The following is a 72,089-nucleotide window of genomic DNA, read 5'->3' on the forward strand; positions in this document are numbered from 1 at the left end:
TCTGAATGTCTAAGTAGTCTATCAGTTACTGAGGTTGGTACATTGAAGTGTCCAGCTATTGTACAACTACATATTTTTCAGTTCTGTATATGTCTGCTTAATATACTTTATATCAATGTTTTAGTGCATATGTATAATTATTTTCTCTTCCTGATCAACTAGGACATTGCCAATAATATTATTCTTCATCTCTTGTAATCATTTTCACCTTCAGTATATTTTGTGTGATATTAGAATAGTTTCCTCACCTTTTTGTTTTGTTTTTTTGTTTACTATCTATATGATATATCTATTTTCATTCTTTCACTTTCCACATATTTGCTTCTAAGGATCTAAATGAAATCTCTGTAGTGTTTAGTTACATGAAGTTGATTTATCTACTTTGCCCACCTCTCTCTTTACATAAAAAATTTAATTCATTTACATTTAAAGTCAACTAATAATGAAGAACTTAATTTTATGACCTTGATCTTTGCCTTGCTCTTTAGATTTTTTTGCTCTTAATTCTGCATCACATTCTAGTTTTGTTTAATAATTTTTAATAGTAAATTGTTTTGTTCCCTTCTTGATTCCTCTTGTGACTATCTTTTATATATTTTCTTTGATTACTAAAGCAATTACATTTAACATTTTAAATTTATAACAATTCACTTTGATTTGATACTAACATTTCTATTTCATAAAAAGTTATGTCCCTGTAAAGCTCTATACCCTCTTCCTCAGTTTTGATTTTGTCAGAAATTACATATTATCATATTGGTATCATGTAATATAGATTTAAAGAATAAAATATACAATATAGATTTGCCTTTTTAACATGTTGCTAATGAAAGCTGAACTGTAGTTCAAAATCCAATGCTATGTGCTATATTTAACAACATATTTACCTTCAAAACTTTTCTGCATCAGTTCACATTTTTTGTTACTCTCTACTCTTCTTTCATTTCAATCTAAGCAACTCACTTTGACAATCCTTTCAGTGAAGATGCATGTAGTAAAATCCATTTGTATTTTTTAAATATAAGAATGTATTAGTGTTCACTTTAAAATTTCCATGTACAAAATTCCATGTATAAAATACTTTGTCTCAATAATTTTTACAATTCTTGGTTGACAGCATTTAAAATATATCCCACTGAATTCTGTTCTTCCACTGCATCCTGTTTTTCATAGTTTCTGATGAAAAATCATGTGTTAATCTTACTGAGATTTATTTGTATATGATTGCTACTTTCTTTGTTTTCTCATTGTCTTTCAGCATTTTCATTATAATGTCTTGGTGTAAGTCTCGGTGTTTATTAGCACTTGTTGAACTTCTTGGATTTGTAGATTCAAGTGTTGATGCTTGGCCATTATTTCTTCAAATAATTCATTATTTTTTCAAATATTCTTATTTCTTTCTCATATTTCTGGGACTTCTATCATGTGTATGATGGTAGATTTTTTCATTTGATGTTGTCTCTCAAATTCCTTAGGGTCTGATCAATTTCCTTTTCCTCTCCTACCCTTCCCCTTTCTTTCCTTTCCTTTTCTTTCTTTCCCTTTTCTTTTCTTCCATTTCCTTCTCATTCTTTTATGTTCTTTTCTGCTTCTTTTCTTTGGCTTCTCACAATAAATAATTTCAATTGCTCTCTCTCTTAAAGTTCTGTGACTTTTCCATCTGCTTAAATTTGTTTTGTATTTCTTTGTAATTTTGTTTAATTTTGTGTTATTATCTGGGCATGATGGCACACATCTGTAATTCCAGCACTTAGGTGGCTGAGGCAAGAGAATCACTAAGATTATAAGGCCAGCTTGTGCTACATAGTGAGTTCAAGGCAAGATCATGCCTCTAAAAATGTTTTAAATTATTGTACATTTTTGCTCCAAAATACCTCTTTGATTTTGTATTTTCTACACATTTATTCATATTTTCAGTTTCTTTATACATGGTGTTCTTGACTCCTACAGTTCTTGGTGTATATTTATGTATTTGAGCTAATCTAAAACAGTTGCTGTAAGGTCTTTTTTTTAGAAAGTTTGAAATCTGAGCATGCACAGAGATTATTTCTGTACATTTATTTTATTCTTTTGAATGTTTCTGTGACTGTAAATCTGTAATTCTGTAAATCAGATTGTGAAATCAGCTTTTTCCTCTTTCCTAGGCCATGCTACATTTTGCTGCTCTTTTCATTTTTTTAATTGTTGAAGGATATAATAATATATGTATCCAGTAAATTTTAAGCTAATTTTTTTTCCAAAAATAATAGTCAGGTGCGGTTACTAAATTTTTTTTTTGTTTACCTGGTTTTCAGCTACTTTTCTGACAAGGGTAGCTTTTAAAGTATGGAGCATAAACCAAATAATTGAAAAAGACAAAAGGATTACCTATCCCAGGCTTTGCATTTTGTCTCTGTGCCAGGGCATTTCTTCTGCACCGTCCAAAGTTTCATGAGACTCAAGATAAGACTAGCAGAAAACTTGACAATTAAAAGCTTTTATTGTTTAAAGATTCCCACTGACCTTTTCATTTGAATTCCAGTGTTGATAAAACAGAAGCTGTTTTTCCATCACTCAGGTATTATTCAAAGAAGTTAAAATCAGCATGCACAATAAGCACTGATGAAGTTCTGCTGTGTGTCTTCCATAACTAGGAACCAGAGTCCCATACTAGAAATGTAAAATTGCATTTTAAAGGCTACTGCCACATTGGGGTTGGAGGGAAGCAAAGGAGGTAAATTTACAAAAAGATTTTCTACACACTTTAAGTTGATTTCTTTTCCATTCATTTCTATCTTGTATGTTATAAAAATGTGACTGCTTCACAAATCCATAAAAAACTTTAGTTGATTTTGAGAGTTACTGATTTTTTTTCTCTCTTTCTTTCTTTCTTTCTTTCTTTCTTTCTTTCTTTCTTTCTTTCTTTCCTTCCTTCCTTCTTTCTTTCTTTCTTTCTTTCTTTCTTTCTTTCTTTCTTTCTTTCTTTCACATTTCTACCACCAGATGGGATCTTGGAACTATTTGTTTACTACATTCTTGATATAACAATCCAGTAACTATTTTTAAACTTTAATTTCTGAATTTGTTTTAGATTTACAGAAAAGTTAGAAAGATAATTGAATATATTCTCATATTTGATTTTACTAATGTTTATTGTTTTTACCATATGTCTTAAAAGGTAGGTATTACTAAAAAAGAAGAGAAAAAATATGAAGATACTGTCTTTCTGGTGACTACATTAGATGTACAAGAATAGCATAGAAATAAGGAAATATTAGGAAAAAGAATACATTTGGATGGTTTTAGAATTTATCCTAAAGTTTACATTGCCTCAATGTATTTGCTACCCACAAAAGAAGGTCTGAGATAATTTTAAGTATGTCATTATTATTCAACCTTAAGAATACTCCATTGCTGGGGGCTGTCTGTTATATTAGAAAATTATAGTCAAACAATACTAAATGAAGAAAATAATAATTTAAAATAAAAATATTTTCACATATTTATAATTGTTTTATAAACATATGTAGCCTGTCTTATATTATTTTATATTTTTCACCTTGACAACAAATGTTATTGAACAAAATGAATATCATGTTATTCTAATTACTTATTTATGACAAAAGTAATCATTTAGCTATTCAACTTTATTATTTCAAATCATGAATTTGTAAAAATGTATGAAATCAGAAGTAAAAATTTTATGATGACAGCTAATTGCACCAAGAGAAAACAATCTGGTGAAACAAAGATTCTGATTTCATAACTTTATTTTAAATACTAAATACTTGGAGTATGGGTGTAAGCAAGAAGAGAAAGAAGGTATAGTTACTAAATAATATTAATAGTCATAAATTACATAATCATAATTCTCAGTAAAATTATTTAGTAACTATTTAAATTTACCAAAAATATAGAGATCATTTGAATGTGCTTGTACATACTGTCTTTTTAAAATTCAGATGCTTTTCTTATGCAATTCTTTTTCTGTTCTAGATTCACTGAAGAAATATAATGAAAAATTTTATAAAATAGCTATAATGATATATTGAATTCTAGCACTAATACATTTGCAACATGTAATATTTAGAACATGATGAAATATTATGGCATATTTTGATTTTATTTGTAGTTTCTTTTTATTTCTTGTCACACTAATTTGACTGGATTGCATGTTTTATGACAATCATATAATATATTAAATTCAATCATGGTTATGACTGAAGTAAAAGAAATAAATTTTGAAGTTAAATTAGCTAAGGGAAAATGCATACTCAAATTGAGACACATATTAAAAAGTTATTAAAGAAAAACCTATTTCCTTTTGTGTTTAAAATTTCATGTAAATGTAGGCCAAGGAGCAGAGCCATCCCCAGTGTTGAGGAGGTTACATCTGGGACACCATACCACTGCCCCCAGTGTTGAGGACCAGAGCAAACCCCAGTACTGAGGAGGTGAGCCACATGGGCACTAGCAGCACACACCCTCACCTCCATTGAAATGAGAAGACATGTAAAAAAGTCTCAAAATCAGACTTCCAGATCACCTAAAGCAAACCCAAAGGGAAATGAGATGGAACAATCTCATACTTGAACACCTGGACTCCTGGAACTGGCAAAAAAAGAGGATCTGGAAAAAGTAAAATCAAAAATAATTTCTCAGATAACAGGAGAGATTGTGGCCATAGTGCAAGACATGATTAATAAATCTAGATTGGACACAGATAAAAAAAAATAGAGGAGCTGAGGAACATGATGGAATCCCAACATAGGAAACAAATGGAATCTATAAAACAAATGCAAACAGATTTCCAGGAGATTAAAAACTCCATTGAAAGTTTACACAGCAGAATGAATCAATGTGAGGGCATAATTTTAGATTTAGAAGATAAGATTGCAATTAGAGACCAAGAAAAGAAAAATTTTAAAATAGTAAGGGACCATGCGAATTCAATCCAGCAGCTGCTAGATGATGCAAAGAAGAATAACATAACACTGATTGGAGTCAAGGAAGAAACAGAGGAGAGTGCAGACAACATAAAAAAAAAAGAAGTTCACAGAAGTGATGGCAGAAAACTTCCCAAGCAGTGGAAAAAAACGTAACATACAGATAAGTGAGGCATATAGGATTCCAATTAGTTTTGATCAAAAAAAATTTACATGTAGCCATATAATAGTTAAGATTCCAGAAACCCAACAGAAGAACAAAATTCCACAAGCAGTTAGAAAAAAGAAACAAATCACATACAAAGGAAAGCCCATCAGAATCACAGCAGTCTTCTCAATCCAATCCCTCAAGGCAAGAAGAGCTTGGAGTGACCTATTTCAATCCCTAAAACAAAACAGCCTCCAACCCATATTGATGTACCCTCCAAAACTATCTTTCAAAATTGATGGAAAAATAAGATATATTCATGAAAAAGAGTACCTCAGGAACTTACTGAATACCAAACCAGCACTCCAAAAAATTTTAGACAATATCCTAGGAAAAGACAATGAGGATCACAATCTCAGGAAGACCAGCAGAATGAATACATTGATAAGAAATTAAATGCAAAGGGGGAGAATCCAACAAAAAAAAAAGTCATGACAATGATAAGTCAATACATATCAGTTAGAACCATCAGTGTTAATGGTCTTAATTCACCAATCAAAACCAATAGACTGGCAGAATGGGTCAAGAAGCAAGATGCAACAATATGCTGCATACAAGAAACACACTTCATTCAGAGAGAAACTCATAGACCGAAAGCTAAAAGGTGGAAAACAATACTCCATGTGATGGGAACACAAAAAAAGCAGGAATAACTATCCTCTTTACAGATCAAGTGGATTTTAAACCACCACTGATTAAGAGAGAAAACAAAAGACTCTACATCCGGGTAAAGGGAACAATCCAAGAAGAGATGACAATCATAAATATACATATACCAAACACTAGTGCACACAACCATATAAAACAAATACTAACTGTCATGAAAAATCAAATAAGAACTAATAAAATAGTAGTGGGGGACCTCAATACCCACTGTCACAAATAGATAGATCAACTAGACAAAAAATAAGCAACAAGATACTACAACTTAATCAAACTCCTGAACAAATGAACTTAAAAGATGTTTCCAGAGTGTTCCACCCCACAAAATTAGAAAACACATTCTTTTCAAGTGTGCAGAGGTCATTCTCCAAAAAAGACAACAAACATGCTCATAGAACATGTTTATGCAAGTGCAAAGGAATTGAAGTTATGCCCTGTATGTTATCAGACCATAGTGCAATGAAATTGGAGATCAATAGCAAAAGAAACTACAAGAATTTCAAAAACACATGGAAATTGAACAACACACTTCTGAATAACCAATGGGTCACAGAGGAAATTAAAGAAGAAATCAGACAGTTCCTATAGTTAAATGACAATGTCAATACAACATATTGGACTCTATGGGACACAATGAAAGCAGTCTTATGAGGGAAATTCATAGCAGTGAATACTCATATTAGGAAAAGAGAGCAAGCTCAATTAAACAAACTGGTGCTGAACCTCAAGTTTCTGGAGAGGGAAGAGCAGGAGAAACCCAAAGCTCTTATACGGGAGGAAATTTTAAAGATCAGAGCAGGAATCAATGCAATGGAAGCTCAGAGAATGATACAAAAAATCAATGATGCCAAGAGTTGTTTATTCAAAAGAATAAACAAAATTGATATACCCTTAGGCAAATTTATCAGATAAAAGGAAACAAAAAACCCAAATCTATGCAATTAGGAATGAAAAGGATTAAATTACAATGGACCCAGCAGAAATCCAGAAGATCATCGATACCTACTTTGAGAAGCTATATGCTAATAAGTTGGAAAACACAGAAAAAATGGACAGATTCCTAGTTATGCAAGAATTGCCAAAGTTGAACAAAGAAGACCTAAAAATTCTAGGCAACCCAATACCAATCAATGAATTTGAAAACAAAATTAAGAACTTAACAACTAAGAAAAGCCTAGGTCCTGATGGCTTCACTGCTGAATTCTACAAAACATTTAAAGAGGAAATATTGCCACTACTTTTTAAATTCTTCAACAAAATTGGAAGGGAAGAAATACTCCCAAATACCTTCTTGGAAGCAACAATCACCTTGATCCCCAAAGCAGAGACAGACCCAAGTGAAAAAGAGAACTATAGGACAATCTCAATAATGAACAAAGATTCAAAAATCCTTAATAAGATACTGGCAAATAGAATGCAGAAAATCATCAAGAAGATCATACATCCTGACCAAGTGGGATTCATCCCAGGGATGCAGGGATGGTTCAACATACGCAAATCGATAAATGTAATACACTATATCAATAGAGCCAAGGAAAAAATCCATATGATCATCTCAGTAGATGCAGAACAAGCATTTGACAAAATCCAACATGTATTTATGATAAAATCTCTCCAAAAAATTGGAATAGACGGTCTCTACCTCAATCTGATAAAACCCCATCTATGAAAAAACAACAGCCAGTATCATACTAAATGGTTCAAAACTGAAATCCTTCACACTAAATTCAGGAACAAGACAAGGATGTCCACTATCAACACTCCTGTTCAATATAGTGTTGGAAATATTAGCCACAGCAATTAGACAAAAGAAAGAAGTAAAAGAAAAAATAGGAAATAATTGGAAATGAAGAAGCCAAGTTGTCATTATTTGCAGATGACATGATACTCTATATAGAAGACCCCAAGAACTCCACCAAAAGTCTTAATAACCAAATTCATTAAACTATGTGTATACAAGGTCAACCCAAAAAAATCAATAGCTCTCCTCTACAGGAACAACAGAGTCACTGAGAGAGAAATAGGGCAAACAATTCCTTTTGCAATAGAATCCAAAAACTGAAGTACCTAGGAATCAACCTAATAAAAGAAATCAAAGACCTCTTCTCTGAAAATTATAGCACTATGAAAAGAGAGATTGAAGATGATATCTAACAACGGAAAGACATCCCTTGCTCCTGGGTAGGAAGGATCAACATAGTGAAAATGGCCATACTTCCAAAACTACTGTATAGATTCAATGAAATCCTAATTGAAATCCCAGAGGCATACACCAAGGCCCTTGAGAAAACAATTCAAAAATTCATTAGGAACAAGAAGAGACCTAGAATAGCAAAATGAATTCTAGGTAACAGAAGCATGGCAGGGGATATCACAACACTCAACTTGAAACCATACTACAAAGCTACTGTGATAAAAACAGCATGGTACTGGCAAAGAAACAGACCTAAGGACCAGTGGAACAGATTAGAAGATGCAGAAACAATCCTAGACATACTTAGCCACCTCATCGTTGACAAAGGAGACAAATACCCCCATTGAAGGAAAAATATCCTCTTTAATAAGTGGTGATGGGAAAATTGGGTTTCAACTTGCCGAAGATTATAACTAGACTTACATCCCTCACCATGAACTAAACTAAAATTGAAATGGATTAAAGATCTAAATATTAAAACAGAAATGCTGAACTGGATGGAAGAGAGGATTGGTAGAACTCTTGAAGACATTGGTGTAGGAAAAGATTTTATGAACAAAACCTCAGTTGCCCATGAACTAGCACAAACAATCAACAAGTGGAATCTCTTCTTATTAAAAAGCATCTGCATAGCAAGAAAAACCACCAACAGTGTGAAGAGACATCTTCAGCTGCTATTCCTCAGACAAAGGTCTACTATGTAGAATGTATAAAGAATTTAAATTAATGAGACCTTTCAAATTTAAGGCCCAATCTAAATATGGGCATCTGAAGTGAACAAGCATTTCTCAGACAAAGAAATAGAAATAAATGTTCAAAATCACTGGTCATCCAAGAGATGCAAATAAAAATAACACTGATATTCCATCTCACCCCAGAAAGAATGGATGCTGTCATGTAATCAACCAATAACAAATGCTGGCGGGGCTGTGGGAAAAGAGGAACCCTCCTCCACTGCTGGTGGGACTGTAGACTGGTGCAACCACTGTGGAAATCACTATGGAGGTACCTCAAAAAATAGGGCTAGAGGTCCCATTTGACCCAGCTATTTCTCGCTGGGTATCTTCCCCAAAGAATTAAAAGAATCATTCCATAGTGATATATGTGCACTCATGTTCATAGCAGCACAATTTGTAATAGCTAAAACTTGGAAACAGCCCAATTGGCCATCAACTGGAGACTGGATAAAGAAAAGGTGTTTTTAAAAAATAAAATGAAGTACTACTCAGCCATAAAAAATGAGACATTAGAGACATTTATAGATAAATGGATGCACATTGAGGCAATACTCTTAAGCAAAATAAATAGGACACACATGTGTAAATACCGAATAGTTTCTCTAGAGTGAGAAACTGAAAGTGTAAAAAAGAAGCAAAAGGTATTATAGATAATGTGAAACAGGAAGAAATGGGGTAAAGGGGAAGGCTAAATCAGAGGGGTAGGGGAAAGGAAAAAAAGGAATGGAATTAATATGAGAAAATGAAAAAAATTGAAGCAAAGTCTTTGTAGATAGGGAGGGATGGAGGTGTTGAAGGGAGAGCAGGGGAATGGGGAAAAAATAAGAACCAAGAAAGATTATGTAAAGGTGCAAATTCCCAATGATGAATGTCATTATATTGTGTACTTAAAATGTACCAATAATATTAAAAAATAAAATAAAATTTCTGGAAATGTGAAAAGTATCATCCTGTCATTTTATTTTATTGTTATTGTAGAGTTTTATATTCCAGCATACCCACTTTCAAATTAAACACCAAATTTACCTTCCCTGAGACTTAGTTACCTTATTGTTAAAACTGAAAGAATATTATTCTAGGTCTCTTTTGGTTCCAAGTGAGTTTTTGGATTATTTTCTCTAGTTCTGAAAAGTATATTTTTGGAATTTCAACTGACATTGGATTAAATCTTTACAGTAGTTTTGGAAGTATGACCAGTTTCACTTTATTGGTTCTTCCTACCCAGGAACAAGGGATGCCTTTCCATTTTCTTATATTCTCCTTGATCTCCTTTTTAAGTGTGCTATAGTTTTCAGTGTAAATAAGGGTTAAAATGATTAAAATGAATAATTGATAATTTGAAATAAGAAAAGGTCCAAAAATGTAGGGGTGGTGGGAGGGGATTGGGAAAGGAAAAAAGGGAAAGGAAAAATTATGAGAAAAGAAAAAAAATGAAAATGAAATCTATGTAAATAGGGAAGGGTGGAGGGGGTGAAGGACACAAAGGTAATGGGGAAAAAAATAAGAACCAAGATACATCATGTACAGGTACAGCACCCAATGGTAAATGTAAACATATTGTATAACTAAAATGTAGGAATGAAAGAATTTAAGGAAAAAAATAAAAGAAAAAATACAAAATGAAAATATTACATTAAAAAAACTGAAATTTTAAAATTTGAAATTTAAATATCTAATTATATTGAGTCCTTGAACATTTTGCAAAAAATTATTAATTCCTTGGAATCAAAGTGACAGATGATTATTCATGTCTAGCCAGAGTTGAATATGGGTACTTTTAGTAAGAGCTTGAGATGGTAACTTACCTTTCTCAATAAGAAAGCAAACAAAATAAATATCAATTTTAATCAAAGGGATCCAATGAATCCCTTTTCCAGAAATTCAAGAATGAATATTTAATTTTAAACACATAATTCCTTGTAAAAAGGTGATGTCAGCCATATATTGGAAAAGGAGTTTCCTGGATTATCTTTTTGCCCACAAATGCATCAAATAACCATCTAGCGATGATGGGTTATCTCTGAAGTAAAATTAGAGTAGGCAAATATCTATGACACACAAGTAGGAAAAGCCAAGGTAGATGTGGCCATGAAAACAACATTGGACATTGTATTGTAAAATATGGAAAGGAATCCCTCACCCATAATTTTTCTCTAGGGACAGAAGTATCTGGACTCCATCCAGTCCGAATGATAAAGTTCCCTGTACTTTAGTTTTAATTTACTACTGATGAAAATGGAAGGGTCAGGCACACATGTGCTTCTCTAGACCACACAAAAAATGGGATGGCTTTATATAAACATGCAGAAACCTATAGGGACTGCCTATCTCTGGAAGCAATGAAAAAGGCCTCCAGAAAAGCAGAATTCTTGTTTTCCTTGGAGAGGTTTGCAAAATACTCCCACAGAATCTACTTGGCAGCCTGATTTTCATCTAACTTGCACAGGCATTATAAGACATAGTCAATTATTAATCAGCTACCAGATTGGGAGGAACTGACATTTATACCAAGAGTCTCAATTGGCAGACCATCCGAGTGCCAACATTCTAAATCTCATATTTCTCAGAGCAGAAGAACATGGGATACACATCTTTTGAGTTCAAAGGGAAAAAAAGCAGTATTTTAAATATAGGAAACGTGGTTGAAAAAAGTGTATGTTTAAATTTTTAAATTTTTATTACAATAAAAGACATATTGCCATTGATGCCCCTCGACATATTTTCCTACCCTTACAACAAATTTATACCATGGGTCTTAACAGTTTCTGAAACAGTTCTATAAGTCCTTTCTCATGTCTTTAGTTGTACTGTCATAGTTGCTTTAGTGTCCTGAATCAATTCTAAATGTATAACCTCTGTGATTATACCTCTGTTTTAGGAAAGAGCCAGAAATTACACGGTGCCACATCCAGGGAATAAAGTGGATGAGGACACACTGCAATATTTTTATGAGGATGTCTTTTCATTGGATAGCACTTGGCCACAGATACCACTGTAATTTTGATTACAACTCATAAAGATATTCAGGAAACAAGATTTCCATGACTGCTTCAGAGCAAGGCAAAAACTATGGCATAGTGATTTTTTTAAGTGAATAAGAAAATTTTGAGGGGGATTAATGGCAATTTGTCTTTTACTGTAATACAATGTTTAAAAATATAAACATTCATCATGTTTTACAGTTGCTCTTGTATGTTTACCCAACACTACAGCATCCAAATACAGAAAGCAAATACTAAGGAGAAATATATTCCAAGCAAAAGTCATAGATCTTAAGAATACCATAAATGATCTGAAGGGAATGGAATTAGTAAGAGAAAATGAAAAAAATGGAAACAAAGTCTTTGTAAATAGGTAGGGATGGAAGGGTTGAAGGGAGGGCAGGGGAAGGGAAAACAATAAGAATCAAGATAGACCATGTAAAGGTGCAAATTCCCAGTGATGAATGTCATTACATTGTATACCTAAAATGTGCCAATAAAATTAATTTTAAAAATTCAAAAGAGCAATCTATAGACTAAGCAAGAACTTAAAGGCAGATTAGTAGAAAATGTACTATATGATGAGTACAAGAAAACAAAAGAGAATAAAAGTAGGTGAACAGACTAACGGAACACCATATGTAGAAATACATACATTATTTGCATGTCAGAAAGAGAATAAAGAGAGCAAAGGACAGAAAATATATGCAAAAAGGTAGTGGAAGAAAACTTCTCAATTTGGGGAAGAAATTTACTAAGGGGTATAGATGTTGAAAAAACACAGGGCCCAAGGACCCAACATCCCTGCAACTTGCCAGAGCCATGTTCACCCTGGCCAACTCTGCTCTAAGTTTAAGGTCATGGTGGGAAGGACATAGGACAACACATTCTATGGTGAGAAGTGAGGATGCTTGTGTTTAACTTTTAGAAGCAGCTGGATCTGAAAATGCTATCATTAAGTCCAGTAGTTTGTTTGAAATCCTGCCCTACAGCCTGCATCCAGCAAAAACCTAATGATCTGGTTGTTTTTCCTATTTACCTACATAACCAAGGGCATTCCTCAGCTTGGATGGTTGCTACCATCTGAGATAGATAGACAGGAGAATATCTGAAACAGGGAGGGGAAGGTTCCTCACAAACCCACAGGTCATAAAGCTAGGCAGAGAAAACCATGATTTGCAGGATACCTAGGCGAATGACACTATAAGAGCACTCATTCACAAATACAAAGAAATAATTTTTTGCACTGATTCTTTGTGTGTGTGTGTGTGTATTTGTTGTTCTTTTGCCTTTTTTCTATGAAATTTTCCATTTTTCTTTTTCATATTATTTTTCTTTTTTGCTTTATTTTGTTCTGTTTCTTCTTTTCTTGTTTGTTCATTTCTATTACTTTCATCTAATTCTATTATTATTAATCCTTTTACTACTTTATAGAATACTTTATCTCATTTTTCACTCCTCCTCATCTTCCATTATTTAATTTTCAAATTGTCCTCTTTTTTCCTGATACTCACCCCCTATGTCTTTACTATTATAATCATTAAGATTTATTAACATTTAGCTATCTAATTCTACACTATTACAGTTGAATTTCTTACTATTATTATTGGAGGTGTATTTAATACATTTAGTAGATATTTACTGTATGTCAGTATTTGGTTTTTCCTTAGTGTTCATTTATACAGTAATGATAGATCTCTTTTCTAAGGTTAAGTGTGGTATGCTTTTTGGCTTTTATAGTACATAAATTTCCAGTCCTTCTTTGATGGTACTATTATTGTTGATTTTATTGCTGTTGTCAGGGTGGCATAGTTGTTTTTATTAATTGGTTTTCTCTGTCTGCCAATATTTGGGTTGATTTTGTGTCGCCTTTGTATCATTAAAAATGTGGTGTTCTACTTCTGAAAAACTGTGCTGGATGAATTACACTGCATGCACCCCTCCCAAGTTAATATAGGCCAGTGGCTATAGTTAGCCATGTCCAGAGTTCATCATGGAAAGGCCCCTAACTAAAGAGATCTCCCTCCTTTTTAGGAACAAAAACTTTCCGATATAATTAACTTTTAAGCCAGGGATTTAGCTCAGTGGTTCTGCCACCTGCCTCACAAGTGCAAGGTCTGGAATTAGATCCCCAGTACAAAAAAAACAACAAAAAAAACAACAACAAAAAGACAAATAATTGACTTTTAAACATCAACACACACAAATGGAAACATGATAAGGCACTGCAATGAAATGCTTCCAAAAACTACAAATTCCTCAAAGCTGACTCATGAGACATCAAGAAGGAGGGGAAAAAAAACAATGCAGATGAATTGTTCAAAATTATGAAAGAGGAGATGAAAAAAAGATCAATGTTTCCTTATTGGGGTTAATGAAGATACAACTAAGCTGATAATAGACAAAGAGCAAAGTCATCAGTGAGTTTACTGAAAGTAATAAGAAAAAGCTAGCTGAGTAAAACAAAATGATACAAATCAATGATCAGTGTAGCAAAGAATTAGAGTTTAGGAAAGGCATAAAGCAGAAATCCAGGAGATTAAAAATTTTATTAAAAGTATGCACAGCATAACCAATATGAGAACATATCATCAAATCTAAAAGATACGACTATTGTCAGTGACCAGTTACTCAAAAGGACCTCAAAAAACAACAAGAGAATGTGGAACATTAATACAACAGCTGCTAGATAATCCAAAGAGAACAAATCTAAGATTAAAAGGAAATAGTGAAAAATCAGAAGAAAGAAAAAATGACATAAAAATCAATTTACTGAAATAATAGCAGAAAACTTTCCAAATATGGGAAATGAATTTAACATAAGATAAGTGAAGCATATAGCACCCCAAATACCCTTGACCAGAAAAAGAAAACTTTCCACAACACATTATAGGGGGATGCCAGAATTACAGCATAAAGGCAGAAACTTAAAAGCTGTTAGGGAATAGTAAACTACAGCAGACTTCTCAACACAAAGCTTAAAGAACAGGAGAGCTTGGCATGAAGTGTTTCAAGCCCTAAAAGAAAAACAAAAACAAAAACAAAAAAACCCTTTCCATTCTAGACTAATATGTCTTGCAAAACTATGTTTTAAAATTGATGGATAAATAAGGTTTTTCCATGAGAAAACACACCTAAAGAAATTCATGAGCACCAAGCTAGCACTCCAAGAAAATTATCAAAAACAGTTTCGAAAGAGAAAAGGAAGCCAACATCACCAAACAGTCTAGTGGAATTAATACACATGAATGCTGAGCAGTTTTGCAGAAAGGGAAAAAAGGAAATCAGTCACAGGAAAATAATGCAATGACAGAAGTAACACAATACCTTTCAGTTTAGCTAGCAATGTGAAAGTTTTAAATTCTCCAATCAAAAGACAGACTGTCAGAACGTATAGAAAAACAAAACTCAGTGGTATGCTGTATATAAGAAACACATTTAATACAAGAGTAAATTCATAGGATGAAAATCAAAGAGTGAAAAACCATATTCCTTGCAATGGGAACTCAAAAGGAAGCAGGAGTAGCTATCCTATTTTCAGACAAAGTAAACTTCAAGTTTAAACTGATCAGAAGAGGCAAAGAAGTTCAGTATATATTGGCTAAGAGAACAATTCAACGAGAAAAAAATAAGTTACAAACATATATGTACCGTACACTGTCATGCACCACATCAGAAAACAAACACTACTGAATATAAAACATCAGAGAAATATCAACACGATTATGTAGTAGGACCTCATACCCCAGTGTTACAAATACACATGTGACTAGACCAAAAAAATAAACAAATAGCAAAGTTGGATCAAAACTTCAAATAAATGCACTTCATAGTTATTTACAGAATGTTGTATCTAACAGAATACATATTTTTTTCTGAGCAACATGTGGAACTTTCTCTAAAATAGACCACACACTGGTCCATAAAGCATACATACATACATGAAAAACAATTAAAATTATCCCATTCATATTACCATATTATAGCAAAATCACACTAGAAATTGATGGCAAAACCACAGAAATTATGACAACATGTGGAAATTAAATAATAAACCCTTAAATAATCATTAGGTCACAGAAAAAAAATCAAGGAAGAAATTAGATAGTTCTTCAAATCAAACAATAATGAGAGTGGAACATACCAGAACTTATGGGACACAATGAAAGCAGTACTAAGAGGGAATAATTATCTATGAATACTCACATGATATAAACAGAGTCAGTCTAAATAAATACCTCATGATGCATATCAAAGTTATACAAAAACAAAAATAATCTAAATCAGATCTACTAAAAAGAAGGATATTAAAATGAGTAGAAATTAATGAAATTGAGACAAAAATACAAAGAATCAATTAATTGAACAGCTAGTTCTTTGAAGGAATTAACAACATAGACAAACCCTTAGCCAATTTTGCCAAGAAAAGTAAAAAAACAGAACCCCAAAAAGCAATTGGAAATGAAAAATGCAAAATCACAATGGACACTGCTGAAATCCAGATTATTAGTAACTGCTTGAAAAGCTGTACTCCAATAATTTGGAGATTTTAGGAGAAATAGATAGATTCTTAGATACATAACAATTACAAAAACTGAACAAAGATGATATAAAAACTGTGAATAATCTAATAATTGGCAATGAAATTGAAATAGTAATAAAAATCTACCAACTGAGAAATATCTAGGCCCCATTGGAATCACCACTGAACTCTATAAGTACCTCAAAATGATCTAATGACAATATTCCTCAAACTCTTTGATAAATTTGAAAGGGGAGCAATTCCACCCATGTCATTCTGGGAAGCTGGTATTACCCTGATTGCAAAATTAGACAATGACCCAGCTAAAAAACAGGTCTACAAGCCAATCTCTTTAATGAATGTAGACACAAAAAAGATACTAGTAAACAGGATGAACAAATCAATATAAAGTTCATACATCATGATCAATGAGGCTTCATCCCAGGAAAGCAAGGATGGGTCATCATATACAAATGAATAAATGCAATATATCAGATAAAGAGTAACAAGGACAAAAATCACACAATCATCTCAATAGACACAGTGCCAAAATCGAGCATCTATTCATGTTAAAAACCTTGAAAAGACAAGTAAAGAACAACCTTATGTCACTTTGATAAAAGCCATTCATGACAAGCCTATCGCCAACATCATATTAATGCCAAAACTAAAAGATTTCTCTCTAAAAGAAGAAGAAAAAGATATCCATTGTCTCCATTTCTGTTCAATATAGTACTTGAAATATTCAGAACAATCAGGCAAGAGAAAGAAATAAAAAGGATATGTTTAGAAAAAGAAGTCAAATTATCACTATTTGGAAATGACACAATCCTCTTTATAGAAGAACCAAAAAAATTCCAACAAGGCAGCTAGACTCAATAACCAAATTCAATAGTGTAGGTGAATAGAAAATCTACACATAAATATTAATGTCCTACCTGTACACAAATAAAATACAGAGGAAGAATGTAGGGAACTACCATTCGCAATAGCATCAAAAATTTAAATACTTAGAAATTAAACTAAGGAGTATAAAACCTCTGAAACAAAATCGACAGTATTCTGAAAAAAGAAATCAAAGTGGACATTAGGAAATTGACAGACATCCCCTTTCCTGGATTGGAGAAACAATACCATCAAAATGGCCATAGTTCTGAAATTAATTTATAGATTTAATGTAATCCCAATCAAAATGCCAACAGCATTCGTCAAAAACTAAAAAAAAAAAAAAAAAAAAAAAAAAAAAAATCCTAAATTCATATGGAAACAGAAGGGACCCAACATAGTAAAAGCAAACCTGGGCAGCAGGATCAAGAAAGGACACATCACAATCCCATATTTGAGATTATACCAGTATTACAAGATATACTGACAAAAACGGCAAGACACTGGAGAAAAAAACAGACATTTGAATCAATGGAACAGAACAGGATGTGAAGAGATAAAATGGCAAGAGAAAGAAAGGAGGAAAGGATTCAAATTCTAGGAATGATGAAAGGAGAGGGAAAGGAAGAAAAATGAAAGTAAAAATCATCAAGATGTAATATGTAACATTTCCCTAGGATGACTATAATTATTATGTATAACAAATATATACCAATTCTAAAAATTAAGATAGGAAGAATGGAAAAGGAGTAAAAATGGAAAACTGTTGTGATATTTTAGGGGACAATACTCTCTATTCAGAGGTAAGAGACATTACCAGGGCTTTACCCATTTCAAATAATGTACACATTAAAGATTTTTCTATGTCTACTTGTCTTGTGTCTGGTCTCTGAAGTTGCAGATTTACCGAGTGCTTCCATATCATCTATGACAAGTTTCTCTGTCTCCATTCTTTGGTTGATCCCAGTCTTTGGCTCCTATTTTGATTAGCAGAGGTAAATATTTGGTTATAACCCCCTGAGTTTCTTGACTAACTCACATGTACTCATGCAAGCTTTTAATTTTTTTAACTGTTTTTTGATTCCATAATTTGAGAAAAGAAATTTAATGCTTAAGGAATCAATAGTATTAAATCTTCAGAAACTACTACAAGAGAACATTTTAAAAATTTGAGGCTGATTATTTTACTGAGTTCAACAATGTATACTGCCACTTGGAAATGAAACTAAAATGCCATGTATAGTACATTAATTGGATTGCACTTCACCAAATTCAGAAAGCTTGAATCATAGAGGAAATGCTTTTGAATTGTTATCACATTACTAGTTGTATGCCTGAGTCAATCAAATGTAGATTTACTTCTTTATATGTTTATTTTCCCCAATGCAAACTACAGTGAATCATATTTATGCTAATCACTACATTTAGATAATCTTGTATTTACATTTCATGTAACACTACTCACTGAAGAGTGAATACTTATTTTTTCGGAAATACTGTTGCAATGTCAAAATGGGGTTATAACTTGAAAAACACAGTATAATGCAAATTTTAAATGTATTTCCTCATAGGGTCTAGCAAAAAAGATGTTTAGATATTTTCATTGACTATTAAACATGTTAAAACATACATTTACTAGAGGAAGAATAATTTACAATGAAAAGGGTATTCATTTCACCTCAGCAATATTGCTAATAATCTAGTGGCATGTAATTTTGGTGAGAACAAATCCTTTAGAGGGTGTAAGGCACATATGGTTTCTACTTTTATGATGCAGTTACATTTCCAGTTACACAATGGTGTAATATCTGGTAAAGTTATAAAATAATAATGTAAAAAAGAAATGATTTTAAGGCAGAACCAACCATGTTTTTGCATGGCCAGAACTTTTATCTCAGCACAGAGTAGTAGCCAGGAATGTCAATGCATAAATTTGTCATGTTCTCAATGATGTTGATATTAAATGATGTATTTGTAACCATTTCTTATAGGGTAACTCCATTTAGTACAGAATGATTTTTTTCCTCATTATATCAATTAATCCAGTGATCATTTTTTGTTGTTTGGTCAATTCAGGTTCATTCAACCAGAAATTTATTAGTACTTTCTCTGCTAGAAGTGGTTTAAGAGAGTTGTTTTTTCATGATCAAGTTTGTTATCTGTCTCAATCTTTCTTCAGGACAGTAGACTGACTAATAAGAAATACACTAGTTCCATCATTGTTTCAGACTATATATTTATGTCCCCTCATATTTCATGTGTTAAAACTTTTAACTCCCAATGAGGTGTCATTAGAAAATATTAAGATGTGGGAATTCAGATAATTATATTTAGATGAGTTTATGAAAGTGACGAAGTCAGTTCCTTTTAAGAAAATACTCTTTCCAAAATGTGAAGACTTAACCAGGATGAAAGTCCTTACCAGAAACTGAATTGACCTACACTTTGATAGTGAACTGTTTCTAGAATTTTGAGATATATACTTCTGTTATTTCATCCATCTACTCTATGCTGCTTTTGCCAGAGTAGCTCAAACTGACTGACTAAGACTTTCATTCATCTAAAAAATATTTAGTGACTATATCCAAAATTCCTGGCACTGTGATAATTTGTATGTGTATTAATCACCATTTTTGATCTATTTGCAATGAAAATCAACTTTTCAGCAGTAACAAAAAAGGAGGAAAATAATTGGCTTTGATTGTGAACATTTCAGAGGAAAAGGGAAAAATGAATAACTAGGTTTTTAAAAAGATATGAGCCAGGCAATTAAGTATCAGAAGCTGTGTGTTTAGAATACACCCACATTATTAAAATGAGTTCCAATGATCTTTTATCCCTATGAATGAGATTCCACTTTTCATCAACCATCCACATCCCGGATACTGAGGCTAGGGGAGTAGAGGACAGGCCAGCTGACCAGTATTGTTAAGTACCAAAAGAGAGCATTAAAAGAAAAAGAGATATTGGACATATACAAACAAGAAAAAAGGGCACTTACTGAAGATATGGCCCCAAAGAGACATGTATGATATTTCCTGTCATGAATCATTTAACTCAGTAAAAGCAGTCAGGTTACAGAACATCTAAGCTCAATTTGAGGGAAATTTGTCCCCAGCAATTAGTTCTCATGCCAATATAAATTCACACATCTTCTGCGTAACCACACTATCTCCTCTATAATTGACCATAATGTAATTTTTTTCTGTCTTCCAACTTTGATAAAACCAAGAACATGTTTCCATTTGTCCATGGCTCTGAGAAATCTACCCCATTCATTTTCAGAAAATGATAGCTTTGCTCAAGATAGTATAAGACATACAATGAGTGGACAAATATGCATCAAACTAGGACAAAAGTAAAATCAAGGACTATTGTGAAAATGATACTGTATTATGGAATCCCAGACCACAAGAAGATCAGAGGACACAGGTGTTACACTTACGTGAGTACTGTCTACAGGTGTGTCTATATGTGCAAGGTTATGAAAGAGCTGTAAATCGTAGCAGCACTTCTAGAATATTCAACATGGAAGATCATGATTCATCACCCTCTCTTTTATCTAACAAAGGTATAGTTATTAAATGAAAGAAATTTCCAAAAAGATACACAGAAAGTAATGCTCATATTATTTAAATGATTATATACAAATAAAACACATTCAAAATAATGTAGAAGTATTATAGTGCAAGAAGGAGAATGATAATGCATTAATGACTTTCAATTTCATTAACAGTTTCTAACAAGGAGATTTGATTATGCACCTTCATTTATTTTGCAGAAATGAATTATTATACTTCTGTCTGGAATTGATTTCTGAAAATTTGTAGAGTATATAAGCAAAATTATGTTTTTTAAGTTATTTAGTAGACAAGGAAGCTAAATTTATTGACCTATATTCACTCATCATTAATTGAAGAACGCTTTTACTCATTCTTCAAAAGTGTCTTTAACATGAAGCAAGACACACACATGCATGCTAACACACACAGTTTCCATTTCACAATAAATTGCAAAAATTGTAATAGCTTCTTCCTTTAGAATTCATTCTTCTGGCTATAATCTACATCTGCAGTTGAACATTTTCATTAAAATATCACCAAAAATTTCATTGTTGATTTCAATTCTACTTACTAGGAATTTCCAAAGCTTTTCTTTTTTAGGAAAAATCAGACATAATGGCAATGTTAGTGACCACAGACATTATTTGATTAGTTGCTTTCAAAAAAAGTCCCTGTTCTTACTGAAAATAATTAAGGCTTTCAAACACTGCCCTTTTGATTTCTTCTAGTAATTTCAGACCAATATTTTCCATCATTTTTCCTGGCTTCTTTTTAAAAAATTAATTATTTTTCACTATGTAAATATCCTCTGTTTTAAATTTTACTTTTGCAGTTAATGGCTTTTAAATAATTGATTTGGGCTGAGTTTTAGAAAAAATTTTAAAGTTATTGGTTATCACTATTTTATATATGTGTGAGTGAATTAATATGTGTATGTGTGTTTTGATACTGCATGCTTTGTATTTGAATATTCTCATTTAAAATTTTTATCAGATAGAAGGTTAAGCAGAAAAGATAACAATTCATGTTGATTCTCTTTTTAAAACACAGAAATATACAGAGGTTGGAGATACAAACTACATACAAAAGAAGCTGTGAGGATTCTGAGCCATTAAATATTACTCCAAAAATAAATATACATAATACAGTCAGTCCAATGTGCTGTATGTAAACTACACAATCAGTGACATTTAAAAATAATGTCTTTGGACTATACTATTTTAAGTAATGAGTGAAAAGGTTTTCCAATGATAGATGTATGTATATACTTCTAAAATTACAGCAGCTCAAATAATGAGTTTTAAATTTTAAGGTGGTGCTAAAGCAATAGAAACTTGTTACAAAATAAGGCTGTCCCAATATATAAGAACCACACACAACATGCTGTGAGATAAAAATTGAAAACAAAAAACAAACACACAAAAAAACTAGATAGAGCCAAATTTGCAGAGTGTACGGTATTCAAGATCTACTCACAGGAGCATGGCACTGTGCACCAGCAAGAGCAGTGGATCCCTGTGATGTGAGACCAAGGAGGTGGCTTCTAACAGGAACAAAATGCTAAGTGTATCCAGGCTAGAATATATCTGGCTTATTGCAAACTCATATTAAGGATGCTAGGTATCTACTTAGCAGACTCAGTGCAAGGTCTAGTAGTAAAACCCCATATACCACTCTAATGGTTTTATTTACAGTTTAGTAGGAAACTGTGTGGGGAAATCTGGCCAGTTTACTTAGGGTCAATCTTGACAATCATGGCTCAAGATAGCTACAGTCAGGTCAAACTGAATCACTGTAAAGCCACACTTCAAAATTTGAATTTTGATATTATCTGGGACTAGTGATATACAGAGAAATACTGACTTCTGATGTTGGTTTTCAGCAACGTGCTGCAGCTCCTGTCCAATCAAAAGATCATGAGGATGAACCTCAAATACATTCACTACAGGATACTTTGTTGCTAAGCTCTAATGTGCAGAAGGCTAAGTGTGTTGAATGCCCTTCAGTTTAAGACATTTTCAACTTACAATGGGTTTACCAGGTTGTAACTTCTTCATAGGTTGAAGAGTGTTTGTATGTATAAAATAAGCACATACATCTAGGTCCACATATTAAAATAAACACAATAGAAACCAGAGCACTTATTTATGTCACACAAACAAAACTTTATTTTTGGAAGAATATTATTACTGCCATAATAGTTCTTAATTTAGTCAGAATTATTATTATTTTAAAATCCTCTACTGACAATATACTCTTGCTGATACTTTACTCCTCACCATCTATATTCTCTCCAATACTGTTAGAATGTACTGAATCATTTACTTCTTATATTTTCCTTAAATTTTATTTCATTATTACATTGGTATAAGGCATAATGTTTACATTCCTTGTGGCACGTTGGTACATGTACATAACACATCTTTATTTTGTTGTCCCTTTTCCTTTTCCTCCCTCTCCCTCTACCCATCTCTTGATCCCATTCCTTTTTTTAATTTGTAAAATAAGATAGTAGTTAATTAAATTTTGCTTTTGAAGACCATTTGTACATTAAGATGCAGGTAGAAGAAATGGTAGAGAAGGATGTAAACTTTACCCAGTTTATTTCAATGGTAGGATCTTTTTTTTTTTTTAGTGCCACATACCCTGTATTTATGCTAAAACCAGGAGGACCTACTGACATTAAGACAAGCCGGAGGAGACAGGGCAAGGGTATGTCTGCTGGTTTGTATGCAGAGCAGGTATGTGTCAACTGGGTATTTCTCAATCTCAAACTCATTCTTTAAGGGCCCCCTGGAAGCCAAGTCAGTGTACACACAGGGGTGTGTGTGATTCAACTGCCCCTCCTAAAGCCCAGTTGATACAGGACAATTAAGTCTTCAGCAGGATGAGGATGAGGAAGGACTCCTTTGGCAGGTTGTGATCTACTTTGAACTGGAGTACTGTGGTGGAATAAAGGGAGATAACTATCTTTGTGGCTCTAGGGCAAAGAAAATGCAGAATTGTGAGGAACTGAATGAAGGACATGCAGAAATGCACCACAGAGGGTAAAGAGGAGACCCGCGGGAGAATCACCTTGCCACACGTCCTGGAGCAGCCGGGAGGCCCCTGCCTCGGGATGCGACCCCACATGGCATGTGGGCTTGGGGACAGGCTGCCAGCCCCCCTCGCGACGACACTCCCTCGGCGTGCATGCGATGGCATGGAGCAGTGCAGGCAGCAGCCACAGGAGGTAGGGAAACAGCCAGAGGCCTCATCGGATCCCCTGAACCAGCTGCAGCTTTGTCTCCAGCAAGTTCAGTTTCTGCTGGTCAACGTAGCAAGAAGAAAAGGGACACTAGGTTTGTGGGTATAGAGACGGGCTTGGCCAAGGCTGCTTGGGGAATCCGTAGAAGTTCTCGGGTGGCCACAAACATCACCTCCGTCCACTGGGGGCTCTGCGAGGACTCTGTCGGAGGCTCTGAGCTCTGCAGATCTTCAACTCGGCTCAGGAGGATGAAGAGCAGCGAGAGGCCGAACTTGTTCTGCAGCACAGCCGCGAGGTGAGGATTGCAGGGCGCTGGGGCGGCTGCACTCTGAGGTAGGTTCATCAGCTGCTGCAGGAGGCCTGTGACCGACCGTCACCGGCGGAAGATGATAGAGGAGCACAGAGAAGGGACGAAGTAAGCACGGCAGGACCTCATCTTGGGCTTCCTTCTTGATGAGGAAAGGGAGGTTCCTAGTAGTCCCCAGGAGAATGTCAGCTGCCTGCTCTGTGGAGAGGAAGGGGAGGATGAGGGCGACCATTCTCTTCCCTTTCCGGATGCACATAATCTGCACGAAGTGGTCATCACTCGGCCTGTCTTGCCGGGCAGCTTGGCCCGCAAGTTGTCGTACATGCCACAGATTTTGTGCTTTCTCTCGTCCAGCAGGGCAGGCCGCTCCTCTTCCAGGCTCAGGAGGTAACGCCGTTTGTAGTCCTCCACGTCCAGGAGCAAGCTGTAGGTTTTCTCAATTATGACAAATGTTTTTCTTCTCCTGTCTCGAACTTGTTTTTCTTTTTTCTCATGGTTCTCACCCCGAGACGGCTCCACCGCATCGATCATTTTTAGAGGTTTATTCACATTGGAGACAGTGAGCTTTCCCAGTGAGTCCTCAAACTGCACTGGCTTGTAGGCGTGCTCCAGCTTGGTCACCTGCGGGGTGATGAGCTTGGTGCGCTCCTTTTTAGGGCCATCAGTCACCTTGTGTTTCTTTAGCAGCTGACAGTTTCTCCAGTTTCTCAAAATAATTCTGTTAATAAAAATCATCCAGGTAGGGGTCAGTGCGTTGCAGCTGCATCATCTGGATTTGAGAGACCCAATCCTTTCCCAGCTGCAAAGTGAGGTTGGCGTAGGGGTCCTTCCAGAGGTGATCCTGCTGACTGCTTTGGTGACTTCCTCTGTCTCCAGCACCTCAATGGTAGGATCTTGAAAATAAATGGACAGTACCACAATTTGGATACAAACAAGAATACAATCCATCAAATTGTTTAGAATTTTACCATGTTCATTTGTATGTGTGCATGTGTGTGTTTATCTCTGTGAGATTTTATCACATGGGAATTTTTGTGTATCTAGAAGAACAGATTAGATGAAGAATATTCCATCACAGTTGGGACTCCTTTTACAGAATAATTTTATAACAATAGAAGCCTTATTAACTCCCGTTTTCCACTGACTTGCATCCTTCTAGCATTAACCAACATAGTCTGTACATCAGTATATATATTATTTTAAGAATGTTATATAAAAACATTGGTTTATGTAAAGTAATAGTTTGTTTCCTTCTCACAAAAAACAACATGGATTCATGTAATTCTACATAGTTTTTTTTTGCAATTGTGAAAGTCCAGTTTATTTACATATGTAGTTACAATGAGTTGCATATCTTGTACTAGCAAGATTATGATTTTTAAATATATTTTCTGATCCTATAACATCCAGTATCTTGGAGTTTCATGAGAACAAAAGAAATACCCATTTATTTTGTAAAATAAATTCCAGTGTTTATGTGGTTTTCCTTAAGGTAAAATTTCTAAACATGCATCAATGGAAATTTACATAAATATAAAGCAATGTATTTACAAGTCATGTAAAATACTTTATTCTTAATTTGAAAAATATATTGGATTGCTTAAAAATAATATAGAAGACAATATGCAATAATTCTTTGCAAAAAATAAAAAAATCAAACACTTTCATATTATGGAAGGAAGATTTAATCAAACCTTATGTTTTATTCTTAGAGAAAAAAATAAAGATCTACTTCATGCCATAAATCTTTTCTTTTGCTTCCATAAATTCAACAACTTTTAACTTAGATATTCAAAGATCCATCCATACTAATAAATTTTTAGACTGACATGCTGTGAAAAGTCATTTTATGAAAGATACTTTTAGGTTTCGCATAAGGAGTGGCAGTTGGCAAAAGTAGCAAGCACAATGTGGCGTATGTGGTGGGACATGTTAAGGAGTCTGCCATTTGTTGCAGGTTAAAACTTAAATGAAACTCAGATATTTTAAATCAGCAGATTGTATCAATGAATGCTCACAGCAAAGCAGTAAACATATGGAGCCACTATTATATCAGTCATTACCATAGTTTCAGAATTTATGAGGAGCAAATAAAAGAAAAGTTCAAGATAACAAATAAGATTAACAGTGACTAGTTAGGATTTAAACTTAAAATGTAGTACTTTTGCCAAGAAAACTCATCTTTAGTGGAAATTATGTTTTTGTCCTAAATACTGGTACTAGTTAACCTTATTACACTACAACATAAATATCTAGGACAATGTAGCAAATCAATTAATCTCAATAATTAAAAACTAAAAGTCATTCTAGTAATCAGTTGAAATAGTTATGAAACAAGAATTATAATTAAAACATGACATTAATTAGTAGGAGAGATATGAGAAAATTGAAAGATTATAAAATAGCGCGTGGTTAGTCAATTGTGTGCTCTGTAGAAAGTTATCTCTCTGCTTCTTATACTAGAAATCTGCAAAATGAGATTGAGCCATCTGTATAGTTTATTAGTACAATAAATAAAAAGTCCTTAAAGTACAAAGGTACAGAGTGAGAACAAAAAAAACTAACTGAATTTGAATTGGATAACACTGCAGGAGACAAAACTAATATATATTTTGATAGTTACAAATTAGTTCATATTAAAAGGCAATGAAAAGAGGAGTGAAAGAACAGACATGTTACAGACTTTCTGAAGGAACAAATCCCAAATGCTTGTAATTTAATTTCAATGACACCTTGAAAATCTACCAATGTCATTGTCTCTGTGTCAGATCTTATACCATTGGACAATTTAAAAATAGATTCACTGTCAAATAGGTTGTTATTAACAATGGAGAAAATAAAATATTATGTTCATCATTGTGTAGTTTTTGTTTCTAAAATTTGAAAAGAAAAGGAAAGAACATTTATAACTGGAGTTTGTTTTGTGCTACTATAAAAATAGATAAGATTGGATCACTTATAAAGAAGATAAATTTATTTTCTCTATGTCTGGAGACTGCAAGTCCGAAATCAAACCACTGAGTAGTTCAGTTGTCTGGTGATAACTGTGCTCTGCTTTCAAGATGGCTCCTTATTGCTGAGTCTTGCAGAGACAAAGCATGTTGTGTCCTCATATGGCAGAAAGTTGGAGGAAAAACTGACTGAACTCATGTGGAGCCTCTTCCATAAAGGCCTTACTCCCATTAACAAGGAAGAAGCTCTAATTAACAGCCACTTCTTAATCTTGTCACATGGAGTGAAATAAATCACACATACAAGTTTAAAAACTATTTGCTATTCCTCATGTGGGTAAGGAAAAATACAAAAAAGAAAAAACTAAAGGATGAATAGAGGGAAACAAGGGGCTAGATCTCTTGCAAATGGAAATGGGTTCAGGAGCCTGAGGGAGTGCAGAGAGGGAGAGGACAATGGGGAGCATGAACACTTGTGATTTGCCCTGTACAGGTAATAAGTACCCACAATGGATATAAGCATTATATCATGAGCTATAAACATGAGCTAAGAATTATAACAACAACAAGAATGAAAACAGGGAAATGGGATTTCTAAATCCCATGCAGAGAGGAAAGTGGATGGGAAGGGGGAAGAGGACTGAAAAAAGGAACATGCTGTGTTATGAACATACACCTATTTTCCAAGATGAATGTAAAGTTTGTGTTTACTGCAGACATGTACTAATAAAATAAAATTAAAGTTAAATTAAATTAAATTTAAATTTAAAAACTAAAAGAAAAATACACACATAGCCAGAAAAACACCTGAGGGGCCTTATTATCACTAAATACACTTGAAAATAAGATGATACCTAAAGTTCTGGAAGTTAAAATTAAAAATACTAAACATCAGTATGAAAGAAATTAAGTATATGAAATTCATTGTTGAAAGTAAGTACTGGATATAGGCCAATGGACAATACTGCAATAATGTAATGTTAGAATCATGTGTGTAAAAGATAAGTTTAGTATGGAAGTAAAACTAACTTTATTAAAAATAACTAAACTCCCCAAATATTAATGGATACATAACATAAAAGGTTATAAATTGTGCCACCAATAACATTGTGTGTGTGTGTGTGTGTGTGTGTGTGTGTGTGTGTGAAGGCAGATAAAAGTGTAGATTATTTTTTGGTCGTGATTGAAATTAAATTAAATTATCAGCTTAAAATATATTATTATATTTTCTTTTCTTTTCCCTTCCTTCAGGAAAAAAATGGAAATAAAGCTTTTTTAAATAAGAAGGAGAAGAGGGATTGAAAGGAGGAGAGGGGACTGGGGACAAACAAGAATCAAGATATATAAGGTACAGATATAAATTCCCCATGATGAATGTCATCATTATGTGTATCTAAAGTGTACCAATAAAATTAATTTAAAAATACATTGTTATAGTCAGAGTTATGACAAATAAAAATCCCCCTGGAAGATGCAAAGAAGAAAAAAAGAATCAACTTTATTACAGCAATAAAATAAATATATTAATAAATCTCAAAGGAACACATTCAGAGAAAAGAAAGAAAACAACTATAAAACATGGAAACAATCACTAAAATGTTATTCCTTCCTCATTAATAATTGCTTTAAAAGTACATCAGTTGGATTCCCTAAAAAAAAAAAAAAGATACAAAGTTGTTGAAAGGATGAAAAAAGAAAACAAAAAAGGAAAATCAACAACTATATGCTTTGTAAAGGAGACTCATTCTAAATTTCTTAACACACATGGGCTGAAAAAAATGGGGCAGAAAAATCTATTTCATGAAACTGGTAACTGAGATGAGGTATTATACTTATATCAAACAAAATGTACATTAAGACAAATGTGAAATTGGAAGAAAAGGGAGAAGGAGAAGGGGAAGTGGGAGGAGAAGGGGATAGGATAGAAGGGAATGGAATTAACATGAATAAATGAAAAAATGTAAATAAAGTCTTTGTAAATAGGGAGGGGTGGAGGGGTTGAAGGGAGGGCAGGGGAATGGGGTAAAACTAAGGACCAAGGTGGATAATGTAAAGGTACAAATATCCAATGATGAATGTCATTATATTGTATACCTAAAATGTACCAATAAAATTAATTTTAAAAAAAGACAAATATTGTCAAAATAAATGTCAAAAAAAAATCATTGCATAGTTAGAAAAAGTCATATGATCAAGATGTAACAAGGATAAATATGCATATATATGCAGTTAATATAAGAACACCAAAATATATAATGCAAAAATTCAGGGGACTAAAGCAAGAAATAGACAATTATATAATAATAGTAGGAGACTTCACCCCCAATTTCATAGTGACTAAAGCTGTCAGACAAAATCAATAGCAAACACTGAACCTGAATAAAACTATAGAAGAAATGATCCTGAGACATATACGGAACATAACAGTCACCAGCAACAGAAGACACAATTCTTCTCAAACACACAGAACATTCTCCAAAATTGGTCATAAAACTTATAACTAAAGATATTAAATTATACAAAATGTTTTCAGACTACAATGTAATAAATCTATAAATAAAAGATAGAAAATTGACAAATACGTTGCTATTAATCAATATACTCTTGAAAACCCAAAAGATCAAAGAAGAAATGAAAAGGAAAATTAGAAAAAAATTTCAAGACAAATAAAATGAAAATACAACATGTCAAAATTCTGAGATGCAGAAAAATCCAAAGAAGAAAGTTTATAATGAAGAAAAAACCCTATATAAAACCTCCCCCACAAAGATAGCTGGGTATGGTAGTGCAAATCAGTAATCCAGCACTTGGGAGGCTGAGGCAGGAGGATCATCTTAAGTTTGAGGCCAGCCTGGGTTACATAGTGAATTTTTTTTCTTAAATTCTTTTATTGGTACATTTTAGGTACACGATATGTTTACATTTATCATTGAGTACTTGTACCTGTACATGATGTACCTTGGTTCTTATTTTTTCCCCATTCCCTCTGCTCCCTTCACCCCCTCCACAATTCCCTATTTTCAAACACTTTGTTTATTTTTAACACTTCTTATAATTTTCCTTTCCCCTTCCCCTCCCACCACCCCTACACCTTTGAACCTTTTCTTCCTATTTCAAATTATCAATTATTCATTTTAATCCTTATTTACAGTTTTAGTTTCCCACACCAGAGAAACTATTCAGTATTTACATATGTTTGTCCTATTTATTTCACTTAAGAGTATGGCCTCAATATGCATCCATTTAGCTATAAATGTCTCTAGTTTCTCATTCTTTATGGCTGAGTAGTACTCCATTTTATAAAAAAAAAAAAACCACATTTTCTTTCTCCAATTTCCAGTTGATGGGCACTTGGGCTGTTTTCAAGCTTTCACGATTACAAACTGTGCTGCTATAAACATGGGTGCACATATATCACTATGGTATGATTCTTTTAATTCTTTTGGGAAGATACCCAGTAGGGGAATAGCTGGGTCAAATGGGACCTCTAGCCCTAGTTCTTTGAGGTATCTCCATATTGATTTCCACAGTGGTTGCACCAGTCTGCACTCCCACCAACAATGGAGAAGAGTTCCTCTCTCCCCACCCCGCCACCAGCATTTGTTATGGGTTGATTTCTTTATAGCAGCTATTCTTTCTGATGTGAGGTGGATCCTCAGTATTGTTTTCATCTGCATCTCTTGAATGACTAGTGATGTTGAACATTTTTCCAGATATTTATTTGCTGCTTTTACTTCTTTGTCTGAGAAATGTCTGTTCATTTCAGATGCCTATTTTTGAATTAGATCTTTAAATTTGAGAGGTCTGATTTTTTTCAATTCTTTTTATATTTTAGATAGTAGTACTTTCTCTGAGGTACAGCTGCTAAATTTTTTTCCCCACATTGTAGGTTTTCTCTTAGCTCTATTGGTGGCTTCTCTTGCAGTGCAGAAGCTTTTTTAGAAAGATGAGATCCCGTTCTTTGTGGTAGTTCCCATGCTACTGAGGTTTTGTTCATAAAGTCTTTTTCTATGCCATTGTCTTCAAGAGTCCTACCTAACTTATCTTCCAGCAAGTTTAGTGTTTCTTTTTAATATTTAGATCTTTAAACCACTTCGATCTTAGTTTGGTGCATGGTGATAGATATGGATCCAGTTTTAATCTTTGGCAGGTTAAAATCCGGTTTTTCCAACACCATTTATTAGATAGTCTATCTTTCCTCCAGTGAGGGTGTTTGGCTCCTTTGTCGAAGACTAGGTGACTAACTATTTCTGGACTTGTTTCTGCACATTCTAATTTAATCCATTAATCCTCAGGTCTCTTTTCCAGTACCATGATGTTTTCTTTTGTTAATATTACTATTTATCACAATAGTTTTGTAGCATAGTTTCAAGTTGGGGATTGTGATTCCCCCTGCCATGTCTCTGTTGCCTAGAATTACTTTTTTCTATTCTAGGTCTCTTCTGATTCCACATGAATTTTTGGATTGTTTTCTCTAGTTCTGTGAAATATATTGTTGGAATTTCAATCTACATTGCATTAAATTTATACAGCAGTTTTGAAAGCATGGCAATTTTCACTACATTGGTTATTCCTACCTAGGAGCAAGGGATGTCTTTTCACTTTCTTTATATCGTCTTTGATCTGTTTTTTCATAGTTCTGTAGTTTTCATTGTAGAGGTCTTTTGGTTCCTTTATTAGATTGATTCCTAGATATTTCATTTATTTGGATGCTATTGTAAAAGGAATTGTTTCCCTAATTTCTCTCTCAGTGACTTGGTTATTTGTGTTTAAGAAGGGTATTGTTTTTTGAGTGTTGACTTTGTATCCAACTTCTCTACTGAATTTGTCAGTTAAGTCTAGAAGTCTTTTGATGTAGTTTTTTGAGTCTTCTATGTAAAGTACCATATTGTCAGCAAATAATGACAGTTTAACTTCTTCCTTTCCTATCTTTACTCCTTTTATTTCTTTCTCTTTTCTAATTGCTGTAGCTAATATTTCCAGAACAATATTGAACAGGAGTGGTGATAGTGGGGGTCCTTGTCTTGTTCCTGATTTTAGCATAAAAGTTTTCTGTTTTTGACCATTTAGTATGATGTTGGCTGTTGGTCTTTCATAGATAGCCTTAATCAGGTTGAGCTTAACACCTTCCATTTCAATTTTCTGTAGGGTTTTTATCATGAATGGGTGTTGGATTTTGTTGAATGCTTTTTCTGCATCTATTGAGATAATCATATGGTTTTTGTCCTTGGCTCTGTTAATATAGTGTATTACATTTATGCATTTAGGAATGTTGAACCATCCTTGCATCCCTGGGATGAATCTGACTTGGCCAGGGTGCATGATCTTCTTGATGACCCTCTGTATTCTGTTTGCCAGTATCTTGTTGAAGATTTTTGCATCTATGTTCATTAGGGAGATTGGAGACTAAGAGAATGATATAAAAAAACAATGAATCAAAGAGTTGGTTTTTCAAAAGAATAAATAAAATTGATAATCCTTTAGCCAAGCATATCAAAATAAGGAAATAAAAGGCTCAAATCCATGCAATTAAGAATGAAAAAGGTGAAGTCAAAACAGACCCAGCAGAAATCCAGAGGATCATCAATACCTACTTTGAGACCCTGTACTTTAATAAAATGTAAAACACAGAAGAAATGGACAGATTCCTATGTACATATACATTGCCAAAATTAAATGAAGAAAATATAGAAATTCTAAACACCCCAATTACAATGAGTGAAATTGAAAATGTAATAAAAAATTTATCAACAAAGAAAAGCCCAGGTCCTGATGGCTTCACTGGTTTCACTCAAAACATTTAAAGGAGAACTATTGCCATTACTCTTTAAACTCATCAATGAAATTGAACAGGAAGCAATACTTCCAAATTCCTTCCTGGAAGCAAGTGTTACTTTGATCCCCAAACCAGTGATAGACCCAACCAAAAGAGATAACTACATAGTGAATTTAAGGCCAGCCTAAACTACATAGTGAGACACTGTCTCACATAACAAAAACAAACAAACAAACAAAAAATATAATCAAGTAAATAAAAATTATGCTTTACAGTAAGAGAAGGAAGACCAAATCAAGCCCAAATTTGGCAGAAAGTAGTAAATACTAAATATTGAGAAGAACTGATTAAAGTAAAAATAAGAATGGAAATAGAAAAAATTAAGCTAGTTTTTTGGAAAAGATGAAATTGGTAAACCTTTATTGGGTAATTAACAAAAAAGAAAAAAAAGAGATAAAATCAGATATTAATGGGCTGGTATTACAAATGATGCCACAAAATAAAGAAGATCCTAAGAAACTACAGATAAATTTCAAGAAACATACAACCTGACTCTGCTGATTGTGCAGAAAAAAAATATGAATAGAGCATTAATAAGGAAATAAATTGAATAAAAACTTTTAAAAATTTTCCTAAAAATAAAATCTAAGAGCAAATAGTTGCACTGGTAAATTCTACCCAGCATTTAGAGAAGAATTAATGCCAATTCTTCCCAATTATTTTTCCAAAATATTAAGGATGTAATGACAGCTCTTAATTCTTTTTGAGTCCAGGTTTTCATTGATACCAAGCCAGGAAAATACTATAAGAGAAAACTACTAGCCAATATCTCTGATGAATATAAATGTAAAAGTTCACTACAAAACATACAGCATATTAAAAGAATCATACAATGTCACCAGGGAAGTGTTTGTCCTGGTTATACATTGAGAGTTCAACATACTCTACCCAAATCAATTACTATGGTACAACATATTAAAAAATAAAATATAAAATTAGGTTTACCTCAATGTATGGAAAAATTAACGCAATAAAATTCAATATTCTTTCATGATGAAAACTCTCAGAAATTAGATACTGGAGGACTTTTCCTCAATATAAGGATCATATACAGTACAGTATACGAAAAGTTCAGCACTAGAATTAATATTCAGTGGTGAAGAACTGTGAGCCTTTTTCCTAAGGTCAAGAAGAAGGCAGAGATACAAACTTTGCCTATTACTCTTCAATGTACTAGTGAAAGTTCTAGCCAGAACAATTAGGGAAAAAAGAGAAAGGCATTTTAATAAAAAAGAAAGACTTAAAATGTTCTGTTTGGAAAGGACATAATCTTAAACGTAGAAGAATCTAAAACTTTCACTACAAATGTTAGATCAAATAAGCTTAGTAAATTAAGAAGTTAAAAATAAATAAATAAAAATCAATCATTTTCAGTATGGTAACAGTAAAATACCTGAAAATAAAATCAACCAAAAATTAAATTTACAATGGAATGAAAAGTATTGAATACATAGCAATAACTTTACCTAACAAATATAAGAAAGTAACCATGGAAACTACAAAATACTGGTGAAAGAAATTAAGGAAGAAATAAATGGAAAATACTGTTATGGCTTAAATTTAGATGTCCCTCCAAAGCCTTGTGTTCTCATAGCTGGACCTTTTCAGAGGTGGCTGGATCACTGGTATGTGAATATGGATCAGGGTATGTAGTGATGGGATTAATGGTGTATGATAACTAAATTGGTTTAGTGTAGTTCAGGGTGTGAATAATGGAAGTCCCACTCCTGGAGCAGGTGGCACCAATTAATAGGTTTGTATCCTGAATGGAATATAAAGGGACAGAAAGAAGACAGTTGCTGCTCCTTGCTGCTCACTGCCTTCTGTTTGCCATGCCATTAACTGTTTCTCCTCTGTGATGACTCTCTGCCTCCTCTCCTTCTGAGAACCAGGTGATTATGGACTGAAACCTTATAAACCATGAGCCAAATAAACCTTTCCTCTTTTAACCTTGGGTATTGGGTATTTTTCTCAACAAAAAGAAAAGGAACTAAGACAGACACCTGTGTTCATATATGGAAACCAGTATTGTTTAGAAGTCCATGCTACCCCTACCCCCAAAAATCTAGATTTAATATGAACCTATCAAAATCATAGTTTCACATAATGTAAATAAAAATCCTAAAATTTATGTGAAATCATGTCAGATTCCAGACAGTTAAAGCAATCTAAGAAACACAAATTTGGAGATATCACATTTCCAGATTTGAAAATTTATTACAAGACTATAGTGATTAAAATAGTAGTGCATAGACATAAATGAAATATATAGTTCAGTAAAATAAAATATCCCCAAAAGAAACCTTTGCGTACATAGTTATTGTTACTATGGTTTGGGTCTAGAGGTCCCCACCCCCACCCTGGAAGGCTCATGCATTCATAGGTGGGGCTTTTTCAAGTATGGCAGAATCTAGAATGTATGATGCTGGGATTAAGGATGTGTGAGTACTAAATCAGTATAGAGATTGATTTGGCCCCATCCTAATCCCAGTCACTTGAATACAATGTAAGGGAGAGAAAGATGCTTGTCTTCTCCCTTGTTGCTTTGCTACAGTCTGCCATGCCACCCTCCCTTGGAGCCAGCCAAAATGGACCAAAAACTCTACAAATTGTGAGCTAAAAAAACTTTTCCCTTTTTAACTTTAGGTCTCAGTTATTTCATCTCAACAGTGAGAAAAATAACTAAGACAGTTATCCTTGGACAAAAGTATCATAATTCACAATATGGAAAGGATGCTATTTTTTCAAAAGATATTATAGAGAAAACTGCATATTCACATACAAATGAATGAAATTAAAACCTTATCTCATGCCATATACAGAAATAAATTGAAAGTGGAATGAAGATTTAAAAAATTATATCTGAAACTATTAAAATCCAGGTGTAAAATTTTGGTGGAAAGCTCCCTGACATTGATCTGGGCAATAAATTCTTTATAATGATTCCACAACTGGATAACAAAAGAAAAGAAAACAAATGAAATTAATCAAACTAAAAGCTTCTTCATAGTAAAAGGAACAATCAATATAGTAAAAAGACAAACTAGGGAGGAGAAAATGTTTACCACCTATATATTTGATAAGTGGTAAATGTACAAATAAGTAAGAGACACTTACAACTAAATAGCAGAAAAACAGATAGCTAAAATGGACAAATGACTTGCACAGAAATTTCTCCAAAGCAGACCTATAAACAACCAACAGATAAATGAAAAAATGCTACATAACAATTATGTAGTTGTAGTCAGGGTTTTGGCAAGGGAATACATTTACTACAGGACACATAGTTTATAGCATTATTTTATGATAATTACCAAAAAAGTCAAATGCAAAGGAGTGCAAGAGATTAACCTCACACTAGAGGGCCAAAGAATCTAGCCAAGGGCCTAGATCCCAGCAGTTTCCCACACAAGTTCAGCTAAAGGCTTAGAGTCCAAGGCAATCTCCTTCAAAAGTCCAGCCAGTGGCCTAGGGCCCATGGCCATGTCTCATGTTGTCCCTATTCAGGACCTGCACCTGGAAAGCCCAAAGGCCAGTGGTGGAAGCTAGAAAGCCTATGCCAGTGAGATGAAGGATTTATGCCACCAAGCTGAGGGATCCATGTTGAAGCCAGGAAGCAATCCACACGGTGAAGTTCAGAGCTCCCCTGAGGAAAACAACAGCCATTTCCAGTGACCATGAGACCCCAAGCTCCTCCTCTGAGGAGAACAGCTTAGTTCACATCAGGAAAACCATCCGCAGCAAGCTTCTCCTAGAAAATCAACAGGCCAAGATCTCCCACCTCCAGTTCTCTTTTTATGGCTATTGGTATCAATTCTCAGGTGGCTTCTCCATGCCCAGGCCACTCTGATTCAGTTCAGCTGGGCGATACAAGTTGACCATTAGTTAATTCACTACAAATGGCAAAGGAAATCAAAGCTACAATGAAATGTAACTTCATACCTGTTATAATGGCTATCATCTTTTTCTGTGTGTCTACCTGTGTGTGTGTGTGTGTGTGTGTGTGTGTGTGTGTGTGTGTGTTGGTAGGGAAGTGGAGAAATTTGAACCCTATATGCTATTGGTGAAAATGTAAAATGCTGCAGCTTCTGTGGTAAATAGTTCCTCATAAAATTAAAAATAGTACTACTTTAGGATCCAACAAATCTACTTCTAGGTACATATCCAAAATAATCAAATTTAGTATCTCAGAGGAGTCTCTGCATTATTGTGTTTATTGTAGCATTATTGAAAATAGGCGAGATACAAAGTCTACTTATGCTTCTGTTAATGGATGAGTGGATAAAGCAAATGTGATATACATACACAAAGGTACACTGTATCTGTTTTATGAATAAAAGAAGGAAATTCTGCCTTATAGGACAAGATGGATGAACCTGGAGGACATTGTATTAAATGACATAAACCAGGTATAGAAGAGCAAATCCTATATGATTCCACTTATATAAGCTTAAACTTCTAGACTCAGCGAATAGAATAATTGTTGCTAGGAAGTAGGGAGAGGAAGAGATGAGGAGTTGCTGTTTAATGAATGTAATGTTTAGTTATAAAAGATATAAGGAATTGAGAAGCATTACTGCAACTGGCAGGACTATAAATGAGCTCTAAATATGCAGAGAGAGAGGCTTCAGTCTTTGCAGAGGGAGATCATTCTTGTGACTGGGTGTGCCTTTTCTCAGGACTCATTAGGACTGTGCACATATTACCATTACAATAAAATTGTCTCCTATTTTGAACAAGGTGCTTCTGTGCCAGTAATTCTTTACTTTCACTGATGTCATTTTTCTTCTGTTCTTTTATTTGGCAAGGAGCGGGGAGAAAAGTCCTTGGAAACTGGCTTTAGCTCCACAGGACAACTATTGCGGAGACTCCCCTCAAACTGTTCTGCTGGGAGGGTGCTAGAAACACGTTGTGTTTCTGACCTTGTACTCTTCTCAGTGAAGTCATTGCCAAAAGTGTCTATTTTGATCTTGTGAATATGATTGCATAGCTTAGCTTAGGGCAACCCATATTAAATCTTAAGAAAGACCTTTAGCAGGGTGCTTGACTTCCAGGCATCTAAACAAATTTGCCAATGGGACAAGGTACTTAGGAAAAATAGACTGAGGACTTTAAGATAATAAAACATGGATGCCTCAGTGGAACCAATCTGTCTAACTTTAGTGGTACAATTATGCAGCATGTAGCATAAAAAAAACTGGAGTACAGTGATTTTGTACTGAGAAGAAATGCTAATGTCCTTACCAATCCTGAGACGGGCCTACCAGTAATTTAGTCATCGCTTGGTTAAAACCCATTGAAACAAGTATCTGTTTAATTAATTTGTATCAGAATCTCATGAACATAACCTAAATAGGCAATAATAGATCGAGATTTAAAAATTGTGTACTATTATTTTCCTGTAATAACATATTTGCATTTACCATGTACCAATTCCATCTACACAAAAAGTTACCAGATAAATGATATCTGTCACTTTAAACTGTGAAAATGAATTTTCTTGAGATGACTATCTATACAGGAGATTGGGTGTTTTTAGAAATATGATTTTAGTTGTCTTTTATTTACTTAAGCTTTTCTGGAAAAGATTTCTTTAGTGTACACTGAAGTAAGCATGCATCACTTCAAAAGAATTTTATAGAACTTTTACATTCATATAATAATGGACAGGAAGGTACAAATATTTCACATTTGCCAACTGCCTCCACACATACAGTCCTCCATCATCAACATTCTCCACAAAGTGGCATAATTGTTATATTTTATAAACCTATGTTGCCTCATCACAATCATCTGAAGAATCAATGTTCATTCTTGATATTGAGAATTGTACAGATTTAAATAAATGTATAACGACATATATACACAACTCAGTGTCTTAGTTACTTTTTTTGTTGCTGAGACAAAATATTCAACAGCCAAAGTTAAAGGAGGAAAGGTTTATTTAGTTCACAGTTTGTAGATTTCAGTCCATCATTGAATGGTTCCAAGGCAGGGTGGCACATGGCAGAGGGGCAAGAGTTCATGTCTCAGAAAACCAACAAGGGACCTGAACAGTTTCTTTCTGCCCCTTTTATTTTATCCAGACTACTTAGGGTATGTATCACTCACACCCTTAATCCTAGTACCCTTGAGGCTAGCATTGAATCATGAATGGATTCCAGAATCAGGCACTACAGATCTAGTCACCTCTGGAAAAGCCCCACCTATATCTACATGAGGCTTGGGTTGGGGGGACGTCTGCACACAAGACACAACACTCAGTATCAAACATAGTGTTATCAGTCCACTAAAAAACTTCCATGTTCTACATATCCTTCTCTCTCTACACCAATCCTTAGCAATCACTTTTTTTTTTACTGTCTTCTCAATTTTGCCTTTTCTTCAGCAATTATAACTGGCATTATACAGTGTGTATCTTTCAGATTTAAGGTTCCTAATGTCTTTTTATGATTTTACAGTTTATTTATTTTCAGTACTGAACACAATCCCATTATCTAGATCTACTATAGTTAATTTATCAATTAATGGATGGAAGTTATCTTACTTCCTTTCAAGGTTTGAAATAATAAGTATAGTTAACATAAATAGTCAGATGCATATTCCCCTGTGGATATAAGTTTTGAAATCTTTGTATATAAACCAAGGAATGCGATTTCCATATTATGTATTTAATTTTGTAATGATTTACAAACTCTCTTCTGAAGAAGCTGGGTTATTACTGCCAGCAATAAATGAAAATTTCCATTGTGCCACACCCTCCCCAGAGGGTGGCTTTCTCAGCATACTGGATTTTACCCATTCTAATAGGTATGCAGTAGGGCCATTGTTTGTATAAAATGTATTTTTCTGATACTGTATGACATGAAATTTTTTTATAGAATTATTTTCTTCAATTCTTTCAATGAAATGTTTGTTAATGTTCTTTGTACATTTTAAAATCAGTTTTCTTGCTGTTTGGTTTTAAGACCTCTTTGTATATTTTGGACACTAATCCTCTTTGAGATATGTCTTTTACAAATATCTTTCCCAGTTTGTGATTTTTCTTGTATCCTTCTATATATATTCATGAATCTTGTGTATTTATACTTAAGTGTTATTTTATCAAAGAAATGAATGACACTAGTGACCTAAGGAACAAGAAGAAAATAAGATTATTTTGTTATTACATGCAACACTATCCATAATGAAGTAACAATGTAATTTAAAACTATTTTGCTCTTTCTCATTTCTTAGGATTTCCATTTACCTGTTTACACTGCCAATGTATTCTTGCATGCTGTCTTCTTTATCCATTATAATCATTAGAACATTAATCATAAATATTTATAAATCTTATTTTCAGTTTCCCTACCATGCCTGGTTTGGATATTTTCTCTGTCTCTTCAAATTGTGTTTTTATGCCTTCACCAAGCCTTATGATTTTTTTCTGCATAGCAGTCATGCTATATTATATGAAAGCAATTACTGTAAATAGACTTTTTGTTACATAATAGTGAGATGTAGCAAAGGGGAAGTGTGTAACTGTCCTTTAATTAGACCTCAGTCATTTAGCGAATCTAAGCCTCGGGACTGTGGACTTCACAAGTATTTCTTAGGGTATTTCTCCCATCTTAAGAGGGACAGGGTGGCTAGGGTGTCTTTGGTACCTCCTTTCCCCCAGATCACTTATGCTCTGACAATACTCCAGCAGGTTAGGTAGTGGTTAACTAGTTCTCCTGAGGGCAGACTTTGTTAAGAACAGTACCCCCTGGAGTGTTTAAAGCTGATCCCTTCTCTTCCATTGCAGGAAATACAAAAAGATTTTTCTCTGATATTAAGTGTTAGAATCTGGTCAAGCTCCTGGTAGTAAATCTTACAATACTTCAGGGGTCCCTTTTGAGTGGACTGCTTGGTAATTTTTAAATCTCAGACTTGCCCATGCTAAGCCTCCAGCAATTTGTCAAGCAGAATCCAGGTTTTTGTCCTCTTGCAGTTGTGGCTCGTATGGCTTCTACCTGTGATTCACTGTTTTTGCCTGTTTATTTCTCCCATGATGGAGGCATTGGTCTCCCTATGGTCCTGGAGTATCTTAAGCAGCTAAAAGAACTTTTACTTATTCAATTGGTTTTGTTTTTTACTTGTTGGGACAGAGTGGCAATTTCTGAGATCCTTAACAGGAAACCAAAAACCTCAAGTTAGGCTTAATGGGCAAAGATCATTTTCCTTTCCCAGTGATACGAAAGTCCTAAAGCAACTAAATTTTATGTATTCATTTCAGCTTCTTTATAGCAAGATGAATTAAATTGTCATTGATATAAACACAAAACTGTGTCATAATTTCCATTTCACATAGTTTTACTTCAGTTTTTAGGGGAGAAATTCTTTTGGTTAAGGAATGACACACTTCAGTAAGATTAAGACAAAATAGTACGCAAAATTTGTCAATAACATATTACTTTTCAAAAAATATATTACACACTTTTAACCTCTGCCCCTTTCTGTCTCTGAAACCTACTTCTTAAATAACAGACACTATAAAAGTAGAAGGAAATTACAAAAGAAATTGTATAACTTACACAAGCATAGAACAAACAAAATACTAACAGATGGTTATAGGATCCTTATAGCAACCATATTGTATGGGGTTTTTTTCTGTATTTTTCAAATAATGGATTGTAGTTTTAGTAAATATTTTGGTGATCTCTTCTAGCATTTGTCATTTTAAGTTTATGCACAATTCTTTAGTCTATGGAAAGTAAAAAATCCACCTCTCATTAATTTCAACCCAGAGATCTTACTCTACATTTCCTCTGTTCAAATATAATTCTGTTACATATGTCATTTCTTCTCATCATAAAATATCAGAATCCTGATGATCCCTGGCTTGGTCACAAGAAAGCAAAAGTCCTTAAAAATGGAGACTAAGGGGCTGGGGATTTAGCTCAATGGTTCTGCTACCTGCCTTTCAAGCGCAAGGTCCTGAGTTTAATCCCCAGTAGAAAAAAAAAAAGAGACTAAAAGAAAAATTATTTTTTATTTACACTGTTCAGAATTTTGATGTCACTTTAATTTGCATTTCACTAATGGCCAGTGATGTTGAATATTTTTTCATGTTATTTATTGGCCATATATACTTCTCATGAGCAGTGTCTATTTGTTTCAGTTGTCCATTTTTGATTGTATCTTTTACTTTGAAAAGTCTAATTTTTTTTGAGTTCTTTATATCCTCCAGATATCCTTTGCCTGAGATGTAGCTGGTAAACTACTGTTTTCCCATTCTGTCAGTTTTCTTTTCACCTTTTTGGTGTTTCTTTCTTGTGCAAATTTTAATTTGAAATGGTCACATTTGATTGATTCTCAAGACTATTTCCTGTTCAATTGGCCTTCTGTTCAGAAAATCCTTGCCTAGGCCTATGACTTCAATTGTTTTATCTCTTTTATCATCCAGCAAGTTGTTTCTGTTTTAATATTTAGATTTTTGAACCATTTTGATTTTAGTTTAGTACATGGTCAGAGATGTGGGTCTAGCTTCAATCCTCTGCATGGGGAAAGTCAGTTTTCACAGAACCATTTGTTAAAGAGCTCTATCTTTCCTCAAGCATATATTTTTGACCCTTTGTTGAAGATCAGCTTCAGCTTCCTGGTTGGCTGAATGTGGCTGAAGTTGTTCCTGCATTCTTTACTCTGTTCTATTGAGCCAATGTCTGTTCCAATAGTATTTTGCTCCAATCATTTTACCTTTGTAGTGTACGTGAAATCTGAAATTGTAGTGCCTCCTACTTTGCTCTTGTTATCTTGTTACTTTTGCTATTCTGACTCTCTTCTGGCTCCATATGAATTTTAGGGTTATTTTGTCTAGTTCTCTGAGGAACACTACTGGTATTTTGATGGGATTGCATTAGATCTATATATGAGTTTTAGAAGCATGACCATTTGACAATATTGGTTCTGCTTATCCAGAAGCAGAAGATATCTATCCATTTTCGGGCGTCCTTTTTGATCTCCCTGTTCAGAGTACTATAATTTTCATTGTAGAGGTCTTTTACTTTCTCTTTTAGGATAACTTCTAAGTGCTTCATTTTTCTTCATGCTATTGTGAATGGTATTGTTTTCTAATTTCTTTTGAAATGAATTGATTATTGGTGCATAGGGATGCTATTTATTTTCTTGAGCTGATCTTGTATAGTGCTACATTGCTATATTTGGTTATTAATTCTAGAAGTTTTTTGATGGACTTTTTTGAGTTTTCTATTTAAAGACCAAGTCATTTGGAAATAATAATTTAACTTGTTCCTTCCCTGTATATATTCCCTTTCTCTTGCCTAAGCTAATGATGCATCCTGAAACACTAGAAAAACAAATACAACTCAAACCTTAATTTAGCACCAGGAGGGAGATCATAAAGGTCAGAGGGGAATTCAATAAAATTGAGACAAAAAATGTAAAGAATCAATGAAATGAAGAGGTGGTTCTTTGAAAGAATAAATAATATAAACTAACCCTTACCCAAACTTACCAAAAGAGGATAGAAAAAGCCCAAATTAAGGCAATTAATAATGAAAAAGCCAAAATAAGAATGGACACCATGGGGCCAGGGATTTAGCTTAGTGGTTCTGGTGCCTGCCTTGCAAGAACAAGGTCCCGAGTTCGAATCCCAGTACCAAAAAACAAAGAATGGACACCATAAAAATCTTAATCATTAATAACTAATACAAAAAACTGTACTCCAAATAATTAAATAATCTTAAAGAAATGGACAGATTCCTAGGCACCTATGAATTACCAAAATTGAGCCAAGAAGACATTAAAACCTCTGAAAAATTTAATAATAGATAATGAAATTGAAACAGTAATTTAAAAAACCTACCAAACATGAAAACCCCAGGACCTGAAAGATTAGCCTTTGAATTCTAAAAGATCTTCAGTAAGGATATAATGTCAATACTCCTCAAATGTTTTAATGAAATTGAAAGGGAAATAATACTTCAAAACTTATTCCTGGAAGCCAGCATCACTTTGATTAGAAAACTACACAAAGACCTAACTGAACAAGCAAACTACAGATAGACACAAAAATCTTCAACATGATACTAGCAAACATAATGCAACAAATTCTCATAAAGATTATACATCATGACCATGTGGGTTTCATCCCAGGGATAAAATGATTGTTTAATATATGAAAATCAATAAATTTAATACACAACATAAACAGAATTAAGGATAAAAATATGCTTTTATTCATGGGCCGGGGATTTAGCTCAGCAGCACCATGCATGCCTGGCCAGAGCAAGGTCCTGAGTTCAATTCCTGATATCAGAAAAAGAAAAACAAATTTCTTTATTCTTAACAGATCACATATATAATATCTTCCGTGAAGTTTCATACCTAGACTTAACAGTTGAGTGTATTAGAGCTCTAATTCAGCTGCTGAGCAATTGAACTTGATCATCATTGATATCGGTTCTTTCTAGTTATCTTATTTTACCTCCTTGGTATAGTAGAGGAATTTTACTCTTGTCTAGTAGATCTTAAAAGTTTGCTTTGAGGTTTTTCTAAGACAACCTGAGAGCACTAATGTTCCTGTGTTTTTATTTCTATTTCAGTGCAAATAAACTAAGAAAACAGATTCACCTTCCCAAAACATGAAACTACTTTTAGTAAATAAGGGGAAGAACCACCCTTCATGGAGCTAATTATTTGAGACGACAAATTATACCAAAACAACTGCACTGAAATAAACTTCATTGATTGCTCTTAAAAAACACATTTTATTAATTTCATTCCCCTGAACAAAATATATGCCAATCCAGGATGCTTACTAAAATTCCCGTTTCCTGAGACTCACAGTTAAATATTCTTCAGTGGCATAATGATATTGGAATCAAAGTATATCTATAGTATGATCATCTACCCTTATGTGATTCTGATAAAAGTAACTTATTTCCTCAATTTTAGGAAACACTGTTTTAACTGACCCAGGTATCTCTTGCAATGCTTATGAGTATTTCTTTTTCTTTGAAGTAGTGCATAAAGGGGATGAGGTTAGAGGGAGAGTGCTTTCTTGACAAATTATAGCTATCACTTTTCTTAAAGTAAATCTTCCAAGAGTGCAAGTATTATTTTGTCATTTTTATTTTAGATCAATGAAGAAATCACTTCAGACAAAAGTTAATACAAATGAGTATTTCTTATATAAACATTTTCTGACATGCCACTTGATTTCTTTTTAACTCAAGCTGAACAATTCCATTCCTTTACCTTTTTGACCTTCAGCTGGTAGTTAAAACCTATAATTAGAGCTCCAGCAGTTATGAACATTCAAATTCATTCTACATCTCTCCAAATTATAAATGTGATCTCTTTGATTCCCAATGGTTGCTTAGCTACATTTCCTGTTCATCCAAATAAATCTGATTAAAGTAGTACAATGTGAGCATGTTCAGATATCTGGAAAGCAAGATCTTTAGCCATCTGGATCCATAAGCTGAATCATTTTGTTACAGACTAGAAATTTAATTTAACTTCTATGTCTTTTTTCAGTCCCATCTGAGGTCAAGGCCAGATATTTCAATTGTGTCCAAATACATATATTCTCCCATAAACCTCACATATATTGTAACTGTGGAGCATTGAGCTTCTTTTCTCATTAGAAATGTTGTGTGTGTGGGGGGGGGGGTTCTTGTTTCTCATTAGCTTAAAGGAAATGGTAATGGTAAATAGAAAGTTGTTTATATTCCAATTACTCTACCAGCTAATAAACTACTCTAAATGTTGGCTGATTGAAACAAATACCATTGCAGTATATTTCATTTTCAAGATTTCATATATGTTTCAGAAAGTGTTTATCTCCATGAGGCATTAACTGGCATCACTCAAGGCTGGAAAACTGATGGTTTGGAGAGTCCAAGATTACTTCACTCACATACCTTGAATGCTGAAGTCTTGGCTCAGATGGGATCCACTACACATACTTTCAAGGACTTTGCACATAGTTCCTTTCTCATAAGATCTCAGCAATCCAGAAGCAATATTCTAAGAGATGTGGAGAGAAGTTACTACATCAATTGGCCTGGCCTAAAAAGTCCTACATTAGTTGTACTATGTTCTGTTGGTTACACAAGATATAGGAATAACTCAGATTTAAAGATAAAAGTATAAGACATTCTATAACAATAGCGATAAAATTGCATCCATCTTTAATCCACTATAGTCTGCTATCTGTACACAAATTATTTGCACTTTAATCATATGGAAAATATACTCATTCCTGATTAGGTGTCCCAAATTCATTTCCTATGTAGTTTCTGCTTAGATACAAGGTCCAGGGTGTGATTAAATAAGCTTACAAACAAAACTCTTTTCTCTTTTCTTAAATCAAGTAAATCTCTTTTCTTACGGGTCTACAGGTCAGTTGATGACCGGTCCACCCATGAGGCAGAAATGAGTAATTTGTCTTTTATACATTCAACATAAACTCATGAAGTACGCATAAGATAATTGCAGTACACAACCATGTCTGCAAAAGGCAAAGTGAGAGGAACATAGAAATCCTGATATGTCTATTTTCTCAGTCTTTCTCATCCTAATCAATAGTTCCTTCAAGGATGCCTCAGCTTCTACTCACTGGTTCGTGAACCCAAAGCCATTGACACATGTCTTTTCATAGCTCAATGTCCACTAAAATCTCATTTATCTAGGATTCAAGGGGAGGAAAATGGCAATCTGCCTTGAAATAGCCAGAGTACCAATTTTCAGCTTCTATTAATCTACTGCAATATTATATTGGGTCTCTAGAAATACATATTATATATTTGAATTAATATATCAACTAATACATGAAATACCATAGATAGTCTCTCCTCTTCAGACTATTGGGGAACTTTTTCTTAAATTCTCTGTAATTAAATTTGTTGCAATTCTTTTTCATTATTTATATCAGAATGATTACAAAAAGATTTTTTAGATCATAGTTTCAGGACCTTTATTTCAAATTCTTTTTTCCACAATTCACAGGTTAGTGGTTCATTTCTATTTGAACTCAGTCACTGGCCTCCAGTCCAGATTTTATGAGTTTTTGATGAGGGTGCACTGGAGTTCCATCTGATAACCACGTATATATGATGATATATTGACTGTGTATGTGGGTTTTTCATGTGTGTGTTTGCCTACTCAATATGCCAGACTCTCTCATAATATATGAGAATTTGAGAAAGGAGAGTTGTACACAATTCAAACAAAGTTTTAAAAGAATGGATTAAGAAGCTTAATTGAAATAGAATGATATATACTGCTCCTCATAAATGTTGGAAATCTGTGCTCCACTTTCAAATCTGCTTTTCATAATACAATGTCATAAAGAAATACACTTTCAGTGGATTGAGGTTACATGTACCCTATATCCCGGAAATTACGACCTAACCAGAAAACAAGCCCTAGCATTATTTTTCACAATGTTCATAATATAAGCCCTACCCCCAAAATAAGTCCCACTTAAGACAATCAGCTGGATGGATGAATTTAGTATATTCAGTGCAACACATGACAGATATATTGAACCATAAAATAATAATATTTATATATAATCAAACACAAATAAATAATATTATGGACATTAATATTTAATATAACTGATAATGTAAATTTTAATTAAGTATTTGTCAATACCCAAGCAAGCACCATTGTATCAGAAGTAAACACATGTAAACAGATAAATTTGAGACTAATTTTTTGTTGCTTTTGTGTGGACCATCATTCTTAAATGTCATCATTTTTGTTGTCACTTCTGTCTCTTAAGTCTTCAATTGACAAATGATTTAATGGTAGATTTAAAAGGAATAAATGTATGGTGTCATACATGAAAAAATAAGATATGCCCTGAAAAGAAGCTCTGTTGTGTCTTTCAGAGCAAAAATTAATGTAAGACCCGGTCTTATTTTCAGGGAAATACAGTATATTGCCCACAAAGTACAATATTAATATGAAACAAGAAAGAAGTAAAGCTGATGACAAACACTTCAATTGCAAGCTTTACTGAATTTCTCTTCATGTTTAACCTAGAATCCAAATAACAAAGAATCAATTCAGACCTGGCTTCTGATAGTATTACAGCTCATCTGGCTGCTATCAGTACACCCAGTTCTTGTGGTGCACACCTTATTAGAAACTGATTTCATCCCCATTTAAAGGGCTTTAAAATTCTATCACTTTTACTTAACTTCTAAGATAGATTTTTTTTTTTTTTTTTTTTGGTATGGGGGATGGAACTCAGGACCTTGCACTTGTGCGGCAAGTGCCAAAACCACTGAGCTAAATCCCTGGCCTCAAAGAATAGATTTAGAAAATACATGCTGTATAGAAAATATAACATTAATCTAAGAGAAAAATAACATGCTCACAATATTATTAGTAGTAATAATAGTAAGCTAATATCCATAGAGGACCAAGTCCTCAAGTACTCTAACTCTCTAGGTACTTGTATTTTTTCTATATAGAGTGATTTTTAAATTTGTAATCACAACAGGGATACCCTTAAAATAGTGCAAAGATGTACAACATGTAATTGCTTTGGAGCTGTGTCACGTGATTTGGAATGTGTGATTGCCTATCTGCATGCTGTGCCTAATGGAATCTACACACAACCCTAAACAGGAACCATCACGAGTCCCTTTTTTTGGACCCAGAAACCAGTGTTCAAAAAATGGCTCCACAATTTGAATAAGGCTCCGCAGGAACCTTGGTGGAAGCTCCTGACCCTGGTTCCTGACAGCCTATCAACAACCTGTTTATTCAGCATCTGCACAAAAGGGCCTTTCAGCCTTTGTTCCCGCTTTTTTCTATATTTAACAGATCCTGTTAGTCTGCGGACACACTGTCCTCTGCTTGTTTTCTAGTTTGAGTGAGCAGAGCTTAAAAGCACACAGTGACTGTGCTTCACCTTCATCACTATATTTTCTTAAACAACTTGAGCTATAACACTAAATGGTTTTATGCTGTGAATCTAATTAGTTGGCTTTCTGTTTCAGTTTTTTTGTTTGTGTTTTAACAAGCGAATAAAGCTGATTATTGAACCTTGATGTTCACTGTATTGAAGTGGGAACAGATGTCCAAAGATCATGGCATCATCTATTAATCACCTTTGGCCCCCATTTGCCAAGTATACACATTCCCCTCCAGTCATATTAAAATGTTATCTTGCATTTAAATGCTACTCTGTTAACCTCTGTTAATTGCCATAAGCACCTAAAATTGTGTTCTTGCATTCTCAGGACTTTCATTTCATACGTCCTTTATGCTTTTGTTTCCTCCTAAAATATTAAGACACTTGCTTTATAATTTTTATATGTCATTTAGTATTATGTATGTAAAATATATTTATCAAGATGCAGATTTGTGCATAGTAAAATACATATGTATTTATTTAAAATATGTTCAATATGTTAAATTTTAAAAATTATTTTGACATAGATGTTAAAAATAGCTATGGAATAAAACCCACAAGACTTAGGGTTATAATTTCTATCTAGATGTCCCACAATAGTCAAATGCTGTTATAGTTGGGGATTTGGGAGGCAGGCCACTGGGGGCATAACCTGGAAATCCATCTCTCCTTCTCCAACCCCTTTCTTTGTTCTCTGCTTCTGGGCCTCTGCCAGACCCATCCACCATAGCTTCCCACCTTGGAACTGGCCAAATATAGACTAAAATTGTTAGCCAAAATAAAGAGCTCCTCTTTTACATTGGAGGTCTCATGTACTGTGTCTCAGAGATGAGAATACTAAGTCACTTTGGTATTACTCGGTTTTATAAACATGACATAGATGTGGGTTTATACCCACCTCTGCCACTTCTTAGATGCAGGGCCTTGAGAAAGGCAATTTCAATGCAATTCTGAGATGTCTTTCTGTCAACTGTTAAGTGAGTAATGTTAGAAGTATACTTTATAGGATTGCTGTAATCATTGAGAATTTTTTTTTAGTAAAGATTTACATACACAATGTTTACATTCCTTGTGGGAAGTGGTATGTGTAAATAACACAGCCTAATTACCTTTTTATCCCATTCCCCTCTGCTCCCTCTCCTATCCCTCCATCTCTTTGTTTCTTCCCATTTGAGAAAGTTCTGTCTACTTCCTACTATTTTTTTTTTTTGTTCTGCCCTTTGTTTATATTTTGGATTTCTCACATTTGAGAATCTATGCAAGATTTAACCTTGTGTCCCTGCTTTATTTTTGTTAACATTGTGACCTCAAGGTGCATCCATTTTCCTATAAGTACTGAAGTTTATCCTTCTTTATGGAAGAGCAGTACTCCTTTTTTGTGTAAGTACCACATTTTCTTTTTCCATTCATCTATGGATGAACATAGAGCATGCTTCCAAGATTTAGCTATTATGAACAGAGACAATTTTTAAAGAAAGCATTTGCCTGATCCTGCATGGCACCGTGATGCTCAGTCCATATCTGCTCAGCATTTGCTATCCCATGTTTGGTAAGGTCCCACAGTCTTTTCCTGAGAAGATAGGTACCTGAAAGATAATACCCAGGGATCAGCCCTAAGTCACTGAGAAAAAGAATCCATTAGTAAATAACTTAATCTCCTCATTTCTCAGGAGGAATACCTCTGAAGAACATTCCATAAGAACTACCAGAGATCAGTAGTGGAATTGAGTCATAATTACACACAAGAATAACCTGTTCATTATCACAGTCCATATTGCCTTCCTTAGTATCTTTATATAATTTCTCTATTCTCCTACTGGTACTTCCAGGAGTCATTTGCCAAATCAGTGACTTGCACTCAATATTCATTTAAGGATCCATGTCTATGGGAACGCTCCCTAAAATAATGCACTAGGTGCTTAAGCAAACAACGAGTCCCTCTTAGACTCATAGGGAACTCCTAGGGAAAGTGTAGAGTAAATCGATCTTTCAGCAACCTAAAGTACAACAAGACCACAACACTCATACTTAAGGAACACTATGCTAAGTATGTGTCATGCGTCATCTTGTTTCATCTTCACCAAAAGCTTTATGGGACCAAGATACTATTTATTCTCACTTTTCAAGCTGGAAGACAAAGTACAAAGAAATGTTTATATCACCACTATCTCACAGCTCCTGCAGCTGTCACACAGCTAATCCTCCCTGTGAGGAGCTGAAATTCAGTTCACCCCAATGTTCAAGCTTTTACACTATGCCCTCTGCCATGGAAGACCATACTGATGTTCTGTAGTTGTAGTTCCTATACAGACTATCCAATCTATCAGCCAGATACCTGGCCACAGTAGCACAGATTCAAGGTTATCCTCACCTGTTCCTATTCTGTTTTGGTAATGTTAACCCATTCCACATACAACTCCAGGAGATAATGCAAGAAAGACTTCAAACAGAAACCTCATTTCATTTCTCACATCTTTCACTGAGTCTTGATCAGTTTTCATAAGTGCTGTTCCCTCTTTAAATCTCTCAACATAGCTAACTCAATAACTAGAAAACAGCCAATACATGTAAGAAAACTTAAATGTTGCAGAGAAGCTAGAGTGTTCTGTCATGCAGTACATACTTTAATAAGAAACTGACACATAACTGCAGAGCAGATAAGACATATTGTGTACTCTTTCTCTCTTTTTTTTTTTTTTTTGGTATTGGGAACTGAACTCAGGACCTTGCACTTCCCAGGCAGGTGCTGCGCCACTGAGCTACATCCCCAGCCCTATTGTGTACATGCTTTATATTTTATTTTATTGGTATAAAATAAGAATTAAGAAATGAATAACTACTGGAAAGCATCTACTTTTAATAAAAATAATAGAATATATATTTTTATTACATTTATATGTTTATATATTTATATTTTGGAATACCAAATATCCTCACATTTAGTACTAACAAAATATCACAGGTCATTATTTCTTTCAAAGAAAGAATTTTGAGGAGATGACACTGATTTAAAAAATCAGTTTTAATATAGTTATGGAGCTAGATATGTCAATATATTTCTTAGGATGATACATGGAGCTTAGGAGACCTCCAAGACTTTCTGGGAGAACTTACACATCAAAAAATCAAATAGATTCAGAAAAGAAAGCCTTTCTTGGAAGTACAGAAGAGTAAGAAAAACATGTTTTTTGGAAAGAGAAAATTGAAGGCACAAAGAAGTTGTTTGACCTCCTCAAGGTCATGAAGGGAGTTGGTAATGAATCCAGGAACACTGGCCAAATCTTTTGGACTCATTGTCCAATGCTCAATCCACCATACTTTACTCTCTCCATGGTGTGCAATTTGCTTCGGAGCTCAAGTCACTCAGATGTGCTCTTTGGCAAAGCGGGCTCTTCAAGGAGGCGGAAGCCTCCTTTGCTCTGCAAGCCTTCCCTACCTTCGGCTCAGCAGGGTGCTGCAGTCCTTGTCACTCTGCCACAGCTCACCCACAGAGATGCGCCACCAGGTGGGGCTCTGAGTGCCCACGAATCATGTTTCGCCTTAACTTACACAGTTTTTTGGTATGGAACATCTGTGGATTCCAAGCGTGAACAGATGGCGCTGAACTGTGCCAAACTCTGCCCCTCTCTCCGAACTCGATTCCTCTCAGTATCCACAAACCATGGACCCTGTACTTCTGCAAAACAAGGAAACAGAACTGTGTAAAATGCCATTCCCTAAAAGGAAAATGTCTTACCTAGTTTCGCTCATTCTGGGTATTAACTTTCACTAAACTTGTGCCATTTTAAATTTTCTGTTATCATCTAACTGTGGGAGCATATGGCCAATGGAAAAAAGATTCATTTTAGTAAAAAAGTCACTCACCATATAGATCTTCCTTTAATCATATTCTAGGAATGGAAATTTAGAGGTCTACAAACTAAGAATGATTTCTAGCAGGTTACCTTAAAATTTGTTTGTGCTTGTAATTATTTCATGCTTCTGAATCTCAGTTTAAATTAGATAAAATCTCAATTCAATATTTGCTAATGAGGTAGAAATCATTGTCTTAGTTAATCAAAATAAAAGTTATTACTTTGAGAAATATTATAAGTAGTGTCCAATATATTCATATGGGGAAAGGGAATAAAATGGGTCATTTTATCATTAATTTTTAAAAGTTGTTATTTACTTACCGCTTGAAGAAAAATTAAAATATAAAACTAGATTAAATGTTAACTTTGTCATTAACATTGACCTCAGAAATAATGAATAAAATGCAAATCTCACTATCCTGTTAGAAAAGAAAAGTCATAGAAGAGTTTTTAGCACTTTACTGGAGCACTAAAATTCATATACAGGATCTAGAGAATTGTGGTTTTTCATTTCTGGTACCAAATTAACCATGCAGCTCACTGCTTCCATGTTTATTGATCATTTCTTCCAAAACAGGCCCTGGTTCAGGTAGTGAGAATAGGGTTGAGATGACCATAGCAGAGATTCTTGCCCCCATGAAAATTACATCTTACTGGTAAGTGAAAAAAATCTTATATATATATGATTTAGATATATACATTATTAAATATAAATAATTATAATAATATAATGTCACAATATAATATAAAATTATATATATAAGATAAAATAATTATATTATATATTTGTAATAATATAATAAATATTAATATAAATATATGTATTATATATGTCACCCAGAAAGATATTATGAATAAAAATGCTAAAGCATAAGCGGTAGAATAAAATGGAGAAAACAATTTATAGTGTATCAAATGGCCAGGAAGTCATTCAAAGTTTTACAATTCTAACATACTTGTCCGAAAGAAGAAAAATAGGAAGCTGACATGAAAATAAACATTTTCAAGAACTGACAATAGGTCCAGTGTGGTAGATATAAATGAACAAGGAGGAGGATATAGGAGTTATTTTGAAATGAAACGTCCATAACATGTCAAATTTTATAGCACATAGGTAGTAAAGCATCAAAACATTTGAAATTCAATATGATTTCAGTTGACACATTCACGCACATATACACACATCCTGATATTAACATATACATGTATATATTCATACATACACATAATATCAAAGCATAGTATAGACACAAATATATGCGCACATCAAAAATATTAAGATTCCAGAACTCTGTGAGGCTGAAGCAGGAGGATCAAAAGTTGGAGACCAGCCTGGGCAACTCTGACTTAGCAATACCCTAGGTTCAATACCCAGTACCATACCCAAAACAAAAATAATATTAAATAATTGACATACATTAAACTTGTTCATACATTCAACACATAGCATTCAGATAAAAGAAGCGTGAGGTTCTCTTGTTTTCTCAAGATAACAACTTGTGTGTCCTGACTTCTATCACCCTAGGTAAATGGCATCTATAGCACTACTGTAGTCCTCTTAGGCTGCCTTAACTATGTGGCTTAAACAAAAGATACTGACTTTCTCACAGTTCTGGAGAATAAGCACGTGACCAGGCATCAGTATATTTGGTTTCTGATGAGGGCTTTTCCTGGCATGCAGAAAGTCACCACCTCACTATGTTTTCACATGGCCTTTGCTCTGTCTGTAAGTGGAAAAAAAGGAAAAGGACAAGGCCTGCTGTCTATTCTTATAGGAACACCAGGTCTATCGTATTAGGTACCTGCCTTGCCAACCTCATTTAAACTTTATTAACTTCTGATAATCCCTGTCCACAAATATACACATGGTAGGTGGTAGGTTTTTAATGTACGACTTTTGAGTGTATACCATTAGATCCATAGCAGCATTGTGAATGACATCATCTTTCATATCTGGTTTCTTTCACATAACCTTATATATATAAAGTTTTTTTTAAATCATTATGTGTAGCAGTAAGTCCTTATTTTTATCACAATGTGATATTATTTTGTAAATACACTAATATGAATTTCTCCATATTTTAATAATCATTTGTATATTTCTCACAGTAAATAGTACTATTATGAGGATTTTAGGGAAATTCGTCAGCATTTCTCTTGGATAGAGGAAGCATTGTTAAGTCTCATTATCAGATTTAGTCGATCCTTTCAAACAATTTTCTAAAAGAGTTACACCATTTTTTGTTCTTATTAGCAGTGTATGGGCATTCTTGTTTCATATTGTAATTAACAAAATATTTCTCATCTTTCTCATTTTGCCTATTTTGATTAGCATATTGTAGTTTAATTTGAATTTTCCTAATGATAGATTTATATATTTTTAAAAATAATGTTACCTATTGCATAAATAATGATTTATTGCATTAACTGATGGTCACTAATACAGTGTACATTCTCCTTGGGAATACTAGTAACACAAATTTAAAAAAATATAGAGAGAAAGAATGTATTTGGATTTGTATTTCTTCAGTTAGTCCAAAGGCCAGAACCACAAAATTACACAATTCTGATCTTTTGCAACTCCTCTCAACAGTGTGACACACACAGTGTGTTCTCATTTCTCTCTCATTTGTTTAATGGTTTCAGCTTCTTGCTACATAGTGCAAGTTATATGCTAAATAAAATATTTTATATCTGATATAAGGTTTTCATTAATTTTACACTGTTTACATAACATAATAATGAGATTAATAAACATTTTATGCACTGCATAAAACCTCTCATTACTTTGTTCCAAGTACATAAAAGTTACAAAATAAAAAAATGAATTGCTATTTTTTTTGCAAAAGAAAAATGTGTAAGATTTGATCGTTTCCCTGTAATAAATGCGAAGAAAAAGGCTTAATTGGTCTTTCAAATTACAGTAAATAAAAAAGTAGTTTTCTTTAAAATGTGTGCTTTAGAGACTGCATTTTGGAAGTGGTTATTTGAATTATTTATATTTAATGGATTTTTTTCACAGAAACTATGTTAAATTTGTCCCCAAATTTTTCTTAATTGTACCATTTTTAACTGTGGAAATAGAATTGTCAAAAAATTTACAAATTTCTAAGTTTGTCTACCTTGAATCTGTGTGTTAAAATATAAAGATGCAAGATCTGATTAGTTTGGAAGGAAAACTCATTTGGCAAGGAAGCTTGACATTTCATATCCAAATTTCAGCAACAAGTTCACAAATGGTGGATAAATTGGTAAATGTAAGGAACACAGTCTAAAATACATTTTTAAAATATGAATATTTCTGTAAAATTAATTTTTACAAATAGAGGTGCTAAAAATAAAATTAAATCGACAATCCAGAAGTGGTGGTACATGCCTGCAATCCGAGCACTAAGGAGGCTATGGAGAAGATCATAAGTTTCAGGCAAGCCTGTAAAACAGAGTGAGACCATGTCTCAAAAAATTTAAAAAATTTGAAAAGTAAATAGTAAATAAAGATAGAGAGAGAGAGAAAGAGAAGAAAGAGTGAGAGAGTGGGAGGGAAGAAGGGAGAAAAGAAGAAAAAAGGAAGAAAAGAAGGGCGAAAATCTAGCTCTAATCTAAAATTCCTAAACTAAGATTTTCAAAGCTAATAAAGCTTTTTCAATAAAATGATTATAACTAAAATATGAACAACATTTTTCATTGTCAGCAAGAATGTTCACTACTTTAATAAACTACTTTAAAGATAAATTTAAAATATTTTAAAATTATATTTATTTAATTATAAACATCAATTACATATAATTAGAGATTAACAAATATACATGGAGATAGCATACTGATGGGTTTGGGTTTTTACTGAGAGAGATAATAAATTGACTAGGTTGGCAACAGTGGAGGTACTGAGAATTGTTAAATTCAGGACAATATAAATCAATAGCAAAGAGAATGTGAGGGAAATACGAGTCAGGGTGATTCTCAGAACTATACCTAATCAGGTTTCATTTACTAACAGTGTTCAAATTTTATAGAAAGATTTTTCTTTGTGTGGTACACCTATATCCACACTCAGCACACATATTAGGGTGGAAAAAATCCATTCTACCTTTTGTGGCATGACAATTTTTTCCAATGTCAGTAAGATATCACATCCAGATGTATAGGAGGCAAATACACTACTTTGGCACAGTGTGTAGGGTTTAAGAATAGATCTGTAAATGTAGGAATTATCAATAATTATTTCAAAGCCATAAAACCTAATGAGATCTCCCAGATCAGAGGTGGTGGACTTACGGCATGGGAGCTGCAGTGGGTACACAGAGCCAAATACCCCAGTGGCCGAGTATCAGATATTCAGGTTTAATTTCAGTGTTGGTACTTTGCTATAAATAAGTGGGTTGGGGGTTGCAGTTTGGGCACTTGGTTTTTGAAAGTCTCACCATCTCTCTCCTAGATCGTGAATGATGACAGCGTAAAGAAGAGGTCAGTAACTAACTCTATGGAAAGCCAGTGTCTAGGGGGTCAAGAAGATGTGGAGAAACCAGCAAAAGCGATGGAAATGGGGAGACCAATAATGCTGGTGGAGAAGGAAATTTCAGACTGTATGTGTCCTGAAAGTCAGGTGAAAAATTGCTTTGAAGAGAAAGGTTTAGCCAAATACTGATAAGAGTTTCAATGAGAAGATTTGACAATTGGATTTGTCAACTTGGAGATCTGTGGTAATGTTTAAGTATATATTAATTTGCTTGACAATAAAAATATGTACACATATGAAAACATATTTTGAAATGTGTAAACATGAAATAAACTTATTCATAAATAAATCAAGCTAAGATATGTATTACCTCATATTTTTATTCTCTTTACAATGAAAACACTTAAAGCCTATACTCTGCCTTTTCTAAGTATTTCACATATCATTATTAACTATGATCACTATGTTATAAAATAGATCTCTTTAATTCTTTTGACTCCCTGAAATTTTGTAATCTTTGACTGATGTCATTCCAATCACCCCTTCTGTCCCAGTCTCTGTTATTGACCATTTTATTCTGTTTCTATGAGTTAAATTTTTTAAGTTTCCACATATAAGTGAAATAACATAGTATTTACCTTAACAAGCCTGACATTTCATTTTACATAATGTTGATCAGGTTCATCTATGCTGCCAAAAATGACAGATTTTTTTTCCCTTTTAAAAGTATTTCACTCAGTATATAGTCCATATTTTCTTTATTGATAAATGCATTGATGGATACCTAGGTTGATTTCACATCTTGACTATTGGAAATAATGCTACAGTGAATGTGGATATATAGATATGTCTTTGACAGGCTGATTTTATTTCCTTTTTTGATTCACTTAGCCATGGGATTGATGGTAGTTCTATTGTTCATTTTTTGAGGCACCTACTTGTTATTGTTCATAGCAGCTGGACCAGTTTACATTCTAACCTTTGGATGTGCTAGGGTTCCCTTTTCTCCACATTCTCACCAGTACTTTCTATCTTTTTAAAAAATAACCTGAAGTTGGTTGCATTTAAAGAAGTAACACAAGGAAGCAAAGCACTCAGGATAGACTTTTTCACAAAATTTTGCTATGAAGGGTGCTTAGAAATGTTTACCCATCACTCTTCTTTATCTACTATTATGAACTTCCTATAGCCCAGACTTCATTGTCACTTGGCTCTTAATGTTTTGGATATTCCATAGAAAATGCTTTCCCTTTCCTGTGTTTTACTCTGCATCATATTTTAGAATGAAAAGTAATTTTTCTAGAAATTCTCCATACACATTCTAAGAGTCAGAAGAGATAGATCTCAGCTTCACTGATCTATACCTGGAAAACATGGCAAGATTCATCTTCAAGCCTAGACAGTTAACTGCATGGAGACATTTATTATAATACATTCCATTGCTTCTGTAGGATTTATGATTTTATGTTCCCCATTTAGCCACTGTATTTTTACAAACGTATAAACTATGTCCTTTATGTACTCAAGGCCTTACACTGAGTCCTTAATAAGATCATTTATTCACCAGTGATATCTTTTTGCAATTTAAATAAGTTATGTCATCTAAAAAATGTAAGTGAATGGAAAATAAGTACAAAATGAAATAGCTGGCCATATCATAGAAATAACAAATAAGAGAAAGAAATATACAATTCTACCTTGCCAGATTCATTAGTTTTGCCTTTGGAACCTAGCAGGAATGTGGAAGGAGGAGAAAAAAAGAGCTCAAGAGAGAAAAGGATTAAAAAGGAAGCAGAACAAAATATGTTCTGTGATCATGATCACAGTTTTCTAGAGAACCTCAAAGTAATTTGACTTAAATGAGCTATGTCCTAGTTTTCTTATTTTGTTACATCTGTGCTAGATTCTATTCACATGTGAGCTTCTCTGAAGGAATTTCTTAGGTGCTTTTGAAACCTGTATCTACATCTCAGATCAGGTTCCCTCAACTGTACCCTCCTGTGTTAGGGACACTTGTAGTGCACCCACAACCAAAGACCTCAAAATAACTGTCTACAACCGTGGATCATATTCAGAGATATACCAGAAGGAGCTGAGTGTCCAGATTTTAACTCTTTTTCTTATACATCCTAATCTGACCTTGTCTTTTTGCCTCCACCATTTTTATTCATTATCTTAGCTTAAATTTAAAACTGTTGAAGGTTGGGAGGAAAAGGATAATATTTTATTTCAATAAAATATTAGATGATTATTTCAAAAGTGATCTCTGGTTTACAGGAGATACTAGAAAAGGTGACAGAAAGAAATAAATGTAAGAAAAGGAGAAACAAGTGTTTTACATGCCTGTCTCATGCCATTTACTTTTTATACTTCCATATAATTTAAATACCACAGCAGAACTTTGACATGACTACTGTGACTATTTTTCAAACACACACACATGCATACACACACACCACACACACTTTTGCTTAAAGGATGGAACTATGAAGAAATCTACTTTAATCATCAGATTTCTGCCTTATTTAATGTGAAATGTTGAAAATAAATGTTCTCTCTCAGAAATCTTGACCAAACAAATGCACAAACAAACAGCCAAGAAACCCAGTGTCCTTCAAAACAAGTACTTCTCAGACCCAAAAGCAAGAGCAACCTTGTCATGGACTTGAATCTCCAAACTATGCATCAAAATAAACATTTTCTACCTGTAAGTTGATTATCAAGTGTTTGTTATAGTTCCAGAAAGCTGAATAACAAAACACTCCAATATTTGGGACCATGGAGGCAATGGGCACTTCAATCATGCTCACAAATTGCACTGTCAAAAGTTTGTAAGTATGGATGATATTTAAGGTAGACACTCATGCCAGTCTTCTCAAATTTTGGTTCACTTGAGGTGAAGGAGTGTACCCCTATTTGAACTCCTTAGATCCAAATCATCCTTCTCTGAGAAGCCATTATTGACTTTCCTAAGTCACCATGATATCGTTCTTCACAGAACTTGCCACAACTGAGAATTTAATTCTTCATGTACAATTCCCAAAATGAACTCTTTTCGCACAAGGCTTTTTCATTAGATTATATCTATTTTTACCCAGTATTATATTTATTATGTTGATTCTCACACTTTCAATTGAAAAAATGTACAGTAAATATGTAATGAATAACTAAAAGAAAGTAGAAAATTAATGTCAATATGCAAGCGATTTCCAAGTCTAAAATACATAATTCTATGGTTCAATTTAACCCTAGGAAACTGACTTGTTTCCCTAACAGAAAATTTTGGGAAATTGCATTTTCAGAATCAGCTTCATAGTTGAGGAAGATATTTATTTCAGGAATCAAATATATGTATATATTCAATAATAAAATGATGTTGGAGTAAATGCAAAATAAAACAAATGAAGATAATGTCTTAAACTATCTTATCTGTGCTAGCTTTATCAGTAAGCACCACAGAAATGTGGAATAAATTTGATCTACTTATATGCATGAGATAGTTTCTTACAAACATTTATTTTTAGAGATTGTTATTTTCTAACTGCACAATAAATTACTGCTATTTGCATAATAGAATTGTTTGCTTCTTTGGTTTTCTATCCAGATTGGGAATTATTAACATTTAGTCATATTTGAGATAGATGCTTTGTCACAGAGTATAAGTGTAAAATATGTAACCTCACTATAAATTTTATTTTTTAATATTGCCTGGTTAAGGATAGCACATTACAATCCTGTCCATCAGAAAAAATTGAGGCAACTGCAAAAGTCAGTGAAACAATTTTAGAACTCCAGGTTGAAAAAATAAATGTGCTTTTCCAGCTTCAACATGGCCTTGTGCAATACCTGACACATTCAAGAAGTGTTTAAAAGATGGATATTCAAAGAGCATCCAAAGAATAAAAGTTACTTTCAATTTCTTGCATCATAAGATCAGTAGAAAAATGCCTTCTTCAACTTCCTTACTAAAATATTCACATAACTATTTTACTCAAGGTAAAGTATGTTTTCTATTTTTCTCACTTAATTGAAATTGAGAAATTATTAGGGTTTCAATTTCCTAGGCACCATGTAAAGCACAAAACTTTTACTTTTAAGTTTACAACTAAAGTCTGTTTTATGAAACTAAGAAAGTAGATAGGCAAATATCATACTTTTAGTTCCATGGTTTTTCACATTTTTAAAAATCACTTTTGGCAAACCAAAAATAAATAAGCTAATGAAAAATAAATAGAATCTTAAAGGATTTGAGATAGGTGATGCCTGCGAGAGTACAATGAAATTATTTACACGACAGCATGAAGACTAGAAGATGTACAAATTTTATGTACTATATTCTTGCTTGCTGAAAATAGTAATACATCGATTTTGGATGCTAAATTACAGAGAATATGCAGAGTCACTTATAAATCTTTTATTAGTTACTTTTCAGTCACAAGGATGAAAATAGTTGAAATAGTTGAATTTGCAATTTAAAGGAAGAGAGGCTTATTTTTGCTCAGTTTCAGAGTGTCCAGTCCATGGTTGGCTGGGTCCAAGGTAGAAATGGCATGGAAGAAAGGCTTGGTGGAGGAAAGCTGAAAAATCTATGGGAGCAAGGAAGCATAAAGTGAAAGAGGAGGGAACAAGGACAATAATACAACCTTCCAGATCACACCTCCACTGACCAGCTCTTCCTATCAGGTTCCACCTCTCACAGTACATTCACCTATGAAATCATCAGTAGATTAATCCACTTTTAAGTATGTGCCCCAAGACTAAATCACCTTCCAAAAGCCCCACCTTTAAAAACATGAGATTTGGGGGGACACTTTAGTCCTAAAGCATAACATTGCATCTCTGATTCTCAAAAGCTTCACATCCACCTCATTAGGCAAAATGCACCCATCTGTTGTCAAGAGTTGCCAGAGACTAAGCAGTGTCAGAAATGTTCAAAAGTCCAAGTTCAAGGTCTCCTCTGAGACTGATGCCACTTAGCTGAAATCCCCTGTAAAACTCTGGAAGATAGTTAAATATTTCCAACATCTAATTGTGCAGTGTACAGTGCCATTTGATAAGAAAGAAAGCAGGCCATAAAAAGGAGTTGAACCAAAGTAAATCCTGTAAGTCTAGGATTTGGGAAATCATGCTCATATAACCATGCTAATTGCAACCTATATGGTCTCTCACTTGGATGGGTTCTGTTTGCTGCCTGTGGCTTTCTCAGATATTCCTCATACTTGGTATCTTCACATTTCTGGGGTCTCCGATGTACCTTTGTCTGCAGTCTTATAGCTTCAAGAATCATGCTCTCAGGGGCACATTGCCTGGCCTCCCAAGCCTCTGTTAGAATTTTGGTGGAAGCCTCCATGACCCCACATATCTGTTACACTCTCCATGCCTGCAGCAAAACTAGCACCACATGGATGATGCAAAAGTCTGCTGCCAGCTTGAGCAGTGGAGAGGTCCCTACTATGGCTGCACTGCCCTGTTGAATGCTTGGATAGGTGAAGTTCCCTATGCCTGAATAAATAGGCTGTCTTAGGGTATCTTCTTATACAAGTCTTTCCCAGAAATTTACCCTTTACATCCCTAAGTCTACAATTAATGGGATCTCATCAACTCCTGAGATGCCCTCAAGTTTTGGTTCAAGTCTTTGGCTTCCTTTAAAGGTTACTAATCTTTTTAGCAACTACATGCCCCTTTGCCCTAATTTTACAAGTGATTCCTGTTTGACCAATCTGCAAAATTTTCACATATACTGGTTCTTATTTTTGCTACTGATTCTCACTGTAGATGTAGCTGAAAAGCAGCCAGCATACTCATGCCACAGACTGAAAGTTGAAGTGCCTGAAAAATTTTTCTCCCAGATTAATTTGTTCACCACTTTTGAATTTAGTCTCTAATAAAGTCTTAGAAGATGGAAAATATATAGATACTTTTTTGCCAGATCCTCTAGTCTGACAGACACACCCTCTACTTTAATTCCAGTACAGTTCTCATTCCCAATTTAAACATCCCTATAGGCCTGGCTTTTAGTGCTGCATTCTTATCAGTGTTCTGTTCTAACCTTTGATCAGTACCACCCTTTAAATTTTGCTTACAATATTCCTGGGCTTCTCTAGCATACCTCCCCAAACTTTGACAAAGTCCTACCGCAAACCACTCCAAAAGCATCTGAGCCTGTTCAGGTAAAATCACAGCAATGACATCAATTCTTCTCTACTGGTTTTGTGTATTAGCCACCTTGCTGTCATTGTGATGAGATGTCTGAAAGGAAAAAAACATTTATGCTTCCTCATGATTTCAAAGGCTTCAGGCAATATAGGGTCACCTGGCTCCAAAGTGGAAATGGCATAATGAAATGGAATGCCAGGAGAAACTTGCTTAAGTCCTGGAAGGCAGGAAGCAGATAGAGAGGAGATATAAATAAGAAAACATCCTTCCACGTCATGCATCCATTGAACTCTATCTTCTAAACAATCCCCACATTTTACCAGTACTTTCAACAATGTATTTATGAATGGATGAATCCCCCATGCTCTAATCACCTTCCAAAAGCCTCACCTCTGAAAATATGAGGATTTGGGAGTATATTTTAAATGCGAAAAATAAAATGTGGTGTGAGGACTCACAGGCTTAAGAAAGTAATTATTCATGAGGCCCCCTACTAACAACTGACTAAAGCTTTCAATATGTTGCCCAAAGTTAAAGTAGAACACCTTAAGTGTCAGCCAAGAACATCAGGAAAAGCCTCAAGCTGTTTTCCATTGGCATTTTCTCTTTTAATAGTAAAAATTCTCTTTGGTTTCCCTTTTTAGAGTTCTTAGATATAAAAGTAGGAAGTGAGAGTTCCAGATGTTATCTAAAAATCACTCTCGCAATCACAGAAATAACATAAATAAAAGATAAATTCTTTTTTTTTTCACTATACTTTCATTTCTTTGAGATTATGGGTATTATTCAACTCAATTTCCTAAATGCCCATCAGGATATCAAGGGCTAGTATGTTATCTAGTGTGTAATATCAGATTTTAATTTTTTAAACAAGATTTAACATGTTTCGCCTTTCATATTTATATCTAAAATTAAACTACATAACAGAATCTTAGACATATGTAGGAGGTATATTTTAGCATTACAGCATTTTATTTTGAGTTCCACATTAGTTTAATCTACCCAAAATTATAAAAATAAATGATCTACTATTTGTTTAGTGTCATTTACAAAGAAACTCTGTAACATACTGGGTTTAGAGATAACTATTATTTTTTTAAAATCAGTTTTGGCATTTGGCATTTGAATATTTTTGGAAAAGTCACTTAACTTCTTTGAGCATCTGCTTTCTATTCTATAAAATTGGAGATGATTTCTGCCTTGCAGTTATTTATGAAGATTCATTAATTTAATGTACATAAAGTATTCAGTACAATGTTTACTATGGAGGAAGGATTAATGAATGGCACTTACATATTTATTACATCTTTAACTGATTTTTATTTTTATTCTTAAAATACATTTTATTTTAATTTTATCCCTTTCCTCCTCAACCACCCTTCTCTCCTTATGTACAAAAGCTTTGTTTCCATTTTTTCCTTTTACTTTTTTCTTGTCCTTTGCTTCCTTTCTCTCTCTCTGTCCTCTTGTTCCTTTTCCCATTTTAATATTTTCTTCCCATTTCCCAATATCTATTATCTGTTTTAGTCCTTATTTCCACTTTCAGTTTCTCACACCAGAGAAACAATGCAGTATTTAATCTAACGTTAGATAACAAACCAATGAGAATAATAATAACACATTTTTACCATATTTTAAAATGCATTTAAAAGATGAGAATGCTACCATTTTGTAAAATAAAAGAAATAAAAAAGTCAAATTGACATTTACTTTGGAGGCTTGAATTATTGTAAGTAAATTATATCTCACAATTTTAAAATAGCAGTTCAGATTATGCACAGATATAGTTTGACCTTTTTTCTATTTACCTGGATAAGTATCTCATATGCCTACCAAGGTTTCTTAAAAGCTATGGAAAGGGTGGTTCACACAATTCTGGGCAAGAAGTGATGAAATGAAATTCTTGTGACCTGTCACAGTCCAATGGATGGGAAATGTTTTAAGATGTTATTCCAAAAGTAGTATGGTTATACAGGAAATGGCATGGTGTTACACAGGAAGTGAATTCACTGCCATATTTCTGCATAAAGTAAAAACTTAAAAGTCAACAAAAAGCTATTATTGAAGTACAAGATCAAAATATATTTATTGGGAGAAATAAAGAACAGTAAGAACATAGGTAAAAAGACAAGGTCTGTGCAAATTAGGATATTTGTTTTTTCTTGGCAAATGTCTTGTATAGCATCCATTTAAGAAGTACATAATCAGGGAAAGCAAAGCCTCCTTAAGAACAGGCTGGTTAAACAGTTAATGATAACATGAATTTGAGCAATATTAGGGAGGACAAACTTTTCCTTTTTCAAGTCTGGAGAAGAATATAGAATCCTGATGAAAATGAGCAAGCGATTTGGTACCTCAGGTCAGCAGGGTTAAATAAGTAAAACTTGGAAACAGCAAGAAGTGGAACAAAACAAATTCATTCCCTAATCCAAAATAAATTGAAATTTTTTACTGAATTTTATTAGTGACAATGGAATTAGACATTATAATAATTAACTTATATAACTTTATTTTTATCAAAATTTATGTTTAAGATAACTGCAAATGTAAAATTTACAGTTCTATATCCATTATTTGCCTTGATGTTAATATGCTTTAATGGTATTAGTACGCTGACTTAAAGAACCTGGAGAACTCATGTAGATAAGTAATTTGTCAAATAAACTAAATCTGAAAAGTTATATACAATATAGGTTTATGTAATATGATATGCCTATGTCTCAGAATTCACTTATCTGGAGGATACATTGTCATATATATATTCATATATATCCATATATATTCATATATATCCCTGGAAATATCCAAAATGATACTTCATAAAATTATTTTCAAAAATCCTATATTATTATAAAAACATATTATTTACTATTGAACCAAAGCGACAAGGTCATATTTTTTTGTTATTTTTTTTTCTAAAGGGAAATATGCTTCTATATTTTTTCTTTTACATTAAATCAGAAATTCAGTTTAAACAAAGTAAGGTTGTTATAGGGTTATGGGATAATTAGCAAAATATCCTGAAGATTTTCTTTACTGTAAAATATTGTGGTGATTAACAGAAACAAAAATTTTAAAAGGTTGCAGAAATATCCCTGATAATATAACCAGGTGTTAGCTTATTATTGGTTGAAGTTGATTCTCAGCTATTCATTTATGTTGTATGAAAACATGATTCTTTTCTGAGCTACTTGGCACATATCCATGTAGAAAATAAAAATTCAGCTACATATTCTGTTAGCCAGAAACTGATGCCATTTCCTTTTAAATAGGCATAAAAGAAAAAAAGTCATAGAATCAAATGTCTGCCCAACTCAGTGAACTGACAAATTTTAGCCCACCATTAACAATTTCATTTATTTAATAATATTTATTGAGTGACTCTTACGCAACACTTGTCCAAGCCCCTCAGTATTGAAGGTCTTAATATACAATGAGATTATACTCTAGTGGGAAAGAAAATAAGGTAATTAAGGTCAATAAAAATGCATGGTAGTATGTATTTTAGCAGAGGGAATTAGAAAATGGGCATAAAACATCTGTGGGAGGTGGTAAAAAAGTCATTCTGAAGAGTCTGAAAACTATGATATCCCAAGGATTATTTTAGGACCTAAAGGTGCATAGGTCTCTGAGTCCCTGACATAATCCCAGAGCACCAAAGTTTGAGTCATGGGTGATGCAGTCAGAAATGGAAGTGGAGAAGGGGATATCCATATAAAATCCCTCCATAATTATGCCCCTGATTTCTATTCCTTTATATAGTTTTTTAAAATTCATTAAGTTTATTGATATATTTGATGAATGTTATCCTTTATATAGTTTGTAGAAAGGTAATATAGGATTGTAAGAAGTTTAAAAGGTTTTAATCAAAACTCATATGGCTATGATTACAGTGGCTTCAAATGAGATAGTGATGATAATAGAAACAACTCATGACTGGAGAAAGTATGATGAACTGATTGAAAAGTTTTTGTGATATATTCCATTATACAGACAGTTAAGAATGAAGTTCTAATAGAATCTGGTCAAGAGCATGTATTGTGAAGTCATCCACCTTTAGGCTCAGGAGAGCTAACAGGAAGTGTCATTTTTTTTTTTCCAGTGTGCTCCTTAATGATACAACCCTTCTGCTGGCCTTCACTTTGGCAAGGAATACCCATGTCATGGATTTGTGTTTGACTCATTTTGGCATGGAGTATTTCAGCAAAATTCCAGCGAACTGTGAAGTCCTACTCAGACAGCAAAGGTAGGAGCCTACAAATTAGGTTTAGGCTTTTGAAACTTTGTCCATCATCCCCTATAATTTTAATCCTGTTCCCTGACACTCTCCCTCATTTTACTCCACACGGTCTTGCTGTTCTTGGGACAAACTTACAAACTACCATTCCCTTCTGTTTCTGGTCTCCATTTTTTTTTCTTTATCCTATTTTATTTTTCTGAACAACACTGTTTACTACTGAATGTATATGTGTTGAATTGTAAATGTATTTCATGTGTCTCTCTCAGCATCAGTGCCCTCATTTCTGGAAGACCAAAGCTTAATGAGACTAGAGAGTTTTTTGTTTCCTTGTTTTGCTTTATTTTGTTTTTGTTTCTGAATCTTTGTAGAATGAGTGAAAGAAGGAAAAGAAGAAAGAGAGGGAGGGAGGGGAAGAAATAAAACAGGTATAAAATTTTGTCTTTCTCTTTTGCATAGAGATTAGTTTTTTATATTTAATTTGGTCCTGAACTTGGACTGTTGTTCTCGTAATTAATGTGTTTGTCTTTAGTAATCTCCTTTTTCTTATATCTTGAATAATGTATGATATCTCTATTTTTAGGTCACCCTTCCTTATTGAGATTGCTTGCTTCTATTATACAGGGATAATTTCTCCATTATCTTCACAGTTTTTAGAAAATCCAAATACCCAGTGAGAACTTGTTTAATTGACATAGACTTCTGCTATTCTTCAAAAATTACAAAGCAATTTTTGGTAAAAAGATATTGTCCTTTGCATATGCTATTGGAAATATTTTGACCTATGATATGTGACAATGAATAAAGCAAATATTGATTAAATAATACTTATCAGGTAGTACATTGTACATGTTAATGTGTAACTTCCATTTCTCAACATAAAGCCTTAAATTCAACAATATTTTTCTTAAGAAAATAAAAATATGAAGGTTTAAAAATAAAACATTTTAGGACTTATTAAAAATAAAACTATAATTTAAACCCAGCCCTGTTTAACTCTAATGCTTAGAGTTCTAAATGCCAGTGTACTTGGTCTTTTTCTGGTTTATGAATGTAGACATGAGTAAAGCAAGTGTCTCATGAACAAACAAACAACATTCATTAAGTGCTATTACATATTCCTACTTTCTTATTTATTTTCCTATTTCTTTCTATTTTCTCCTATTAAGGCATCATACTTTCCTATTAGAAAAAAATATTCAAAATAGTAAGATGATATCATTTTTAAATGGAAAGAAAAATGGAGTAGAAATGGATTAAATGTGACTCACAAAGACAGAATAGAAAGAGGTAATTATGCTACATATTATATTCTGATAAACATAAGGCTAGCCAAAATTAATCTTTGTCTTTTCTTCTAATTGCAACTTAAAGGTGATATTGATCAGCTATATTTATAATTGTTCAAATAGATAAAATGAAGCAAAGTCATTTTTTAAGAACACATAGTTATTCTCAAAAGGGAGAACTGAAGTTTTTGTTCATAAGTAGTATTATACCTGACCCTTAGTAGCCATGCAATGAAGATTCAGTGAATGGAACTACTAAAAAATCATAAAAATAATTCTATAGTAGTAACAAGGAGTTCTTGTGACTTTTTAAAATGAAAGCCTTCAACATGGTTAATTGCCTTATGCCAGAATGATTTACTCAGAGCACTCACATGGTTATTGAAAAATAACAGTTACTATCAATATGATTCTTGACAGGCTTAATTTCTAGATAATTTTTAGGAAAACTTGGAAATATTTTTATTATGTATCAGACAGTGTGGAAAACACTGATGGAACAGGTCTGGATGTTGTAAAATGTCCTTGTGTTGTTCACAGGCAAAGGGAAGAAATAGTTATACAGCAAAAAATAAATAAATATAGTTAAGTACAGAATACAACAATAAACTATAAACTAAATGCAATGGTAGCAAATTATCTAGTTAATAAATTATCTAGTTAAGTGTTTGCTTCTGCAGCACGTATACTAAAATTGGAATTATCTAGTTAATAAATTGTAATAGGGTGTCAAAGTTGGATTAAAAGAAACATAAAGATTATATTAGCATCATATTTATAATCAGGGTGAAATAATTTGCTCTTTGTTTATATATTACTTTTCACCCATATCTCTATTTCAATGTAATAAAATTTCCTCACTCAGGTTTCCAAACCCAATGGAGTTTGACAAATAGGCTTTGCTTCTTGTATGTGGTGGGCAGACTCTAGACACTAATCCCCCACCCCCAAGCTGAGTGGAGAGACCTGTGAATTCTAGCTAATCAATAGCACACTGCAAAGTGCACAGTGTGCCACTCAAAGTATTATGTTTTATTATAAAACCTACTTTGTTAACAGCTTTGCTTTCTAGAGCCTGTGCTTGCTGTCTCCATGAAGTAAGTATTTATAGTGGCAGAGCCCACATGGCAGGCAATGGCTGGCAGAACTAAAAGTTGATTCTAGCCAGAATCTGCATAATCTTGGACCTTCAGTCCTACAGCTGCAAAAGAAATTAGTTTTTCCAGAAAAATGAATGAACTTTGAAATGAATTCTTCCTTCCCTGAGCCACCAGATGAGAATGTACCCTGGCTGACTATGGTTGTAGACTACAGAGGCCCTATTTACTGCGGTCAGTTAAGCCATGCTCAGAGTTCTGACTCACAGAAAATATGAAATAATAAATGTGTGCTGTTTCAAGGTCCTGTCTGTGTTTATGTGTGTATTGTAGTTATTATTTGTGTAAAAATCTCCATCTCAATATGTGCTTTCTCTATACTTCTGGATAAGAAAAATAGTAGTTGAAGCCAATAAATTCTCATACATCCATTCATATGTAGCACATTCCTTTAACTCACATTTCATTGATCAGAGTAAGTCACATGGGGCAGGGGATTTAGCTTAGTGGTTCTGCCACCTGCCTTCCAAGCGCAAGGACCTAAATTCAATCCCTGGTACCAAAAAAAAAAAAAAAAAGAATAATTCACATGGTGGTGTTTAGTATCAAAAGGATGTATAAAACACATAGTTCAAAGAGGAAAAGAAGTAGAATACTTGTGAATACCAGGAATGAAAATGATGCATAAGTAATATATATTATAGTGTGAAATTTTCTATTAAATAAGACTGTTAAAGCCCCATCCGGCGTGACCAGCCAGCCCAAGCAGGTGAGTAAGCAGTGTGAAGCTCCCTGGCACCATGCTGGGCCCCGCCCATGCCAATGTGAGGTCCCCAGCCATGGCTTAGAGCACCAGCCCCATCTGGAGCTCCACTTAGCTGAGTGGGCACCTCCAAGGCCCACTCCCCCCCCCCCGCCTCTAGGCTTCCAGCTCCTCTGCTACCTGGCCCCACACTAGAGAAGCACAGGGGATTATAAAGGCCCTTGTCCTGAGTGGCACAAGATAGAGCAGAAGTTAGCAACAGAAAGAGGACTTCTCAGGCTCCTCAATGAAAACTGAAGCTCAGCAGAAAAGTAAAGAGAATCTCTACAATAAAGACACACTGGACAACTGTACTTGGTAAGTTGGAGGGATCATCACTTGGGACCATTACCTCCCATCAAAACCTGCACTATCTTCAGGGAAAGGACAACTGGAATCTGCAGTAGAACTTTGCAGAATTCAACCCTGTAGGAGGACACGGAGCTCAATTTGGGACTGGCAGCCAGAAATCTGCCTGAATCTCACAGGTCTGCTGCTGGCTTGCTGAGACTCATTGACTCGTATATGCACACGGATGCCTACATTGCCTACTGTGACAGCAGAGGCATACCCTGAAGGAGGCCCATCATTTTTATTTTTTGCTATTTGCAAGAATGAAAAAAATTTTTTTTCTCTTGCTTTTAATTCTTAAGTTTTACTTTTTTCTACTATTTTCAATTTTTTTCTTTTCTTTCTTTCTTTATCTTCTCTATCTCTCTCTCTCTCTCGTTCTCATGCTGTCCCACACTGCTCTTCATCACCCCATTTGTTCCTTTCTGCACTGAATTTCTCCTTTATTTTTCTTTTCTTTTCTTTTTCTTCCTCTTGATTATCATTAGTTTTAAAGGCAAGTAAATAGGGTATCTAGCCTCCCTGTTGCTGTTGGGTGGTTCTGTTCACATCTTTGTTCTTTCATTCTGCCTTTTCTGCTTGCATTTAGCAATTTCATAGAAGTTGTATGATCTTCCTGTTTCTTCTGGACTCACTGCTAATCTTTCCTGTTCTACCTGTCCCTCCCTCTCTAACTCGTTCTAACTCAGCATCCTGAAGGGGAAAGATGCTATATTGAAGAGTTTATTCACTATAAACCTATGTTGGTTTGGTCCTTGGTTTTAATTTAATTCACATAGTTAAATGTGATAGATTAATAACTACCACAAAAGGTCATTTTCTAAGCTGTGCTTGATGCTATAGTATTGCTGATTGTATCATTTGGGCTAACATGTCGTGATTGATTTAATCAGTTTTCCTTCCTGG

General features: G+C 33.8%; 1 pseudogene; it reads right to left on the reverse strand.

Moving 5' to 3' along the window:
* Positions 1–23,891: 23,891 nt before the first annotated feature.
* On the reverse strand, positions 23,892–50,714 carry LOC101705488 (protein PAT1 homolog 1 pseudogene; annotated as a pseudogene).
* Between the last annotated feature and the right edge of the window lie 21,375 nt (positions 50,715–72,089).

The sequence above is a fragment of the Heterocephalus glaber genome, unplaced genomic scaffold (assembly GCF_053883595.1).
Source record: "Heterocephalus glaber isolate CG9 unplaced genomic scaffold, H.glaber_assembly_v1.0 deba00000071, whole genome shotgun sequence".
NCBI classification, from domain to species: domain Eukaryota; kingdom Metazoa; phylum Chordata; class Mammalia; order Rodentia; family Bathyergidae; genus Heterocephalus; species Heterocephalus glaber.